Below are 60948 nucleotides of genomic sequence, written 5' to 3'. Positions count from 1 at the left end.
CATGATGCTTTTGCGTATTGTTTCACTAAATAAAAAGTTTTTTGGCGCCGTAGTTCATACAACCAAAGTTGTAAAATACGTTGGATATAGTGTCTTTTTGTAAGGCCCCGAACCCGGTGGCCCTACTTTCGTGTCGGATTTACTCATAAACACAGTCCTTCAAATCAGAGTTTATTAAAACTTTTCGCGGAATATAAAACATCATTCATTTGTTACAAAACATTAACTCTTTTCTTTGATACCATAACACAAAACTTTATATTTAAAACATCTTTACTTCTTTCTTCAGATGCCAGCCGTTCAATCCATGCCGTGTGTCAACCTCATGCTAACTCTATAATCAGCTCACCTGCGTGCATACTAAAAGTCAGCTACGCTGAGTGAGTTCTAGATAATCACATAATCATACCATTCACATAACATTATATTCTTACATTCATACTTTCTTACTTTCTTTTGTATTAACTTACTTTCATATCTTATATTATAAAGAGCATTAAGCCCTACATTCCTCGAGTATTATTAGGGCTCGGTACCCTCTTTCCTCGAGTATTATTAGGGCTCGGTACCCTCTTTCCTCGAGTATTATTAGGGCTCGGTACCCTCTTTCCTCGAGTATTATTAGGGCTCGGTACGCTCTTTCCTCGAGTATTATTAGGGCTCGGTACCCTCTTTCCTCGAGTATTATTAGGGCTCGGTACCCTCTTTCCTCGAGTATTATTAGGGCTCGGTACCCTTCTTCCTCGAATATTAGTAGGGTTCGGTTCCCTAGTTCTCGAATATTAGTAGGGTTCGATTCCCTCTTCGTTACCATACAACCATACATCATACCTCGAGTATTATTAGGGCTCGGTACCCTTTTCGTAACCATACAACCATACATTATCATTTCTTTCTTCTATTATCTCTATCATGTTCATACACATAAACATACATAACATACTTACCTTATACATAGCGTTACAACCTGACAGTACGTGCAATATCCGAAGATCGTTCACGTACCATCAAGCAATCATTCATACATTTCACATTATCCACATAAGGCATACACTTATCTCTTAGGATAAGTGTATTAACAAACATATTGAGTATGCACACAGCCCCGAAAACGTAACACATAAATGGGGCTAGAAACTCACCTGAATTCTGCTTCTTTTTCTGATAGCTGTAAATCCCTTCTCTATCTGAGCTCGGCTGACTGTACAAGTTACACGTATCAATACTCGCCTGATCTAATCTGGTGGTCTAGTATTAGCTTACTTTTACTTATCACTTTTTAATTTATTTTCTAATCAAACTTGGCTTTAGGCGAAGTTAACCCTCGGGCGAACTTAGCTTCAGGCGAAGTTAAACCTTAGGCGAACTTGGCTTCAGGCGAAGTTAAACCTTAGGCGAACTTGGCTTCAGGCGAAGTTATCCTTAGGCGAACTTGGCCCTAGGCGAAGTTATCCTTAGGCGAAGGTACGCTTGAAGGCGAAGTTACGCTTGAAGGCGAAGTTCATCAGGCGAACTTAATCTTGCAGGCGAAGTTATCGCGCTGCAGATCTGTTTGCCCATAAATCCTTCGTTTCTTAGCCAAATAACTCGATTTTGGTACCCACGGAATCGTATGATCGGCGCCTACAAATCCCAACCATCAAATCGGCCTAAAAACGACGTTTTAGGGGTCCGATTTGGGCAGTTTGGGTTTCGGGTCCGGTTAACCCATCCAATCCTAACCATATTCAGTAATATTAGCTTTGTTGGATTTGTTCTTACCTTACCAACTCAGATCTATCAACAAAATCTCGGGTCTCGGCTTCGAATCTTGATCGGTTAGAATGTGTGTGTTTTGAGTGTGTGAAGAAATGGATGTAATGAAGATATTTTTGGGATTTTGGGGGTATTTATATTCCTGAAATCCCATTCTCATTTAACCCATCTCAATTAATCCAAATCCATAACCAACGTCCATTACCCGACACTAGCCCGACCCATACCAACTCATATTCTATTATTTATTTCCTAATAACCCGGGTAAACTTTCTCTCTAATATTAAGTAATATAATTAATATTATCTTGAAATTTCGGGATGTTACAAGTCTTCCCTCCTTAAAGAGGTTTCGTCCCCGAAACCTAACTTATTCCCCATAAAAGGAAAACTTCTTATATTTACACGCTTTATTGAATCGCCTTCGCTTTCTGAGTTATTCCTCTTACTCCTGACTTGTAGTCATCGAGCGGTGATCATGTGTTTTAGCTATTACGGTAGCTTGTCCATGTAGCCCTCGATGTACCAAGTCTCGTATCGCCTTCCCGAGGAACCTTGTTTTATATAATAACGCTAACTCCTAAGGCGACGCTTTACCATCACACAACTATTTATTTCCAGCCATCCGTATTCTTAAAGGGACAACACAAACATCATCACTCAAGGAACTATTTAGTACAAGGATAGTAAGGCTAACAGGTAATAACAGTGGCCAGTTGTGACTAGCTGATCACGTTACTTTCCGTGTCCTATACACTTCCCTTTATGAGTCTATTTGTGCTGGTTCTACTTAAGCAGTTTGTCAAAGTAAACAATCAATTATTCCTATCCCTGCCGTTCACATATCTTTCCTTTCTCATTAACATATATCATTTAATCATACACCTTACCTTTACTGTTCTTGCTTGAGCAACACATGGCATTCTTGAACTGGCATCTTCTTTCCTTTCTTACTTATATCCCATACTCTGTTCGAGTCTAAGCATGTAGGACGCTTAAATCTCTCGAACTTTGCTCTGATACCAACTTGTAAGGCCCCGAACCAGGTGGCCCTACTTTCGTGTCGGATTTACTCATAAACACAGTCCTTCAAATCAGAGTTTATTAAAACTTTTCGCGGAATATAAAACATCATTCATTTGTTACAAAACATTAACTCTTTTCTTTGATACCATAACACAAAACTTTATATTTAAAACATCTTTACTTCTTTCTTCAGATGCCAGCCGTTCAATCCATGCCGTGTGTCAACCTCATGCTAACTCTATAATCAGCTCACCTGCGTGCATACTAAAAGTCAGCTACGCTGAGTGAGTTCTAGATAATCACATAATCATACCATTCACATAACATTATATTCTTACATTCATACTTTCTTACTTTCTTTTGTATTAACTTACTTTCATATCTTATATTATAAAGAGCATTAAGCCCTACATTCCTCGAGTATTATTAGGGCTCGGTACCCTCTTTCCTCGAGTATTATTAGGGCTCGGTGCCCTCTTTCCTCGAGTATTATTAGGGCTCGGTACCCTCTTTCCTCGAGTATTATTAGGGCTCGGTACCATTCTTCCTCGAATATTAGTAGGGTTCGGTTCCCTAGTTCTCGAATATTAGTAGGGTTCGATTCCCTCTTCGTTACCATACAACCATACATCATACCTCGAGTATTATTAGGGCTCGGTACCCTTTTCGTAACCATACAACCATACATTATCATTTCTTTCTTCTATTATCTCTATCATGTTCATACACATAAACATACATAACATACTTACCTTATACATAGCGTTACAACCTGACAGTACGTGCAATATCCGAAGATCGTTCACGTACCATCAAGCAATCATTCATACATTTCACATTATCCACATAAGGCATACACTTATCTCTTAGGATAAGTGTATTAACAAACATATTGAGTATGCACACAGCCCCGAAAACGTAACACATAAATGGGGCTAGAAACTCACCTGAATTCTGCTTCTTTTTCTGATAGCTGTAAATCCCTTCTCTATCTGAGCTCGGCTGACTGTACAAGTTACACGTATCAATACTCGCCTGATCTAATCTGGTGGTCTAGTATTAGCTTACTTTTACTTATCACTTTTTAATTTATTTTCTAATCAAACTTGGCTTTAGGCGAAGTTAACCCTCGGGCGAACTTAGCTTCAGGCGAAGTTAAACCTTAGGCGAACTTGGCTTCAGGCGAAGTTAAACCTTAGGCGAACTTGGCTTCAGGCGAAGTTATCCTTAGGCGAACTTGGCCCTAGGCGAAGTTATCCTTAGGCGAAGGTACGCTTGAAGGCGAAGTTACGCTTGAAGGCGAAGTTCATCAGGCGAACTTAATCTTGCAGGCGAAGTTATCGCGCTGCAGATCTGTTTGCCCATAAATCCTTCGTTTCTTAGCCAAATAACTCGATTTTGGTACCCACGGAATCGTATGATCGGCGCCTACAAATCCCAACCATCAAATCGGCCTAAAAACGACGTTTTAGGGGTCCGATTTGGGCAGTTTGGGTTTCGGGTCCGGTTAACCCATCCAATCCTAACCATATTCAGTAATATTAGCTTTGTTGGATTTGTTCTTACCTTACCAACTCAGATCTATCAACAAAATCTCGGGTCTCGGCTTCGAATCTTGATCGGTTAGAATGTGTGTGTTTTGAGTGTGTGAAGAAATGGATGTAATGAAGATATTTTTGGGATTTTGGGGGTATTTATATTCCTGAAATCCCATTCTCATTTAACCCATCTCAATTAATCCAAATCCATAACCAACGTCCATTACCCGACACTAGCCCGACCCATACCAACTCATATTCTATTATTTATTTCCTAATAACCCGGGTAAACTTTCTCTCTAATATTAAGTAATATAATTAATATTATCTTGAAATTTCGGGATGTTACAAGTCTTCCCTCCTTAAAGAGGTTTCGTCCCCGAAACCTAACTTATTCCCCATAAAAGGAAAACTTCTTATATTTACACGCTTTATTGAATCGCCTTCGCTTTCTGAGTTATTCCTCTTACTCCTGACTTGTAGTCATCGAGCGGTGATCATGTGTTTTAGCTATTACGGTAGCTTGTCCATGTAGCCCTCGATGTACCAAGTCTCGTATCGCCTTCCCGAGGAACCTTGTTTTATATAATAACGCTAACTCCTAAGGCGACGCTTTACCATCACACAACTATTTATTTCCAGCCATCCGTATTCTTAAAGGGACAACACAAACATCATCACTCAAGGAACTATTTAGTACAAGGATAGTAAGGCTAACAGGTAATAACAGTGGCCAGTTGTGACTAGCTGATCACGTTACTTTCCGTGTCCTATACACTTCCCTTTATGAGTCTATTTGTGCTGGTTCTACTTAAGCAGTTTGTCAAAGTAAACAATCAATTATTCCTATCCCTGCCGTTCACATATCTTTCCTTTCTCATTAACATATATCATTTAATCATACACCTTACCTTTACTGTTCTTGCTTGAGCAACACATGGCATTCTTGAACTGGCATCTTCTTTCCTTTCTTACTTATATCCCATACTCTGTTCGAGTCTAAGCATGTAGGACGCTTAAATCTCTCGAACTTTGCTCTGATACCAACTTGTAAGGCCCCGAACCAGGTGGCCCTACTTTCGTGTCGGATTTACTCATAAACACAGTCCTTCAAATCAGAGTTTATTAAAACTTTTCGCGGAATATAAAACATCATTCATTTGTTACAAAACATTAACTCTTTTCTTTGATACCATAACACAAAACTTTATATTTAAAACATCTTTACTTCTTTCTTCAGATGCCAGCCGTTCAATCCATGCCGTGTGTCAACCTCATGCTAACTCTATAATCAGCTCACCTGCGTGCATACTAAAAGTCAGCTACGCTGAGTGAGTTCTAGATAATCACATAATCATACCATTCACATAACATTATATTCTTACATTCATACTTTCTTACTTTCTTTTGTATTAACTTACTTTCATATCTTATATTATAAAGAGCATTAAGCCCTACATTCCTCGAGTATTATTAGGGCTCGGTACCCTCTTTCCTCGAGTATTATTAGGGCTCGGTGCCCTCTTTCCTCGAGTATTATTAGGGCTCGGTACCCTCTTTCCTCGAGTATTATTAGGGCTCGGTACCATTCTTCCTCGAATATTAGTAGGGTTCGGTTCCCTAGTTCTCGAATATTAGTAGGGTTCGATTCCCTCTTCGTTACCATACAACCATACATCATACCTCGAGTATTATTAGGGCTCGGTACCCTTTTCGTAACCATACAACCATACATTATCATTTCTTTCTTCTATTATCTCTATCATGTTCATACACATAAACATACATAACATACTTACCTTATACATAGCGTTACAACCTGACAGTACGTGCAATATCCGAAGATCGTTCACGTACCATCAAGCAATCATTCATACATTTCACATTATCCACATAAGGCATACACTTATCTCTTAGGATAAGTGTATTAACAAACATATTGAGTATGCACACAGCCCCGAAAACGTAACACATAAATGGGGCTAGAAACTCACCTGAATTCTGCTTCTTTTTCTGATAGCTGTAAATCCCTTCTCTATCTGAGCTCGGCTGACTGTACAAGTTACACGTATCAATACTCGCCTGATCTAATCTGGTGGTCTAGTATTAGCTTACTTTTACTTATCACTTTTTAATTTATTTTCTAATCAAACTTGGCTTTAGGCGAAGTTAACCCTCGGGCGAACTTAGCTTCAGGCGAAGTTAAACCTTAGGCGAACTTGGCTTCAGGCGAAGTTAAACCTTAGGCGAACTTGGCTTCAGGCGAAGTTATCCTTAGGCGAACTTGGCCCTAGGCGAAGTTATCCTTAGGCGAAGGTACGCTTGAAGGCGAAGTTACGCTTGAAGGCGAAGTTCATCAGGCGAACTTAATCTTGCAGGCGAAGTTATCGCGCTGCAGATCTGTTTGCCCATAAATCCTTCGTTTCTTAGCCAAATAACTCGATTTTGGTACCCACGGAATCGTATGATCGGCGCCTACAAATCCCAACCATCAAATCGGCCTAAAAACGACGTTTTAGGGGTCCGATTTGGGCAGTTTGGGTTTCGGGTCCGGTTAACCCATCCAATCCTAACCATATTCAGTAATATTAGCTTTGTTGGATTTGTTCTTACCTTACCAACTCAGATCTATCAACAAAATCTCGGGTCTCGGCTTCGAATCTTGATCGGTTAGAATGTGTGTGTTTTGAGTGTGTGAAGAAATGGATGTAATGAAGATATTTTTGGGATTTTGGGGGTATTTATATTCCTGAAATCCCATTCTCATTTAACCCATCTCAATTAATCCAAATCCATAACCAACGTCCATTACCCGACACTAGCCCGACCCATACCAACTCATATTCTATTATTTATTTCCTAATAACCCGGGTAAACTTTCTCTCTAATATTAAGTAATATAATTAATATTATCTTGAAATTTCGGGATGTTACACTTTTGTCTGAATTTTAGAAATGCGGGGTGTGGGTGGGGGGTGGAGAGCGAAATTATGTGATATAAGGTAAATCTATTGACACATGGATTTTCATGTTGACCCGAAATTGATGACGAAGGTACTTATTCTCTAGCGATGGATATACTAAATTTTTGATGTCTTGTTGATATTGTAATATAAAGTGAGAATTGTTCCTTGATTTTAAATTTTATATGAAGCTCTATCAAGGATCTAAATTACTAAAATAATGTAAAATAAGATCGAGACAACTGTGATTGTTGTATTCACATTTAGATCCTAATACGTTATCGTTTTTTCATATGTAGATGACCTTATATATAATTAGATTTTTTGATAAACTTCCTAAGATATTTTAAATACTCTGAAAATAAATTTAAATGAAAGAAAATGTACCCATATCCCAATAAACTATGTAGTATGTACATGAATGATAATATATATGAATTTTGGAAATAAACAATTGCTAATGTAGCCTTTGCATATAAAATGGACATAATAATAAATGTATCAATGAGGAAGTTTATATGCCAAAACACCTAATAAGAGTAATAAGTATGTATGTAAATCCAAATTTAGAAAGAAGCATCAAGTATGTGACAAGCATTAATATCACCAAAAGAACTGTGTTCTGTAAGGTTAAAACGATACGTATGAACTAAACAATCTAATCAAGTGTGGTATGCTTGATTTGGTGATTACCACTATATATAGGGGGATATAAATAGAATGTACTCCCTCCATTTTTTTAAATTATTATAAGAACAATTTCACGTTTACATATCGACGATAAACCAAACCTGTCCCAACCCGTTACCCGTCTTGACTTGAGACCCCTTTTGACCCAAAACCGATGTCGTCCCGAAACTTGTTCCAACCTGAAACTCGTCCTAACCCGAAACCCGTTTAAACCTAAAAACATGTCCTGATTTGAAACCAGTCCCGAACCGAAGCAAAACCTGTCCTGACTTGAAACCATCTTCGACTTGAACAAATTAACTCTTTTGCTAATCCACCTTTTGCGAACCGAAACCGACCGACCCAACTTGTTTGTTAGTCTTAAGGGTACGGGGTACGAGAAGGAGGATTTCAATCCATTAATGAGTTTACTAACCGAATACATTATGAATTTTTCAAAGAATCCATTCCATTCCTATTCAAAATCCAATTGCATTAGCATCAAAATACCTTCATGATCACTCCGCACCTTTTGAATAGTGAATTTTTCTATCCGAATCCAAATATCATTTATCCGATCAGATAGTGAACCAGATATTCGAAAATCTGGAAAAAAAATAATTAAAAAAAAATTCAAATAACTATTTTCAAAAATATTTCGGAAATCCGAAGAATCCGAAATTGTCCGAAAATTATCCAAAATCTATAAAAAAATATTTAATTTAATAATTTAAAAATATATTCCGAACTATCCGAAAATTTTCAAAATAACAATTCGAATATTCGAATTCGGGTTTTCTGATATTTTGCATACGGATTTAGGTTAGGATTTTTATGAACACCGCTAGTGACAATGTGATCATATTTGTAAATTGCAATGTATTAAGATTTATTTATTTATTTTTATAATTTGAAACAAATGAAGAAAAATAAACAAATAATAAAAAAATATAAAATAATAAAAAATTTGTGCCCATCGTTTCAGATAATAAAACACTCATTCCTTCACTTGTTCATTTCATTTCATTTCATTTCATTTCTTCTCCAATCCATTCAAACCTGTAAGTTAGTTATATTATATTCTGTAACTATATCACATTACAGTTACAAACCGTCGTCAAATAGTATCCAATTCATATGGCTACACTCACTAGCTGCAGTTTCACCAGCACACCAAACCTAGGGTTCCGTACCGTCCGGTTAAAACCTAACCGTAATGACTTCACGGACCGGTTTAAACTTTATGACAGACGGAATTACGAGAAACATATTAATATTTTGTTCAGTAACTGTCGAATTGTAGGTTTGAATGATAATAATAATAATAATAGAGGTTTATTTGGTGGATTTGAGTGTTGTGTTACTGGTAGTGGTGATAATAATAATAATAGTGGTGGAAGTGGTGGAGAGGAGAAGGAGGTGTCTCAGGAGTCGAATTTGGTTACGATTTCGACGGAGGAGAGTGCGGCGGATTCGGAGAAGGATGTGGTGCCTCCACCTGCTTCTGTGTCTTCTAGGGTTAGTTTTTACTTGTTTAGTGTATATATTGCTTACATGTGTTAGTAGTTTGTGTAAATGAAAAATGAATTGTTAACTGAAGAAATTAATTGGAATAAAATGCAGTCGAATGAAGCTGATTGGTTATGGTTAAGTGAATCGGAATAACTTCGGTTATGGTTTCGGTTAATGTGCATTTGCTAACTGACTTTAACTTAAAACAGTTAAACCGAAAGACCGTTAACCGAAAATTTGACTGAAATTAATTGTAACTGAATGAAACGTTATGGTTAAGTGAATCTGAATAACTGACCATTCGGTTATGGTTTTGGTTATTGTGTATGTGCTAACTGACATTAACTTAAACAGTTAAACGGAAACCTAACCGAAATACCGTTAACCGAAAATTTGACATAAATTAATCGTAACTGAATGAAACCGATCAGTTATGGTTAAGTGAATCTGAATAACTGACCATTTGGTTATGGTTTATGTTAATGTGCATATATTAATTGAATTTAACTTAAATGGTTAAACCGAAACCTAACAGAAAAACCGTTAACCGAAAATTTGACATAAATCAATCATAACTGAATGAAACCGATCGGTTATGGTTATTGGTTAAGTGAATCTGAATAACTGACCATTCGGTTAATGTGTCTTTGTTAACCGACTTTAACTGAAACCGAACCGTACAGAACCTTATATGTTTGTGTTTGTTAAAATTTTAGACATCTATTTGCATATTTTATAGCTCCATTGCTAGTTTCGAGCATTTAAATTCATGCCACAACTGTCTATAACCGAGCTTGGAACACCATAACCAAGCTTGGAACGGGCATATTTTAGCTTTGAAACTTAATAGTTGAGCTTGGAACACCATAACTGAACCGTTTCCTACAAGAACAAAATACATTGGACAATTAGCCAAACTTAACTATAAATGATGGTTGATCGACATTCGGTTATGGTTATGGTTAAGCCTCCATAACCGAACCGACTTTGCACACCCCTAGTTTAACCTGTTTATTTAAATCACTGTTTGTGCAAAAATATTGAAATACAACAATTCCTTGTGGATAAAATATGGATATCTGCAACTACACTTGTCAATTTGCCCACAGTTGTTCACTCATACAAGCTCTTCAAATTACTTTGCATAAATATAGAAATATTATGGATAAAATATGGATAGTTTCAGTCACATATGTCAATTTGTTAGTTTAATGACTCAAAAGGAAACTACTCCAATTTTATTAAGTTCCGTTTTTTTAAGAGAGTTACAAATGCAGAAGAATGAACTAGGCTTGTAAACGAATTGAACAATCACCAATGGGACATGTTCATTCTCTCTCGTTTAACTTTAAGCGAACAAACGATCGAACATGAACAAGTAAATGAACAGGGTTTTCTTGTTCGTGTTCGTTCGATAAGAAATTGAGCGTGTTCGTGTTTGTTTTATGTTTGTGTGTTAAGTGTATAAACAAATGGTTCACGAACGTAAACGAGCAAACATAATTGAACTGACATAGATGAACGAACATGACCGAGCGAACATCAACTAAAAGTAAAAACATGACTATTAATCTATCTGGTCTAAAAAACTATAAAACTAGACTAAATTGTAGTCAGTCTAAAAAATTTAAATGAACGAACGAACTTAAACTAACAACCATAAATAAACGTATATGAGCCAACATAAACAAGCGTAAATGAAGAACATATGCGAACGTTCACGAACTTCAACGAACGAACTAGACATGTGTTTATGTTTTCATTTGCTTAGCTAAATGAGCAAAAAAATTGTCATGCTTGTTTGTTATTTAGATAAACGAACTTCTTGCCGAACGTCTCCCTCAATGTTTGGTATGTTTACCGGCCTATAATGAACTCTAATGAAACATTACAAGTATTTCTCCCTTGTGATTTTTTTTGAAATGCTAAAAGAACACTATAGTTTGCTGGAAAAAGTGATTTTGGAGTTTGGATTATTTTTGGAAATCTAAATACCAAATGCTCCATTTTTTTATTATGCAGCCGCCAACGATTTCTCCAATTGGTTCAACATACACCAATTTTCAAGTTGACTCGTTTAAACTCATGGAATTACTTGGACCAGAAAAGGTTGACCTGGCTGATGTAAAGCTCATAAAGGACACACTTTTCGGTTACTCAACTTTTTGGGTAACAAAAGAGGAACCGTTTGGAGATTTTGGTGAAGGCATTCTTTTTCTAGGAAATCTTAGAGGAAATCGAGAACTTGTATTTGCAAAACTCCAGAGTCAGTTGACTGAAATAATGGGCGATAAGTATAATCTATTCATGGTAGAGGAACCCAACTCAGAAGACCCGGACCCGCGTGGTGGCCCACGGGTCAGCTTTGGTATGCTGAGGAAAGAGGTTTCAGAACCCGGGCCAACAACACTTTGGCAATATGTTATTGCTCTGTTGTTGTTTGTTTTGACTATCGGATCCTCTGTGGAGCTAGGAATTGCATCACAGGTACTTATCTTGCTCCTATTTCTTTACTCATAATATTAATGCATCAAAACTTATATTGTTTTATTAATAAATGGTTTGTGTTGACCAGATTAATCGTCTTCCTCCTGAAATAGTTAAGTACTTTACGGACCCCGATGCTATTGATCCGCCCGATATGCAACTGCTTTATCCGTTTGTTGAATCAGCTTTGCCTTTAGCATATGGAGTTTTGGGTGTTCAGTTATTTCACGTAAGATGATCCATTTTTAATATTATTCTAAAAACTTTAATGCTCAAACTGATAATATGGTAAAATATTTAAATAATTGTTAGCCTTTTCAACTACCATGCTCATTTTTTTTGTTATAAGGATACCATTATAGTTATTCCAAATAGGCCTGTAAATGAACCGAACGAACATTTTCGTGTTTGTTCCTTTAACTTTAGCCAAACAAACAATCAAGCGCGGACAATTAAACGGATGCGATTTTCTTGTTTGTGTTCATTTATGTTTGTCCGTTAACAGTATAAATGAACGGTTCACGAATTAACAGTATAAATGAACGGTTCACGAACAAACATAACTGAGCAAAACCAGTTAATAGTGAATATGAACAGCAATGTGTTGGGCTTATACTATAGTTAGGCCTCCAAAAAGGTTGTGCCTGCCTTGATGTGTTTATGTTCGTTTATTTAGTTAAATGAACAAAAGTTTATCATGTTCGTTCGTTTATTAAATAATCAAACTTCCTGCTGAACGGTTCACTGAACTTTCGGTTCCTTTACAGGCCTAACTTCAAAGCATTTTTTTTTCTTTCATTCATACTTTTTAACACAAATAATGACTAGCATAATCTATAGTTTTCTTGTTATTTTGCCTGCAGGAAGTTGGGCATTTTCTTGCTGCATTTCCAAAGAAAGTAAAGTTAAGCATTCCATTTTTTATTCCTAATATCACTCTTGGAAGCTTCGGGGCAATTACTCAGGTTTATTTCTATAAATCTATGAAGCTAAACATCTACTTACTGTTTATTACTTTGTGTTCAAAATGATATATGTTTCTTGAATCTTGCAGTTTAAATCGATTCTTCCTGACAGAAAGACGAAAGTAGACATTTCTTTAGCTGGTCCGTTTGCGGGGGCCGCGCTATCGCTTTCAATGTTTGCTGTTGGGCTGCTGCTTTCATCAAAACCGGATGCTGCGGCCGATATGGTGCAGGTTCCAAGCATGCTTTTTCAGGGCTCGTTACTTCTTGGGCTCATCAGTAGAGCCACATTGGGATATACGTATGTTATTTTAAAAAAGAACTTATGTATTCATTCATCATAACTGGATTATAATGTTTTTTTTATCCTGATTATTGTGGTAATGTTTATTATTGTTTATGTAGTGCGATGCATGGAGCCACAGTGTCGATCCATCCGCTTGTAATTGCTGGCTGGTGATGTACTGTTCTTTGATGTTATTAATATTTTAGTCCAAATTTGTTGTTTTCAGTCATGTCTGCTTAATTGTTTCAAAATATAAAGCTATATTGATGCTACATCCAAAAGTTTCTTCTCAGCTTAAAATTTGGTTTCTTAAATTGGGATATTGACTTTGCAGGTGCGGTTTGACTACTACGGCTTTTAATATGCTTCCAGTCGGATGTCTTGATGGCGGAAGAGTGGTTCAGGTTTTAAACTGATTGAACTATTATCATATGGGTTTTTATATACGTTTAAAAATTTTAATTTTGAAAATACCGTTGTGGATCTAACAGGGTACTTTTGGGAAGGATGCACTCGTTGGATTTGGTTTGACCACTTATTCATTACTCGGGTTAGGAGTGGTATGTTGACTTTTTAATTCCTCTAAATATATTTTCTTTTAACTTCATCAAAACCCGGATCTTTTGGCAAATCAACATCGTAGACATGATAATATTATGAGAAAGGCACTGTTAGTGTATTGATGTCGTCTGGTATGCTCTTGTGAATGCAGCTCGGGGGACCGTTATCGCTTCCTTGGGGATTGTATGTGCTGATATGCCAGGTATGACTGCAAGGTCAAAACTACCCTTACAAGGATTATTATCGGCATACAACTTTTAGTTGTGTCTTGACAATGACAACTTTACCTTTGTATCTTATAAGCATTATCCATCTTTTCTTAAAAAGTAAGGGTAAAGTTGTCAAATGACGACTATTTCTCGTGCGTGAATCACTTTTTGTTGTATACTCTAGATACCGGTTCCGGTATAATATGAGTTATTCTTGATGTTGAATTATTATGATTTGACAGAGGGCACCGGAAAAGCCTTGCCTGAATGATGTGACGGAGGTTGGGACATGGAGGAGAACGGTCGTTACAGTGGCCATATTTCTAGTTGTTTTGATACTGCTACCGGTATGGGACGAGCTGGCAGAAGAGTTGGGTATTGGTCTTGTAACCACATTATGAAACAACAAAATAGGATATAAAGAATCATACAAAATGTAGTATTCATATTTAATCAAAAGCAAGTCAAATGTATTTTTTGTAATTGTTCTTGTTAGTATTTATGCTAAAGGGTCCCACTTTCGCTCTCGATGTCTTCTTTTCTTTCTTAAAATGGTTGGGAAAGTTAGGATCAAAAGTCAGATGTAATGGACCAGTTCTGGTTGCTGTAATAGACCCTGGAGTCGTCTGCCACCGCGAGTCTATTGATCAGCTGGTTCTGCACCATTGCTGTTCCCAAGCCCCAATTACCTTGTGCACTCCAGCAAACCTTATGGTTCATTGATCTGAGCGAAAACGAGGTCCAAAGATGCACCCATCAACACACCTCCTCGAGAACTTGCACGCTCTGCAAGGGCCCAGCCTGTTGAGTCTGATCCTGGTGAGTGGTGACTCCTACTTACCATCTGATAATCAACTTATAATCGTTACTAAAGCTTATTAGTACGGCCCATAACTTCAAGACGAGTTGTGATAGATGGCGTATTTCTTTGGGTTAGGTTAGAGGTGTTGAAAACAACCAGCCTGGGCCCGGCCAACCCGGTTTATAAAATGGCCCAGCTCACCAAAAAACCGGTTTGGAATCCGGGTTAGACAGTTGGGAATCCGCCTATGGCCTTGAGACCTTTCCGGCTACTACTTATGAGTTATGGGCCCGTAACGTATTTCAACTAGCCAAGTTGTACTCGTTTAACTTTTGCATCTCATATCTGAATCCAACTAGCCAAGTTGTACTCATTTAACTTTTGCATCTCATATCTGAATCCCGGGATGCAAGCTGCTCGTTATACATGTTGCATATCATATCTGAATTCTGGAATGCTAGACAGTGTAGACACGGCCTAACCCGGCACCAATACCAGCTCGTAGTCATTGTAGCAACAGTTATTAACTAACTTCTGAATACTCAACCGACGAAATAACATTGATCCGCCTTTAGTTAATATCCACAGTTACACATGAGAGCAATCCGCCGATCTAATTAGTATATTCCAAATTTCAAAACTACTGAAAAAACTCGAGTTTCATTACTAACTCATAACAGAAATCATTATTACACATTATTGTTACAATGCATGTCACAAAAAACAGTAACCTACAACTAAAAACAACCCTAATCCTCTTTACAAATCGAATTCGTCGGAAGATTTTAGTACACACTTATTTGCATACTGCAAGTAAAGCTACCGCTGTGTGACTGCAGGCTCAACCGGAGACCCTTCACTACTATTCCAAGCATCCTGAACTTGTGCAGCAAATTGCATATTCCATAACATATCCTCCACAGAAGGTCTTTCTAACGGATCGTCGGCCAAACACCTACTGCAGATCTCCGCCATTGTCGTTACGGATTGATCAGAACACGCGTCACGAACTGCTGGATCAACCATGTCCTTTACAGCTGCATCATCAGCAAGTCCGGTCTGAAACTGTTCTTTTACTGACTCTACTTCGTTCGGTGTGCGTAACGGTCTCCCCGAAATGATTTCGAGTAGTATCACACCGAAATCGTACACGTCAAGTTTCTCTGGATTGCTAAAAGATTTGAGGAAAGTGTAAGAAACTAAGAACACATGAATTGGTAATACAATAGTTTTGTATGTGTTTGTTGCGTACCTCACGCGTTTTGGTTCTTTTAATCTGTTGAAATAACCTTTCACACCGTCCTGTTGAATCTCGAATATCATAACTCATTAGACAAATGTTAAATTGTTCTATCGTGAAGTAGGGGTGTGAACTTCTGACACAAAGCAAATTTGCGGATTTGGGTCTGGTATACACAAGTTCGGGTCAGTTTCGGGTCGAGCCAGCGAACGGGTTTAACTAAATGGGTCGGGCTCGCGGGTTGGCCTGCCAAACCCGTTTATTTATTTTTTATTTTTTAAAAATGTTTTGTATGTAATAAATTAAATTGCTTGGGTATTTTATATCAAAATTTAAAACTAAAAGAGAAATTGACTTAAGACCTTATTATAAAAATGTAATTGTTTTATAAAAATTTGTTTTTTTTGGCTGTAAAACTTGTAACTTTCAAGTTGGGGGTGGCAAATGTGACCCATTGGGTTGAATGGGTTGTAATAAAATTTATATAATGGGTCGGAATGGGTCAAACTAAAAAAAAGAAAATGATTGAAACGGGTCAAAACAGGTTAACATTTCTCGAGTTTTTTTTTTAAATGGAACAAGAAAAACTGAGGAAACTTTTTAGTTTTTTTATTTTTTAGTTTTATTTATATTTTGAGTTATGATTTTTTAATTATTTTTTTTAAAAAATTTTAATGATGGGTTTTTGAAATGGGTCAAAATGGGTTGAGATTTCAGAAACCCCTCAATAAAAAATTCAAAAAAATAAAATAATTACAAAATTATAACTCCAAATATAAATAAAAAAGTAAAAATACTAGAAAGTTTCCTCCGTTTTTCTCGTTCCATAAAAATAAAAAAAAAATATTAAAAACCTCATGAAATGTCAACCAGTTTTGACCCGTTTCAATCATTTTCTTTTTTTAGTTTGACTCATTCTGACCCATTATATACATTTTATTACAACCCATTCAATCCAACGGGTCACATTTGCCACCCGTACTTTCAAGTATTAATATGTGAAAACAATAAAATATAAAAAACTTTCGGGTCAAATGGGTAGTGTTCGGGTCAACCTGCGAATATGCAGATCATGTTCAGGTTCACGTATCTTACACGATTTTGGGGTTCGGTCGTTCGGATTGTGTTCGAATTGGACCCGCCAATTCACAAACACGACCCGTTTAACACCCCCATGACGTAAAGTATTTCCTCATGATTACCTTTTCGTAATGCTGATCCAACAATGGCAGATTGTAGCAACTAATCTTTGCAGCAAGATTCTGATCCAACAAAACATCCGTTATCTTCAGATTCGAGAACATTCGTGGAACAATACCGGAATGCAGAAACTGAATCCCCTTCACTATGCCGATTGCAGCCGCTATTCGTTGACTCCCCGACAACGTTCTTCCACTGTTCTTTCCTATCAAAACAACTCAATTAATACTTTTTTTGTTTATACTTATATATAAACATTTTTATAAAGTTTACCAGAAATCCAGTCTCTAAGCGACCCGTTCGGTGCATACTCGAACACCACAAACAACCTGCTGACACTTGAATCATCAAGATAAAACTCGATGCAGTGTCCAACAACACTTACTAAATGCTGGTGTCTAAGCTTTGAGACCAACTCTATGTGACGAGTAAGCGTTTGCGTATTATGATTTCGTTTCATTTTCATGCATTGTATGGCTACATATGACCCGTCCTTAAGTCGGCCTCTGTACATCTAATATTCAAATAAGAAGTCATCATAAGTTCATAACCGAATTTGATGTTAAAAGAAACAAGCAATATATATATATATATATATATATATATATATATATATATATGTATGTATGTATTCTTTTATTTTTTAAAATATTTTTTTAATAAGTTGGTAAAATGACTAATTTACCCTCATGTGCAAGGCACATGACCAGACTTAACGATAAAAACTAACTGGGTTAGGGTTAAAGGACAAACGGTGTAACATTTGGAAACGTAAAGTACAAAATATGTTACTATTAAAGATAAATGACAACTACTGAAATTGAGTGTAAACATAAAGGACAATTTCTGTAATTCTGTCTCATATTAAATAATAAAATGTACCTGACCATGAGACCCTTCACCCATGAAAGTAGATGTATTAAATCCATTAGTCGCTTCCTCGAGCTCCTCCAATGCGAAGGCTCGGTGAGCGGGCACAGCAAGTGATCCAAGCTTCATTGTTTGACTTACATATCCTTTGAGATGGAATAATTAGTTGTTAAATGAGTGCAAACAAGCGTATAAGTAATTTTGTGATACCGAATAATATGCCTGTAAACGAACCGATCGAACATGAACAAGGGCATGTTCGTGTTCGTTCATTAACTTTAACCGAACATGAACACGAACACTTAATCGAACACATATTTTGTGTTCGTGTTCGTTTATTTAAAAAATGAACATCTACGTGTTTGTTTGCTTAAAATCTAAACGAACAGTTAACGAACATAAATGAAGATAAACAAACTTAAATGAACACAAATGAACAAATATAAAATCATTAAGTATATAAATCTTCTAGATAGTGTTTAATATTGCTATTAATATGTAAACGAATATAAATAAACGCACATAAACGAACATAAATAAACGTTCACAAACATTAATGAACGAACGAAACACGTGTTCATGTTCGTTAATTTAATTAAACGAACACAAATCTTTTGTTCATGTTTGTCCGTTTATTAAATAAACGAACTTCCCGCTGAACAATTCACAGAGCGTTCAATTCGTTTACAGGCCTACCGAATAACCTAATGGTATCAAGGTGTTTACATAGTGAGTGTGTCAGTTAGCCGTTCTAAATATAAATAAAAAAATAATTAAAAAATCATAACTCGAAATATAAATTAAAATCTAAAAAAGTAAAAGTACTAAAAAATTTCCTCCGTTTTTCTCCGTTCCATAAAAAAAATCTCGAGAAATGTCAACCTATTTTGACCCGTTTCAATCAATATTTTTTAGTTTGACCCATTCTGACCCATTATATACATTTTAATACAACCCATTCAACCCAATGGGTCACAATTGCCACCCCTAAATGAACGTAAACGAACGTTCACAAACATAATTGAACGAACGAAACATGTGTTCATGTTCGTTCATTTAATTAAACGAACACAAAGTTTTTGTTCATATTCGTTCGTTTATTAAATAAACGAACTTCCCGCCGAACAGTTCACAGAACGTTCGATTCGTTTACAGGCCTACTGAATAACCTAATGGTATCAAGGTGTTTACATAGTGAGTGTGTCAGTTAGCCGCTCAAAAAATATATATAAATAAATTTAAAAAAAAAATCAGTTAAAAAAAGAAACTTACTTGCATCTGAAAGCATCTTTGAAGTATAATAAGAAGCTGGAGCATTTTCCGGTACTGGCTGCATTGGCGGTTTCACCGCCTTTTTACCGTTAACTTGTCGAAAAATCAAGAACACTACACCAACTAACAATATCCCGCCAATAACCCCTCCGGTGAGCCCGAAAGCAAGAGCTACTTTCGAGCCCATACCGTCTTTATGATGTCTAGGAATGATCCCAACAGCCAAAGCCTCATTGCTACAAAACGATATCGGCTTTTGATTCTTAACCGCATTGCCATTGTTTGAACTCAAACAGTTCCCATCATAAACCACATTCCGAGCCTTCGATGACACAAGACAGCCCGGTAAGCTCCCGGTCAAAAGATTAGACGACAAGTCAACGAATTCGAGCTCGGGGTTACACGCTAGATCGTCGAAAAGCTTACCCGTAAACCGGTTCCCTTCGATGTTGATATAAGTTACCGAAGGTAACGATAGTATAGAACTCGGAAACGGTCCCATGAATCGGTTTAAAGCAATGTCTAGCTTCTTAAGTTGATAAAACGAATGTAGTTTGTCGGGTAGACCCGCGGTAAATTTATTATCTCTTAACACGATGGAAATAATTCTATCTGTGACCCGAGGAAACTCGGGTCCCAGAAAATTACCTTCAAGTTCAAGAACTTGAAGGTTTCTCAAACTATGCAAATCGGGCACCGGGCCCGATATATTATTATGCGAAAGCATAAGAACCCGAAGATCAACTAAATTTTCTAACGATACGGGCAACAACCCGTTTAACGAATTGTTTTTCAAACTCAAAACCGATAAGTTTGATAATAATCCAACACGGGCCGGGACCCAGCCCGTGAACTCGTTGTTATCAAGTACTAACGATTGGAGACCGGTCAACGATGTGATTTCGGGTGGGATTGTACCGGATAAGTGATTCGAACTAACGTTAAGTATTTCTAGCGACGAGAGTTCGGTAATAGTGGCGGGTAACCGCCCCCATAGTCCTAATGAAACAAGTTTAAGTACTTTTAAACTTGGAAGCGTTACGAGTGTCGCGAAAAACTCGTCTATAGAGAAATCTTTAGGCAACGGGGGCGGTTTGTCGGTATTGATAATGTGAAGTTGTGTCACTATATGTTCATAACAAACAACTGTCACAAATGAAGTTTGAAGTGTGTTGCAAAAATCAGTTGCATTGTTCCAAGTACTAAGAACAACAGGGTAATATAAAAGATGTTGTATCCTTAAAAGAGTTTGTTGTTGAGTAATATTATTATGTGGGTTGGAACAATGTAATGGTACAAATAGAATAGCCACGAGTACAACTACGAGTTGCGGCGAATAAGTGGTCTTTGCCATTGGGTTTAGAACATATCAAGATCCTACAAACATGAACAGATTGTTATCAATTTTTTGATGAGTTACACAAAACCATATGTTTATGCCATAGTTATCAAAAGCGTTAGGCGCACGCAAGGTGCATCCACCTCGTCTAGGGACTAGGCGCAAGGCTAAAAACGAGGTCGTGAGAAAAAATACATACAATGAAAAAATAATAAAAAAATATATATTTTGTATTAGAAAAATAGTATTTTTTTGAAATAAAGTAAACAAAGGCTATTATATAACATTTAATATCATCTAGTTAGTACCAAAAGTTCTATAATATTAGTGTAAAAACTTAGTTTTCCTTGTATAAAAGTAGGGTTGTCATTTTTATCCGAAACCCGACCCGCATCTAAAGCCACCCGAACCCGAATTAGAGAATACCCGAAAAACCTGAAACCTGATCAACCGGAAACTTAAATGGTTCGGTTATTAGTTACTTTTTTCCAACAAAAAACCCAAACAACCTGACCCGCAAAGCCCGAAACCCAAAATCCCAACATTTATCATCTATTTCTTATAAAAGCGTTTTGGGACTTTTGAACATTATGATATCATACCATCAAATGATGTTTAAAGTTTGATAATATTTTTCTATGGGCAATGTGCATTTTGATAATATTTTTTTGTCTAAAAAAACTAAAAACTTTTTTTTTTCATCATTTTACATCTAAACCCAAAAACCGAAAAACCCGACCCGACTAACCTGAAATTTAAACGAGTCGGTTATCGGGTCACTTTTTCCTTGCCAAAAACTCAAACAACCCGACCATAAAAACCCGATAAAAGTAGAAATCTGGCAGGAATCCTGCCGGGATACTCGCCTGAACCGAAAACTAAGGCGCAATTGCCTCGCCTCGCCTAGAAACCGCGCCTTATCGCATTTAACAACTATAGTTTATACATATTCAAGATTAATTTAGAGGGTTACCTTTGAATTTGAGTGCTGATGAAGCAATGTTGTTATTGCAACTAGAGATGCTAAGAATGTAGATGAAGGTAATTAGTGGGACCAGTTGAAAACATGAGTTCCTATATATATGTTAGGAACATTAAGATCAAAACCAATTAAAACCACATGATATCATATGCACATAGACAAAAATACACAACTAGAAAATTAAATTATTAAAACAGTGGAACCTTTGAAATGAAGTCAAATAATAATCACCTTGACCTTAATAATAATAATAATAATTTACTAAAATGACAAGAGACCAAACTAGCTACAAATTTAGTTGAGGTTTCTCTATACAACATTTGTGTCACACACACAGTGATATGATAATATGACAAGAACACACAGTTAAGGTGGTTGCAAGATGAGATGAAAAAGTGAAAGGTTATGTTTTTTAAGATTCTTTCTTGCACTTTAAATGTTTCACCTTTATGTGTGTGTGTTTAATGCATGTCCAGAAAGGCAAAGGCTGCAACACACACACACAGTGTATAAAGATACACAAGTTGTATAAACTATAAATGATGATATAATCATATATTATTATTATTATTATTATTATTATTATTATTATTATGACCGCTTAAAAGTAAGAAAGAATGACCCGGTGAATGATTTGAGCCATTTCTTAAACAAGAGTTTTTCGTGGTACATAAAATTTGACTAAATACATATATTATTATTTTTTTCATATATAGATATACTATAATTAGAGATTTTACTTTTTAACACATGAACCGTGCCTTATCATGATATAAAACTTGAATACAAGACGTCTTATTTTATAAATTATAATCTTCAGTTGCTTTACATTTATCACTTGAGCCGAGGATCATTGATATATAACATATAGTTACAACAAAATATATATTATATAGATCATAATATCATATATATAGTTAAGGAACAAATTAATTAAAATAATTAAGTATGAGTTTAAAATTAAAATAATCTAATGTTTCTTAAATGAAAGGAAAATTACCGTTTAATAATATAAACTACTGTCTATTGGCCGATAATAAAGCATATTTACTTATACTTTGACCAATGATAATATTCTCTTTTACTTTCGTTGTCAAGAATAATCCTTTTAGCATAATCATCATAGATTTATACTTAACTTTCACTCGATTTCTCTCACCATAATGATATATTATGAATGAAATGGAAAAGCATACTAGCGAAATGAAACATAACTTAAATGTAAATTAAGTGTAAAATCTACGATGATTATGCTACCAGATTGTTCTTGTCGACAGTATAAAGGTTAGAATTATTATTAGTCTAAATATAAATATAAGTTATCATTATAACTTATATTTTGTATTATTAAAATCTAATTTTTCGAAATTAAATAAATCAAGTTCATGTTTAAACAAGCTCATGTGAGTATGTGAGTCAAGTAGCTTAGACTAAGGGGTGTGGGGGGCTTTAAGAGCCAAGAACCAATAATATTATGACGTGTAGCAGAGAGGGAAACTGGATAAGGGGGTGTTGGAGCCCCTGGCCCCTGGTGTGGAGGGGCTCCAGCGAAATTTTTTTCTATTTTTTTTATAAACATATTCAAACAACGTATTAATAAAAAAACTCATAAATTATTAAAAAAACATATTAATATCTAAAAATAAAATAAAAATTAAAGTACTAAAAAGAAACATTCTTCTTATTCTTCGGCTTGGTCTTCTTCGATCAACCTCTTTCGGATACGTTCCTTTTGCTTTTCCATTAGCATTTGATCGACTGGATTTAGGTTACTGAAGTCTCTAGTAAGAAAGTCCAAATCTCTCATTCGACTTTTTTCCTTTTTGTCATAAGAGACCACCTCCATGGTTTTGTTGAATTTATTGAGGGATTCAACAAGGTTGGTGATGTTTACGGCTTCCCCCTCAGCCGGTTTTTTCCCCTTGGCGTCCCTTCCCAATGGCCGCCTCCTCGGTGGTGAAGACGTTTCCTCCTCCGCAATGTTTAGGTCGAATCTAACGCGGCAATCCGACCCGGTTGAAGTGCTATACGCTCCAGACGAACTAGTTTTAGTCCGTTTCGGCCCTACTTCCGCATCAAAGTCCGGCGCCACCAGCTCAACCCACTTGGAACACCTTTTCAACCTGTCCCACAACTTTAAATCGTCCCACGTCTTCACCATCCCATACCTCCGCAAACACTCCTGCTTCCACTCTTCGACCGTGAAATTGTAAACCGCCAAATCATCACTGCCACTTGGTCTCATACGACCGCTGTTCCTGTTAAAAAGATTAGTAAACAAGCCGACAAATTTTCTGATTTCGGACCACCGACCCGAAATCATATCGGGGTTCCGCTCTGTACTCCCAACGAGCATGTAGAACGTCTCCTTAACCTTTGTCCAAAAAATCTTTCTCTGTTGGTAGTCGGCTGCAAAATGAATAAATAAATTAGATTTCCATTTAACTTTTTTATTTAACCTTTTTATTAAAAATCTTTTTTAAAAACGTTAAAACAATTACCGCAACGCCGATCCTCAAAAATGACTATCCAAGCCCAACACAAGGCTTCCTTCTCATCCGATGACCACGGAGTGGCTTTCCGTTTCGTCCTCGAAGTCGAAGCCGGTCCCGACCCGTCCGTTGCAACTGGTTTTTTCCGGTGGACGCGTCTTTTTGGTCCCGTAGCTTCACCGTGTGATTCTTGTGTCTCTGGAACAACAAAGTTAGGAGACGGTTGTGTGTTGGATGGTTGAAAGCCGGATGATTCTTGCGGCTCCGAATAAAACATCGGTTGGTGCGGTGACGACCATAAATCGTCGTCAAGATAATCTGAATCAAGGTTTGGGAACCAATTTCCAGCCATTTTTTTTTAAAAAGTTGAGAAGATGAATTGATTTTGGGTGAAGGTTTGAAGTTTTGGTATAAAAATGGGTGAAATGGAGCATAATTATATAGGAAAAATATTTTTTTTTTGGTTTCTTTGGCTCCCAACGGTCCAAAAAACATAAAAAGATGTGCAGCTCTCTCTCTTCTCCCGCTAACCGGCTCACGTCTGCCTTGGTTTTCCCGCTAGCACCCCGTTAGCGCCCCCGCTAGCGCCCTGGTGGTGTGGTGTTAGCGCCTGGGGGGCGCTAGCGGAGGGGCTCTAGCGCCCCCGTTGAAGCCCCACACCCCTCAGTCTTACATACCCTCCTATTAGTGGCTATGCTATAGTTATTTTCATGTAATAGTACTTCAAAAAAGAAGTAAAATGATCATGTTATAGAATATATTTTATTCATGAGTGATGCATGGTTACTTATTTATTATATTTTATTGGTGTACTATATATGGTTGTCATAATCTGGACAGCTATGGATTTCTACTACAAGGTCAAGTCAAGTGCTATATGAGTGTTCTACGTGGTTCACTGGTTTGTCTATTTTGTTTCTTTTTTTCTTAAGGGTTTTTATTTTGATATTTTAGTTACATACCTCCATGTAAAGTAGTATATATTAATATAGTACACGAATATATTATAAAATATACATACAGATTTGATGAGACAGGCTATTACTAAATAGTTATATTTAGTTGATAAATTGCAATTGAAGATATTGTTGTGCGTGGAGGACCGTATTTTGGGGACTTCCAGTGGAGGTTGGCCTTCTTTCCTATGCGTTGCGGAGGCTTAGGAATTTTCTTGGCTGAGGATGTCTCTGCATATGCCTTTGTGGCTTCCAGGGCCCAGTCGTGGAAATTGCAGGACCACATCTTGCGAAGCGCTGGGGTTATGGGGGTACATACTAACTACTCCCTTGCACTTGGTAATATTGGAACAACTCTTCCGGACCTTGATCTAGGTGGTTTTACTGATAAGGAGACCGCCCCCAAGAAACCTCAACAAACCTTGGCGAGTGCTCTTTATGGTAAACACGTACATGATTTGAAGGACCGATTCGATATGACACCGAGACAAAAGGTAGTTTTTGCTTGTCTCAAGGGGGCTCATGCCCAAGATTTTTTGACTGTTGTGCTCATTGAAGGTCTTGGGCAACGGATGTCGGCAGTTGAATACAGAGCCATCCTTAAATACCGGCTCATGATTCCTATTTTCCCTCCAGACGAATCAAGTCCAATTTGTAAAAAAGCCTGTTTGGATAAATTTGGTGAGCATGCCCTCCATTGTAAGGAATTGTCGGGGTTCAAGTATCGTCATGACTGGGTTAGAGATGTCTTATGGGATGTGCTTAGGCGTGCCGGGATCTCAGCCAAAAAAGAGGCACCTGTTAACTTTCTGACTGATCCGAGAGAGGGAAGATCTACACTGCGTCCTGCGGACGTTCTTGTGTTTGGATGGGCAGAGGGTAAGCATGCATGTGTCGACCTCACTGGGATGTCCCCGTTGGTGGGGCTGAGAGATAGTGGTTTCGTTCCGAGACAGACGGTTTTGAGGGCGGAATCTAGGAAGGTTGCTAAGCATGAGGCAGCGTGTTTGGAGAATCAGCACGTGTTCATTCCATTTTCCTTCGACACATTTGGATCTCTAGCTCCCGAGGCGGTTCGCTTCTTGGAACGGGTGCAGAAGGTGGTCCACTGTGACTCGCAGAGCCCGAGAAACCAAGGATTTATATTTAGTAGAATAGGCTTTGCGATCCAAAAGGGGATAGCAGCGCAACTTGTTGCTCGCTTACCCATTATCTAGATGTAGTTTGGTTGGTGTTAAATGTTAATAAAAATTACAAGGTGGATCTCATTGCAATTGAATAAACCATTTATTGTTACGGATTAAATATTAAATGCAATTATTGATTAAAATATCTATATAAAACTTTTAATAAACAAAATTCTAATTCTATCAAACACAATTCAAAAAGTGAAAGGAAACAAATATAGGATCAAGGAACTTTGCACCAAAACAATTTTGCCTGAATAAAACATCTAAAGTTCATAATATTTCATATTTGTTGGTTTGTTTAGGCTAATTAAGCTATAGAGCCAAAAACTTAAAGCGTGTCATACTTTTAATTTTATTTGAGGTATTCTTATTCATAACCATGTGTTAAAAGTATTATTTCTCTAATCAAAATCATTTTTATTACTTTGAACATTTTTTTCTTTTTCTTTTTTTTATTTAGCAGTGTTTATTTACGAATATATATATATATATATATTGAATTTTATGTAACTAGAATGTATTTTTTACTAAAATTGATTTAGTTTTTATTATTCAAATTGGTTTAAAACTCAAGAAAATAAGAAATAATTAAAGCCAATGTAATAGAAAATAAAGTAAAATTTTCATATAATTTTATACTATAAAGAATGTAGATCTAATGCAGAATAAGTTACATTTTTTAAGTCAATTTAAAAAAAAAGAAAGTTATAAGCCGGCCTTAAGACCATACGCTATGGGGCGCCAAGGACGGCAAACATCGCAGGGGGCGCGAACGGAGAGTGGGCGGCGAGGATCCGGTCTTTTGAACAGCCGGCGCGGTTGAACAAAATTAGCGGGGCCCCTTACTTTCCTCTCTCTCTCTCTCTCCACACGTGTATATATATATATACATATATATATATATGGACGCTAATGGCCTTTAAACCACAACGGGGCATTATTGGTTGGGGGCTTCGAAGCCCCCGATGATTACGTGGCGCTGACGTGGCACTAGAGAGGGGCTTCGAAGCTCCTCATCATAAAGGATGTTCTAAAAATTGAGAATTAAAAATCTGAAGCAACTCTAATTAAGCAAAGAACTTTGGATGCGGAGAACGGAAGGTGGGTATCAATTACACGTAGGACCTTTTGTCTTTTCACAATTTCACCAAAACTTAAGACAATTGTGAAGTAACATACTATCTATATTGTAGTCCTAAATGAACTTAAAACAGGTCGATCTAAAACATGAAATAAACATGATTTTAAATGTATCCGAAAGACGATGCGATGGATGGTTTAACATAATTAAATATGCATGTAATTATAGGCCAGAGTTTCTCACAAGTATGGAGACGATTTGTATCCGATTGAAGGCTTGAGAAATTGCAATATTGTGCGTTGTTAGTCTCGTCACATGCGCGCGGGGGGGGGGGGGGGGAGATTCTTGTGACCAACCTTCGACGTGAGAATCAATAAAGAGATATGAGAAATGTAAATGAAGGTGAAGAATTTTTTTTTTTTGCTTGATTGGAGACTTTCTGTTTATACTAAATGTGGGTAAACGTCACTCTCATTGAGTGGGTCCCTTTTGTTGAGAATAATCGTTTCTGGTTACGGCCCCTCACATCTGATTTGTCCAACTATCTTCGCACAGAGCCAACCAAGGTCATGGTAGAGTAAAACTAGCCGTTGATTTTGTGACACGCTGGATTTGATCTTTGGCGAGATTTTAACTTCCGGGTTGACCCATATAGGATCCACATAGAGTTTGGGTACCATATTTCTCTTCACTAATTATTGTGAAAAAAATGAATGGAAACGAAGATCAGAGTTAAATTATGTTATGGAGAAGAACTTGCTTATGAACAGAAAACAAAGTTGCAAAATGTTGTAATCTATAATCTTATCACTCTTACAATTGCTTCAATGAGTAATTAGATTAAATCACAAGAAAACAACATTAAATAATGTTTTGAAATTATAAAACTTGATCGTTTGAATGATTATTGATCCCAGATTTATCTATCCCCGTTACGAATGTTTGATATAAAGACACGTTACATCGCTTTTTGTAAAGGAGTTCTAGCCTTTTAGGCATTTAATATTTTTGTATCGACCCAAAACAGAATATCATATGTTGTAAAAATAATATGGATTTAAATGAATAACGAGACAAATGTACTTAAATAAATTTTGTTTGATAATAAAAAGAGAATGGTTCCCACCAAACATGAAAAGGTAAAAGAAACCCATCACGTTGCATCATGCACCATTTGGTAGGGTAGAAAAAAAGAAGCCAATGGTACGACAAAAGGTAGTGGGCCCTTAGATGCAACTCTTATTATTATTATTATTATTATTATTATATTTTTTTCCCAGCATAAAAATAGAACTAGGTTAAAATCACAATTAAATTAGTGTTATAATCAGGTCGTTAAACGAATCAAAAGTTTAGTGAAGTTCATGATTCGTGAATTGTTTGACGATATGTCTGTTAATGTTCGTTGATTAACGAATGAACATAAACAAAAAATGTGTGTTCATCTGATAAAACGAACGAACATGAAACACATGTTTCGCTCATTCATTTATATTTGTGAACGTTTGTTTATGTTAGTTCATTTATGCAGTGGCGAAGCTTGGACTGAGGCACCCGGGGGGGGGAGCTCAAAATTTCACAAACGAGGGGGGGGTCGGACTCAAATTTTCGGCCAAAAAAGGTTAAACTTACACTACGTATAAAACTTTTCGGCCGAAAACGGGTAAATTTACACTACTGCACAAAAAAACAGGGGGGGCCGGGGCCACCCCTAGCCCCAATGAAGATTCGCCGCTGCATTTATGTTCGTTTCAATATTAATAGAAAATAATTAAACAATATTTGTATTTTACAAATTATATCACCCTAATATGTTTTATATTTGTTCTTTTGTGTTCATTTATGTTTATTTATATTTGTTTAATTATATTCATCTATGTTCGTTAATCAAAGTTGTATCGTTACTCAAATGCCGAATTGTCGTCTCTTCAATCACATTGAAGACTTGAAGTCAACAATGTAATTAAGGTTGTATATAAAAGGCTTCTGATGGGCCAGTAATAAACTATTCAAGGTCCATTGGGCTAAGCTTTAATAGTTTGAACTAGAGGGGTACAAAACCGTTTTTTTTTTCAAACCGAACCGATTTCTAAATCGAAGCGGTTTGGTTTTTGCATGGTCAAAACCGGTTTGTCCCAAGTCCCAACTGGTTCGATTTGGAAACCAGTCTCAGCGTAGAACTTGTCAAACTGATCAACGCCGGTTCGTTTTGGTTTAGACCCGGTTTTAGGCAAAAAAAAAAAAAAGAAGACGGGTTTGATTGTGAAAGGGCCGAACCTCTATACGAATCGGCAGTTTGGTTCGGTTTGGGAACCGGTTTGACTGAAACCGGTCCGGTTCAGTTTTCGGTTAACCAGTTCCAGACGGTTTTTTTACAACTCTAGTTTGAACTTTGATGCATCATTAGGCCCTGAATGCTTCGACCCATCTTCAATTAATCGCCTATGCACATATCGGGATTTTAAAAAACCCGGTTTCAGGTTTGGTCAACAAGGTCAAGAACATGGTCAGTAGGATCTGGTTCTCGATATGGTCGGGTTTGGGTTTTTGACAAGGTTTTATTGGTTTTTGGCCAGGTGGGGTTCAGGTTATTACTGGATAGAGGTGGAACTGGTTCCGGGTATGGTTCTCTAAGGGACTGAGGGAGTGGAACTTTATTTGTGCCCGCGAGTCCGGAAAAAGGGTTTTGCCTAAGTCTACCTCTAATCCCCACATCTTCTTTAAATCACACTTAAATTAGTGTCATACACCAAGAGTTACAGATTTTAATCTAAAATGGGTTTAGCCACCATAACCTTCTCATTTGCATCTTCTTTCTCTAGTTATCTAAAGAGAGATAGAGAGAAACCGGGTTCTAGCCACGGTTTTGTGTTTTGAATCAGTTTACAAGTAACTCATTCAAAACCCCTTAATCAATTCAGTGCCTTTTGTCCTTCTTGATTATTCGAAGAGCCGGAGACCTCATCACACTCCACTAAATCCAAGATGGCTAGATGGGAACGACAACTATGGCGATATACTTCGATGCAAATATTTGTGGCAATTGACGATCGTATACATATTGTGATTGTTAGTGTGAATCAATGAGCGGTGGTGACAATGAAAAAATGGAGAGAGATGATTGTTGGCACTGCTTTATACGCTATCACCAACTCTAATAGAGTAATAGCGTATATTTAAGTTGTTGCAGTTAAAAAAATATAAAATAGTGACCATGAAGTATATGTGTAATTAAGTGTATAATTATAATATGTTGTTTGGGGTTTGTTATATATGATTAATATCATTGCTCAAATACCAAAACTTCTTTGTCCTAATGATTTTCAAATGTTCTTGATTTATTAAGGTTATATACAAATTATAAAAAATGCTTCTGATGGGCCTTTTATAAATTACTTTTAGCTCAGTAGGCTAAGTTTTAATAGTTTGAAACATGACTAAGTTTTATAAACCATTTATGGTCATGAAATATGTAGCTGATTTGTCGTTAACTGAATTACGCGCTAATATGTGAATTTTTGGTCCATACGTTTCGCGGCTAGAACGTGAGAGCGATCCTCTGTACTCCACAGTAAGATTATGTATTGATCGTGACGTTGATGTTGATTTTGTTAATTTTTGACAAATGGGAGGCATACTCTATGAGCATCTAGCCATGTATGTATCTTAAATTAACAATTAACATCTATGTTTAGACTTTTATAAGTTTTAAGATCATCAAAATAAATAATTTTCGTTTGGCATGTATCCACTAATAAACATCATTTGAAAAAATCGCGTTTGACAAGATCATAGAAGGTCGCACATTAAGCAACTTTAATTAGATACGCGTTTAAAAGAGACTAAATGCAACACCAAGTCTCAGATTAAATTTATGATAATTACTTTCAGAGAAGTAATTAATATGAATAATCCTAAATTTTGGATCACTAAGCTGAATTATGTTAGAACTTGTGTAAAAAGTAAAAAAACAAAAAATAAAAAAATAAAAAAAATTAGGCATTATTGATGAAATGATAAAAACTAAAATATAAAAGGTTTACAAGTTACAACACAAAGTAATAACTTAAACATTGCACATTAGAAACGTTTTACATACAACAAGCAAACGATAAAACAAACACTAAACACGAGACATCGCATCAATCGATCTTCGAGAGCGAATTTTTATTCCTTAACTAAGCAACAAGAACGAAAAACTGCTTTACAGACTAAACTCCACAATCTTCCGACCAAGATACGCGACACTATCCATTTTCAGTGACTCTCTTGGAACTTCAATCTCCTTTAACCATCGATAATCCTTGCCGTCTTCTTTCTTCATCGTGTTTTCATCTACCAAAACATTTGAAGTAAATCGTCAACCAAAATTAAAAAATCTTATTGTTCGATCCAATTGACTTATTTCTTAAATAATCATGTTTAACCCAAATTTCTTTAAAATGTATGCAAATACATATTATAGACAATAAATCAGATGTTGACACATAATCCACTTGGGCATCGCTAGACACCAATGTAGCCCGCCAACACATATAATGATCAACCATCTCAACTAGGTGACACATACACTTAAACATTAAAAAAAAGGGGCTACACAGGTGTCTTCTCTTTCAAGACTCTAGAGGTGCCCGTTTATTCATGTTTGGACACCTCTGAAAGCCTGTTGAGACACATGTCATGTTAGGGGAGCTGGGGATGTGCCAACTCACTTTTGCACGAATTTTTGTCAAGCATTATTTGGTGTCTAGTGGTGCCCGAGTGTGTATGTGTTGAAATTCTATTGGCCTAGTCTATTTTTTTAAAAAAAATTACTACGCCTATTTTGCATAAATTTGTATCAGAATGTCTATTCTGATAATTTTCCTGTTCTTAAAACTTTTTTTTAGTGGTTAAAGATAAAACATTACCGAAAATATTTTGCATGCAACCCCCGTTCGCCTTTTATATGTAATATTCTAAAATATGGACTGCATTTATATATGTAGTTGATGATTGATTGCTTACTTGGTGGGATTTCATGTGTGACATCTTTATAGTACAAACAATCTCGACCTTCTTCTCTAGAGAAAGGCGGTCCGGCCACATCAAGGATGGCGCATGGTGTTATAGCCGTGAACTCGTGTATGTTTCCTCCTGATGTAGGAAACAATACTTTAGTTTCGCATGGGGCTGTCAAGACACCTTCCTCTTTCAAGCATGCCAGTTTCACTATAATAAATCAAACAACATTTAGCAACACACAAATATAACATATTACCCATATATATTGTGTAAACTAGATCAAACACTTACATTGGGACGACGATGGGCCGTTATGATCAATGGCATTAGGATCATTAACGAAATCATATGCTTTCATGTGCACGTCTCCAATCAAAAGCTTGCTGAAAACAGTCATCCCAGGATGGCTATGGAGAGGTATGACTGCGTTTTCCGGCAAAAAGAGAACATACACCTACAACAAAATGGCATAGTTAGAACGTTGCGGCCTTAAACACAAATGTTAGAATATTCACATCTCACACTTTGTATTACTATTTATCGAATATATAGATTTTTACTTATTTAGCTTCCACATCACATTCTTATTTCTTACACACTATTACTTTTTATCGAAAATATAGATTTTTTACTTATTTAGCTTCCACGTCACATTCTTCATTGTAATCTCCGTGTCTTTAATAGTTTAATAAATAGCACAGAGTAATAGTAACTTATAAATCACTATGTATAATTATGTGAGTAGAAAGAAAAAGAGTAATAAAATAAATATTTATAAGTAAGATTTTTCATTGAAAATAAATTTTTTTACTTGTTTAGTTTCCACATCACATTCTTCATTGTAATCTGACTAAACTCCATCTCTTTAATTAATATATAGCACAGAGTAATACTAACTTATAATCACTCCGTATAATTATGTGAGTACAAAGAATAAAAATAGTAATAAAATAAATTTTTATAAGTAAGATATAGATAGATGTTGAGAATTGAATGTGAATTTTTCTGAAGTACAAACAAAATTTATAGAAGATGATGATTTTAGTTAAATTATACAGATAAAAACGAAGAAATAATGAACAATAATTATAGTTTCTTGAAAAATATCTTTACCATAATATGGTTATATGATTTTATTATCTTTTTTTATGACTTTACAATTGTCTCCATTTAATTTTACAAATAGTTGGTCAATCAAAACATTACCATTTAGTATGTGTGATCAGTGGACACTCTAAATGACACCACCTAAATCTGTTACTATGATTGTTAATATATTATTACTCATTTTTTGAACGACCAACGAATAAACCTGAATTTACAAATCATGAACTATATATATAATGAGAATTATAATAAATAAATACTAATTTGTGATGAACATTACCATAAAGTTTTCAGACTGGCATATGACAGTAAATAGTATGGTACCATCCAAATCAATAAATCGCAGATTCTTCCTTAGTCCAAAATCATCCGGCGATAAACCATCTACAACAAAACTTGTTAAATATTATTATGATCGAAATTGGCTCAAAAAGAATTAGTCAAATGCAAATTTAATTCACTCACCGATAACAAAACGAAGCCACTGAGCTTCAGAAGGTGAAGGAACAGTGCCAGCACCTTTAAACACATCCAAACACGACATATACAGCCTTTGCAAAGGAAACATGACAAGAGGAGGTTGCACCTTCTGCTTAGTTTCCCGACCACGTTTCTTCTTCTTGGTCCTCTTATCAACATGGTTGTCTTTAGCATTGCCATTGATCATCGGCTTCTTACCCGAATCACTCGCCTCGGTCCTCATATTTGAACAATAACACGATTTGAAAATTGAAACCAAACCTCTTGGATTCAATAATCGACAACTTTTAACAATTTGCATGCTACCCAGTCTATTAATATTGACAAGGAATTGATAGGTGGAACACACATGTTGATCTATGCATGATACGTGGATTAAAAGATCTGTTTAATACTGTGAGAAAAAACCAGGGGCAGTTATTAATGTAAGAAGTTGTTGTTCTAGAGAGAGAGAAAGATTCATTATCAATCCACTAACCGTACATAGTTTAGACTTATCAGTTGTAAGGTAATTAGTTTACAAATAAAAGATATTATGTGAACTCATGCGACTTTTTGAGGAAAATTTGGAGAAGTCGTTGGATAACCTTTTCAACTAACAAAAAAACAAAAAACAAAAAAAAACAAAAGTTATATTAAAATAATAAGAGTTTATTTTATAGTTTCTCTAATCAATTGATTATTTATTCGCTAAAAGCATATATTCTTTCATCTCTAACTTTTAAAAGCTTTTTACACACCTGACACCTATAAATATGTTGGTATACTACTTAATATAATGTGTCACACTTTACATATATACATACACATACTAGTGTGTTTTAGACTATAAAACACTTTACACTTTACATATGTTGTTACATAAAAGCTCTAAAACACAACTGAATACTATGGATACAATGTATGTACAGGTTGAAGCCTAGATATTTATAGGTTGAATGTATACAATCTCAATCATAAACAAATTGAAACCACCAAGATACTTAGAAAATTTTTTACTATGTGTGCTTGTAGTTACACTCACGCACATAGTCTCTTGATCATAAATAAATATGAGTCAGATCGGATTATAATACGAGTTTGATGTTGGGTTTTAAATTTTCAAATTAGTTTAACAGGATCTCAATTTCGGTTTTCGAATCAAGTTCAATTTTGTGATTTTCAAAGTGACTCAAGGAAAATAATCAAATTAAAAAATTATAAAAAAAAATTCTACAAATATATTTTATTTATTTTATATGTTATTTTCTTATTTAAATCAACTCCATTTTTTTTTCAAAATAATGTCACTTTTAGGCACTATGTAGGCAAAATTAAATTCACCCCCCCCCCCCCCCCTCTTTTAAATCAAATGTAATGCTATATATTTTCAAGGGGTGACCATCCAGTTTCAAAAAAAAAAATTCACAATGGTAAATAAATATAAATGGCCATCAATGCTACTAACTTAACTTTGATAATTGAAATACTATTTAATTTATTTATTTTTAACAATTGTTTATTTATTTAATTTCTTCTTATTATTAGTTAAGTTTAAAAAATCCAGGTTAGAATATGTTGTGTGATCTTGAAATCAAGAAATTCATATTTTAAAGTCTTTCATACAAAAGCTAGGAAAAATAGAAATGGTACTTGTTCTTGAAAAGTATGACTAATTAATAATTATTGACTTGCATCATTTAGATGATTAAATTCTCCAAACAAATAAAGACATGCACATTATTGGTGATGAAAAGTTCAAATTGCAATACAAAAACGTTTACAACACACGAGTCTGAAATTAAACATACACATTATTAGGAACATCTGATGTACAACAAGCCAACGATAAAAACACAAACACTACAACGATAACATAAACACTACGACAAGACTAGACTGGTAAAACACAAACACTACAACGAGCAGACTTGAGAGACTAGACTGGTTTACACATAGCATCGATGGATCATTTAGGGCACACGGTACGTGAACTTTCCTCAAAAGGAAGTGATTGAACACTCGATTGACTATTCAATGATCCTAAGACCGGTATAATCCCTCCATTCCATTTTCAATAACTCTTCCGAAAATATAGTCTTCTCTAACCATCGATAACGCTTGCCTTCTTCTTTCTTCGACATGTTTTCATCTGCCAAACCATTTAAATTAATTAACAATCAACCAAAGACATATAATGTTCAACCCATTCGACTTGTTTCTTTTGATCTTATACTTTTTTTAATTCTGAATTAATTTTTACCCGTTAAAGATAAAGCATTACCCAAACATATCCATTCACAATCACAAGTAAATGAATAGATGTTGCATTCAACCTCTAAATTGTTAGTACACCTTTTATATGTAAACATTCTAAAATATGACTACATGTACAAATTACAAATCTTTGTATGTACTTTGTACAGTCTAAAGTCTAAACCACCTTCTTTAGAGAGAAGGGCCCCACCAAGCAATATATCCATTCACAGTCACATGCAATGGATAGAGACATTGCTTGCAACATTAAAATTGATAAGTTGCATATTTAACGTTTTGTAATTCTGGACTCCATGTATGCATATACAAATCATAGTTGATTATTAATTGCTTACTTGGCAATACAGCATCCGCGACATCATTGTAGTAAATACAATCGCGGCCTTCGCTTTTAGAGAAAGGCGGTGCAGCCACATCAAGAATGGCGCATGGTGTTATAGCCTTGAACTCGTGTATGTTTCCTCCTGAATTTGGATACAACACTTTAGTGTTGCATGGGATTGCCAAGACACCTTCCTCTTCCAAACATGCCAGTTCCACTACACATTACATAAAAAATCGAGTTCGTTTATTAAGAACAATGTAACATGCATGTTACCAACATTGTGTAAAGATCAATAACCTACATTGAGGTGATGGTGGAGAGTATTGATTAATGACATCAGGATCTTCAACCATATCATATGCTTTTATGGACACTTCTCCAAGCAAAAGCTTGCTAAAAACAGTCATTCCTGGATGGCCATGGAGCGGTATGATCGCATTTTCCGGCAAAAGAAGAAGATACAACTGCAAGAAATGACATATATAGCTCAAATTGTTAGCAATGTATATATATGATTAGTCTCCTTTGTAATTTTTCACATTCTTGTGGTACTATTACTAATAATTTTAATAATATGCAATTGGACATTCTAAATATACATGATGATAATTAGTATGATAAAGAAAGATTAAAACTAGTATCTATATTAATTAGGTTTCCTTTGTGATAAGAATATTTGTCCATCACTAATCGAAATTATATTAATTTTTCATAAATGTGTTTCAACCATTGATAAAACGGTCATACTTCCTTCATCTAAAACATAACTTAATTTGACAGCTCTTTCCAAGAGATATTAATATAAATAAAAAACATAATTATAATGATACACAATTGAACATTCTAAAGTCCATTGTTACACATAATTTTTACTCATGCATTGTATATTATTATTATTATTATTATTATTATTATGAAGTATGATAAATAAAGACTATGTTATGATGAACATTACCAAAAAGTTATCATTATGACATATGACTTTGTATATCACAGTAGTATCATTATCAACGAATTGAAGCCTCTCTATTCCAACATCATCCGGCATCATACCATCTACAAATTAAATTAAAACATCGTTAAAAATAATTATGCAAAATTAATAACATGCAGAATAAATTCACACTCACCGAGAATTTGGCAAATCTGTTGTACACCTGGAGGTGAAGGAGCCATGCCGACGTCTTTAAACACATCCGTGCATGATATATACAACCTCTGTAAAGGAGGTTGTAGTTGAGACGCGATAACTCGAGGAGGAGTTCGTACCATGGCCATGTACCTTCTCTTCCTCTTGACCCTCTTTTCATCATGGTCACCACGGTTAATGACTTCTTCATTGATCTTCGGCTTCTCATCGGTTGGTTTCACAGCCATCGACATTGTTCGTTCAAGCGGCATTATTTGATCAAGAGCAAATACAATTTAGAGACAAGGGTTGTTCTTATTCTTAGATTCACAACAAGCTCTTATGAGAAGATATGAATTATGTGAATGAATTCTTAAAAAATTTATAGGGAAGGAAATTAGTAGATGAAGGACACCTGGTGTCATTGATGTAGTGTAGCTTTCTAGAAAGAGAGGATGACTTCTTCATAATTAATCTGTTAACCGTTTAAAGATTAACTGTGTAAATATATTGAATTACATTTATACCCCTAGGTGTTTTATTAAATTGGTAAATTTTCATTCACACCCCCTGGCTACTACGTGAAGTCAAACTTTTTTGATGAAAAATAGGAGAACACGTTTGGGCCAGTTACTTTTATTATTTTAGAACTAAAAATTAAATAAAATGAAAAATAGCTTCCGTCAGGTCAAATAGTTTATATCTATAATCTCATCTCTATCATGTTTATGTAATTATATATTCAAGCACCCTTTGTTAACAAAGTAATTATATAACTATTAATTAGGTTTTCTTTCATAGTCCTAAAACAACTTGTGATATTATACATAAAGAGTCAAAATACCATTAAAAATTTGTGTTTTTCTTATTTAAATTGATCTCAAAATTTTGAAATTTGAATTCAGCTGGATTAATTAATCAAATTTGGTTTTTTGATTTTGGAATTGGGTGATTTTTATTCAACCCAAATATTTAAATTCGAATTATAATTACTTTTTTTAACTACATATATTTTTATTATTTCACATTAACAAAATGATGAAATAGGTTAAACAAGGGCTTTACTTTTTTAGATAACTGGTAGTGACGACTTGATGCTTGACGTTCAAGTAGGCGTGTCCATTAACTTATTTAGTCATTTACAACAATAACTAAATATAATATTAGTAGCAGTTGATTAGAATATATTGTTCATAACATCAAAACTCATGTTCATGATACACTTTTTTGATAACTAAATCCTATAATCTCCTTTATTAAAATTGAGTAAACTACATTTTTGGTCTATATAATTTAACATGTTTAATTATTTTAGCATGTTTAACTATTTTTATGATTTACATCGAATTAATTGTAAAACTTATATATACAATGAAAAACAATATATTACTAACAGAAACTCCTATATATGAGGAGTAATAATCTTAATTTAGTCATTTACAACAATAATTTTTTTCTTTATTTTATGTTTCTAATATTATATTTTATGTTGTCATAAAATGTCCCCAAGCAGGTTGTTCCTAGTAACGAGACCAGAAAGAGAATTAATAATTAGATATATGGTATGGGTAACTTACTTATAATATATGTTAAAATATTTAAAGTAACGATAACCTATATGTGGGTCCAAAAGAACCAATATGCTATACTCTTCACAACAACAAACATTCTCTTAAGTATATTAAATATTAAATTATAATGATTTGATTTCTAATTTTCTATTAGTTTCTTATTTCTTATTTAAATGCATATAAATAGAGAAATTCAGAAAAATATTAATTTTTCTAAGAAATAAGGGTCTAATTTAAAAAAGGGTCTAATTTAAAAAAGTATAAATTCTTAGTAAAACTATATATTCTTCCTGTTTTGGACACACATGGATTACAATCAAGATCTCTTTGTGAATGCAAAAATTATATTAACATCTATCACTAAATCACTAAAATAGTAAGGATATAAAAACATGTATAGGTTATTGGATAAGGTTAACTTAGTTAACTAATCAAAATACTAAGATGTGTTTCAAAATTATAATTAAGGGGAAATATACTATTTAGAAAGTATAAAACCTATGACAACTAAATGCTGACCATTAACAAAACTTATTTCTAATGAGATGATAGTTCGTAAATTTAGACATACCATCACTCGAATGAGTAGTTAATCCAAAAATCATGATTCATGAACCAAATTACATGAGTTGCTTCCACGTGTAATATTCGCTCACTAGTATCTCTAGCAAACTCCTTAGATGTACATCACGATTTCACGATCTCTCTTTATATCTTTGTTTTCTTTCTTTCTTTCTTTCTTTTCCTTTACTTTCTTTGTATTTAAATGGCTTCATTATCTACCTAATCCATGTCTTTATGTAGCAAATCAAGGTTTTAGTTATACATGACTTCAAATAAATATGTTTAATATCTTGAAACACCCGGTTATCATTACCAATATTGATATGTGTTGGTGAGTAAATGCCATGTAGATGTTTAGAGACGTTTTCTAATGCCACATGAGTGAAAGGGTGATATGACATTGTTGATTGCGTATAACATACATTTACACATGTTTTTTTAGCTAAACAGGAAACTTTTTAACTAATAATTTGACACTTAGCCAACACGGTGATACAAGGAAAACCAAGCGTCTAAGCGCAAAAATAAAATCTCATAACTTTCCAATTAAGGAAGTTGTATTCTAGGGCATGCATATCATTGCAATATTATATATTCGGTGGCGATTCGTAACTAATTCCGATTTCCATCTTAATTTTTAGCTAATTCTATAGTTAACCTAAATTCGATTACAAACAAATACAGTTACACAAACAAATGGATCACACAACAACGAATGAAACAAATAGCTGATTCAATAACGTCTTTCGTCCGTCCACGACCATTGACATTGAAGACGATAAAGAGTACAAAGATGATATTTGAAAACTCGTTTCAACGGAATTTAACATAACGTTTTATTCGAAGGGGAATTAAGTTTCACGGCTTGTTTACGTTAGTCGAGCATGTATGAAAGCTCAAGATATTGCGGTTTAATTCGTAAGATTCTGGTTGTTACCACTATCCACACAAGTTCATTTTGTTGTTTTTTATTTTTATTTTGTAAAGTCAAAACTCATGCTACTGAACTCACAAGCCGCGACTGGTACCAAACATGAGATAAAAGCCAAATTATATAAGTGCTTCGTTAATTGGTTAGTTAAATACGTGAGACACTTAAAATAATAATGAAAGAAAGTATAAAAAAATGACTACACTGGCAAATGAGGTTGAGGTACTATTAACCCAAACTTTTAAAATTGTTATACGTATAATTTTCAGCTAATATATCTAAATAAAACAAAGTGATTTGAGATAAGTTACCATTTCATGATTCTTATAACTTGAATTTGATCCCATAACGATACCCAAAAGTATTTCTCTAGTTAATACATGTAATAAGAGGTATGTTTAGTTACAAGTAGAGATGAAAAATTTTGGTACCGGTACCGATACCAAATGCTTCAAACTTTCGAGATCAGTACCGGTACCATCCCGAACTCATCCCTAGTTACAAGTACATGTGTAACTGGGTTTTGTACTTTTTTTTGTAGGTCTTTAGTTTGCTTGCAAAGTATAAATAAAAAACATGTTTAGGTTATCAGCGGAAGTTGAGTATGTCCTTTTTAATCCAAACAAAATTTTATAACTCTTTTTCGAAAAACCGTAAGTTAATAAACACTTTTAACATAAGATACTTTTGAAGTTAAATAAGCGATCCGGACACCCTTTAACAATAATATGTGTTTCAATTCAACAAAACCTTAAGTCACTTTTTTTTTTGGACGACGAATTTTCACAGTTAAGTTAGATCGCAACTCTTCGAAGAGGAGCCCCACCACCCAACTCAAGCCAGACTATGTTGTCTTAACCGGGCCCACGCTGGCATCCAAGTTTGGCTTGACGTTCCCCGAGAAAATTTTCAGCCACCTGCCACATGAAAGATATTGTACCCTCCACAAGAGATTAAGTCACTTCTTTTAATTTTCAATCCCAATGTTTCAGATTTAAAGAAAAAAGAGAAAAACATATCAACTATATTTATGATAGATATCAATATCATAAAGAACTTAATCCACATTAACCAAATGCATGTTAGTGCACTGCCGCAACGCGACATGTACAGTCCTTGTTATTGTTATTACAATAATAATATAAGGGTGTTTGGGATTGTTTTTATTAAGTAGTTATTGGTTTTCTTAAAAAGCTATAAAGTCAACTAGGTGTTTGCGTTTGACGGAAGTGATTATTGTTTTAGTCTTTTGGTATGAGTTTAAAAGTTGTTTATGAAAAGACACAAATATTGACCTTTTGGTTTTGTTATTAGCTTTTAGAATATCAAATTACAAATATACCCACCCATAACACATAAAGTACTTTTTAAGTTAAATAAGCAATCCGAAACACCCCTTAACAAATAAGATGTGTTTCAAGCTATGCAGACGATATCGCCGGTATATCAGTGATATATTGGTTATCGGTCATTGGCTATATATAAATAAAAATATCGGTTTAGAATATCTGTACCGATAATATCAACAATATTGACCGATATTGGACTAATATTTTACTGATATATCACTGATATTCCCGATATCACTGCTTTTAAGTCTTAATTATCAACTTTTGTATTCAATGTTAGTGTGTTTAAGTCTTAATCAATTTTTACTTGCTACGATTGTTAGTGCTTTACAATTTGCAAAAAGGTTAATCTGTTAATGGTAGGAGACTACTATACTGAATTATTAGTGTTAAATTGCTATATATATGAATTTTACATAATATTAAAATTACCTATATCCCCCCGACATCTTACTGTTGTCTGTAATAATTGATATCTTAGATATCGTTCCTTAACCTATAGGCCTGTAAATGAACCGAACGTTCGGTGAACTGTTCATGAACCGTTCAGCGGGAAGTTCGTTTATGTTCGTTTATTTAATAAACGAACGAACATGAACACAAAATTTGTGTTCGTTTAATTAAATGAACGAACATGAAAAAATGTTCCGTTCGTTCATTTATGTTCATGAACGTTCGTTTATGTATTAATAGAAAATAATTAAATATTATCTGGACATGTCTTAAAGGTTTTATATTTGATAATTTGTGTTCATTTATGTGTTTTCAGATTTAAGTCTGTTTATGTTTGTTTGTGTTCATTCACATTGGTTCATATATATTTATTTATGTTCGTTTATCTTTGTTTAGCTATGTTTGTTTAGATTTTAAACAAACGAACACAATTGTCCATTTTTAAATAAACGCACATGAACATAAATATTTGTTCGATTAGTTATAAAGTTAAATGAACGAACACGAATATGCCATTGTTCATGTTCATTCGATTCATTTACAGGCTTTCAATATTCACATTGATGAATACATCGGTGATCTTATTCTCATCCTCTACCGATTTTATTTGTGTTCGTGAACCGTTCGTGAACACATTAATTTTCCTAATGAACGAACACGAACATAAAATCTCGTTCGGTAAGTGTTCGTGAACACAATATTTTCTTAACGAATGAACATGAACAAGGCCTTGTTCATGTTCGATCGGTTCGTTTACAGCCCTATTAACCGATATCCGATATTTTTAAGTCTTAACCCCCGTTGTTTTAAGTTTTAAGTCTTTTAACTTATAATCCCAATAAACCCTGTAACAGCTCCAAAACACACGAACTGCGTGTGCGCAAAACTAAAAATATATTCTCACGCGATCGATCACTCAACTGTGCAAAAGTTGTTGATAAATAAACAAAATGCACACACACACGTGTGAATTGATCGGAAACATGCAGTCATCATCGGAGACGAAGAAGAGAAGCTTTGAATCGATGATGATGATGATGATGATGAACGATGCTTCTAATTTAACACCGTAAGTCTTTTTAATTATTGTTTAATAATTATTAATCAGTGTATGGAGTAATGTCATTGAGATTCGAGCTATTTCAATAGCCCTAGGTGTTTAGGTTTGGATTAATCAGTGTTAGTGTTGTAGAACTCGTTAGGTGCTAGACAGGTGGTGGTACGGATTAGCTATTATTTATAATTAATTAATCGGATTGGAATTTTATATACAGTTTTTCAAATTATAGGATCAAATTCAAACAGCTCGCGTGCTAGGATAATTTTAATCGGATTGGAGTTTTATATATAATCAGTAAAAATTATGGGATCAAATACGAATACGAACAGCTCTTAACGTGAGAGGCGTGTAACTCAGTTAGGTGATAGTCGGGCAGTGGTGTTGGCTAGCTGTTACTAATTAATTGGATTGGGATTTTATATACAGTTTTTCAGAATTATAGGATTAAATACGAACAACTCTTAACGTGAGAGGCGTATAACTTGCTAGGTGATAGTCGGGCGGTGGTGTTGGCTAGCTGTTAATAACTAATCGGATTGGGATTTTATATACAATTTTTCAAAATTATAGGATCAAACACGAACAACTCTTAACATGAGAGGTGTAGGTGTGGCTAGCTATTAATAATTAATCGGATTGAAATTTTATGTTTAATCTTTAAAAATTATAGGATCAAATACGAATAGCTCTTAACGTGAGAGCGTACAGCTTGCTAGGTGCTAGTCGGACGGTGGTGTTGGCTAGCTATTAGTAATTAATTGGATTGGGATTTTATTTACAGTTTTTTAAAATTATAGGACCAAATACAAATAGCTCTTAATGTGAGAGGCGTACAGCTCGCTAGGTGCTAGTCGGTCGGTGGTGTTGGATAGCTATTAGTAATTAATAGGATTGGAATTTTATATACAATACAGTTTTTCAAAATTATAGGATCAAATACAAACAGTGAGAGGCATACAACTCGCTAGGTGCTAGTCAGGCGGTGGTGTTGGCTAGCTATTAATAGTTAATCGGATAGGAATTTTATATACAAGTTTTCAAAGTTATAGGATCGAATACAAACAACTCGTGCACAACTCGCTAGGTGCTAGTCAGGCGATGGTGTTGGCTAGCTATTAGTAATTAATCGGATTGGGATTTTTTATATTTTTTATAGGATCAATAAGAATAGCTCTTAGTGAGAGTTGCTAGCTGCTAATCGGACGGTGGTACCAGCTAGCTATTAATAATTAATCGGGTTAGAATTTGAAATTTTAATCTTTCAAAGTTATAGGGTCAAATACAAACACAGGTAATTATTATTACTTTTGGTGGGATCCGATACAAATGAAATTAACCTACATACATACATACTAAAGATGCAAATAACTACATATTTGAACTAGAGTAATTACACTACAAAAAATGAAGTAGAATAATGATAATCACTTAGTGTTAACATGTAAAAGTTGTTTGTATTTGATCCTAAAACTACATATACACACACACATTTTCAAAATTATATATATAATTTTGAAAAAATATTAATTGGATTGGATTGATAAGTATAGTTGTTCAAATACTTCAAAGATTTGGAGCAATTTTGACAATCGAAATTTGACCAGTTGTGATCGATTTTGACTGAAATTCAACTGATTTTGAATGATTTGGACCGGCTTTGACCGAAGACCGATTTGTTGGTCCGATTAGGTGAAATCAAACATACAAACGATAGCATACTGATTAATGGCGACTAAATGCGATTTTTACAACACTGGGCTTGATTATGTTTTTGATTGATTAAACTGTATTTTAATTTGACAATGTTTCTGTTATTGTTGAATTTAGGGATCAGTTGGATGTGTTTAAGGTAGCAATGCTGCAAAATACTATAGCACATATTGACTCCGGTGCGAGAATGATAGCCATCATGATTATTAAAGAAGTTGCAATTTCTCTTAAAAAACAACTGTCTAAGAAGAAATTGATCATCTTCTTAACTCCAACTCGTAAACATGTTGAACAGGTGTACTATGATTATCTTACTAGTTAGTCGTTATTTAGTATTTATACCTCTTAACAGGTTTGACTCTAAGGTCGAATTTTGTGTTGCAGCAATTCAATGTTCTTAAAGAAAACACAGATCTGTTGGTTGATTTTTATCATGGGAGTAAAGTGACAACGGTTGATGAAAAGAAGGTTGATGATTGGGATGCTGCGATTTGGGAAAATGAAATAAATAAAAATGAAGTGAGTTTGTTTTTAAGTTTTTGGTTTCGTAAAGCGTATTTTATAAAATTTATGTTGAAATGATTTCACAGGCAATGGTTATGACACCTATAATTTTGTTGAACGCGTTGAGGAATAAGTTTATGAAGTTTGAAATGATTTGTTTATTGGTTATTGATGAGTGTAATCTTGCTACCGGTAATCATCCTTATGTTAGCATAATGAAGGTAAATTAATTATTATCAATCAACATGTTGGATATATTATATTTGTGATTCTGTGATTGAAAATATGTTGATGAGAGTTTTATCTTTTTTGTGAAGGAATTTTATGTCAAATCTGTTAATAAGCCAAAGGTTTTTGGCATGACTGCATCCCTAGAGACTAAAAAAGGTTAGTTTATTTTTCTTTGCACTAAAAGAATTTTAAAATTGATTATAACAACGCCAAGTTATGATTCATGTTGGCTCAACGGTTGCATCTCACTATGCGTCGCTCAATATGGATGCAGTATATGGATCATATTTAGTGATGCAGTTTGAGAATGTAACGGGGAACTCTTGGATGATAGATGTTAGGAAATCCTATGTAGTTGGATTGGGGGGTATCGTAGTTACTTTCTATATGTGTTACTTTTAAATTAATTAATGTTTTATACTTTGATTTAAAATAACAAGATTTGGTTCCTTGTTTGATGGGTTAAAAAGTTACTTAAAAGACTGATATCCAATAGGTAGGTAGATTTTTCTACTGTATAAGTAAATCTTCCTTCATAGCATCTTATATACATATTTCTGAATTCTAAAATTGTCCAATTAGAGGTGGAAAAATGGATAGGTTTGGCTTAGGGCTGTAAATGAGCCGAGCCGAGCCAGGTTGGGATCATGCTCGAGCTTGAATATAAATGAGCCCGCTCGGCTTGGCTCGTTTATTTTAATGAGCTGAAAAGTTGAGCTCTTTGTAAAAAGATCGAGCGAGTTTGTATTTCTTTTTTCACTTTATGTTTATTACACATATTGGTATATGGAAAAAAACAATCTTTTAGCATATACTGTATATACATAATGCAAAATGTAGTTAACTTTAGAATTTATAATACTATTTGTTCTATTTTTGTTTTCAACTTTTTAAGATCAAGAGGCAGATTCAAAATATTATATGTATTATATTTTTTTATAATTATATATCTTATTATTATTATATTAAAATTTGGGGTTTAGTTTAAAACTTTAAATGAGCCAACGAGGCAATTAACAGGCTAGCCTCGAACCTAGCCGAGCTAGTTTAACTAAGCCGTATCAGCTCGTTCACAAACGAGCTTTTTTCGAGCGAGCCATGAGCATTATGAACAGCCATAGTCAGGCGAGTTGGGTAATGGCTTTAAATGCTTTCTCTTTGATAAAAAGTAGTTTTTAGGTTGGGTTGAACCAGGAAACCCTTTTTTCATTCACTTACTAAGATAATCTTTAAATAAACTATTGTGTGAAATATGATTACAGAAACTACATTTTGGAATAATATCTTCCTTTTAAAGCGATTTTGGAGGTAGTATGCATTAAAATAGATATTGCTAGACTTTCGACCCATTTGACCTTTTGTTTTCCTTTTTAGCTAAATTAATTGATTTGACCCATTTGCGATCAAACATAACCCAGTTTTTCTATATATTCTAATCTTAATTTTCTGCACGCATGTTCAAATATTTATACTAATTAACATATTATATGCATTTTTGTAATATGATTTCTGCATTAGGTGTCTCTTCGACTGGAGGCTGTGAAGCAAAAATAACCATGCTTGAAAATATCTTGGATTCTCGGGTATTCTATAAATTTAACCCTTTAATCCAAACTTATTTTTGGAACAAAAAAATTGACGGAAAAAATATGCAGATTTGCACAATACAAAAAAGAACAAAACAGGAGGATGTCAAACCACCTGCTGCACAAAAGAAATCTTCTAAAATTGCCGAAGAACCAGCTTCTGGTGCAGGTAGGACCCGCTAACTAAAATCTAACACTTTCATTGAAATCTATGGTTATTTTAGTTAATATTTTGTTATAGGAACTACCAAGAGGAAAGAATTACATGGGACCATACCGATTCGAGCGGTATCCGGAACTTGGGGCGATAAAGTTGATGATGGCGTTGACGTTTATGCCTACAAAATCAGTTTCGTGTGTAGTGTTAAAGATGTTAAATATTCAAGTTTTGCTCTTTTGCTTGAATCAAAGCTTGATGACGACGTGGCAAATCATGAAATGAAGTTATATCTAGTTTCAAAGTTTGTAAACTGCAAAGTCTCCTCGTCTGTGAAATTGCATCTTGATGCCGAACAGGTTTGACCAAATTTACTATCTTGTGTTCAGTATTAGATTTTTTATTGTTTAATGAGTTATTAATTGTTGTTGTTTATACTAGGTTGCAAAAGGCAAGTGCTTTCAAGACATGTTCTTTAATGGAATATTTGCTCGGTTTTTACCAAAAACCGACCAAAAATTGTGGACCCCATCATACATGTACTTACTTTTGCCACTAGAGTCACTTGACCCGTTTAAAATAAGTTGGACCATGATTGACTCGTGTGTATCCGCGATTGAATTTGTGAAGAAACCTTCTGATTCGATCCCCGATAAACAAAATATTGATTCATTAATGACATGTTCTGAAAGCACAAGTATGCTTAATTTTGCCAACCGATCGGTTCATAAAGATGATGTCACAAATATGGTAGTTTTGACGATACATACAGGAAAAATATACTCTATTCTTAAGGTTCAACAAGATGCAAATGCTGATAGCCCTTTTGATGGAGACACTAAAAAATTTCCATCGTTTAAAGATTATTTTAAACAAAAGTATGATATTGATTTAGTCTACCCAAAGCAAAACATGGTGTTACTTAAGCAAAGCCATAGGGCGCATAACCTTCTTGTGGACTTCAATAATGAAGGTTTGTTTTCTTTTTTATCAATAATTTGACGTATTCTGATTAATGATTTATTTATTACTTTCTGATTTTTGAAGGCATTTTGCATGGAAAAAAGATAAAGTCCGAGAGTTGTAAGGTGAATACGGACAGACAGAGATATTATGCTCGTTTACCACCTGAACTTTTGATTATTATCGACGCGAGAATTGATGTTGTGAAACCTTTCTATTTGTTGCCATCATTAATGCACCGGCTCGAGTCATTAATGTTGGCTAGCCAGCTTCGTGAACAGATCACGGGCCACATGACCGACATACACGTCTCAAGCTCATTGGTTCGTGTGATTATTTTGTGGGTTGTACTCAGATGGAAACTGCTTGTTTTTATTTTAATGTTGTGGTTTATTGTCTCGTTTAGATATTGGAGGCTATTACAACTCTTCGATGCAACGAAAGCTTTTCAATGGAGCGATTGGAGTTGCTCGGTGACTCGGTGCTCAAATACGCAGTGAGTTGTGATTATTATCTTCGATACCCGAATGAACACGAAGGACAGCTGTCTTCCGGGCGATCATTGCAAGTTTGTAATTCCACATTGTATAATTTGGGAATCGGTTGTCGGTTACAGGTAATGCTACATAGATTGTAATCTATGCGTATCTAGTTGTATATTTAAAAAACCCTTGATGAACGATACTGTATGGCGTTTGTTTACAGAATTACATAAGAGATATGGCATTTGACCCAACCCGTTGGGCCGCGCCAGGTCAGCTTCCACAACGACCCTGCCCGTGTGATCATGGTGTTGAGACAATAGAGGTGCCGATTGACGCCAAATATCATAATGATGACCCGAAAGTATTGACTGGGAAATGTTGTGATATGGGTCATAGGTGGTTGGGCTCAAAGACCATATCGGACTGTGTTGAGGCTCTTGTTGGAGCTTACTTTGTGGGTGGTGGGTTGACCGGTGGTCTACACTGTATGAAATGGCTTGGTATAAGTTGTGACCTTGACTCGTCACGTGTCGATGAAGCTATCAAAATCGCTTCACTTCACTCGTACACCCCAAAACTTGATGTTATTCAAAGTTTGGAGGCGAAACTCGGTTATGAGTTTGTGGTCAAAGGTTTGTTATTGGAAGCCATCACACATGCATCCGATCAAGATCAACAAGTTGGATACAATTACCAGGTGAATAATTGTAGCAGTTAGTTTGTAATTATATGATTAGGAACAGTTATGACTATTCTTGTTTAGGGGTAAAATGGTCAATTTTTAAACAAGGGTAAAATGGTCATTTTAACACAAGTTAAACGGTCATTTTCAAACGAAGGTAAATAATAACTTTTAAACAAGTATAAAATGGCCATTTTTAACACATGTAAAATGGTCGTTTTCAAACAAGGGTAAATTGGTCATTTTTAACACAAGTAAGATGGTCATTTTTTAACAAATGGTCATTTTAAATAATAGTGAAATGGTCATTTATAAACAAGGGTGAAATGGTCATTTTCAAACAAGGGCTAAATGGCCGTTTCAAGCAAGAGTAAAATGGTCGTTTTTTAAAAAAGGTAAAATGGTCGTTTTTAAACAAGGGTAGAATGTTCGTATTTAACGCAAATTAAATTGTCATTTTTGACAAAAGTTAAATGGTCATTTTAAAACAAGGGTAAAATGGTCATTATTAATACAAGGTTAAAATGGTCGGTTTTACACAAGTTAAATGGCATTTTTAAACAATGGTAAGATGGTCATTTCTAAACAATTGTAAAACAGTCAATTTTTAACACAAAGGTAAAATGGTCATTTTTAAAATACTAACATACAAAGTTAACACAAATTAGTTGAAAGGATGAATAGTATGACGATATATGAACTGATATATGAACTTCAGGGACGGTTTTTGTATCTGTTGAAGTAAAAGGACATGATCTTACCCAAACATAAAAGATGAAAACTGTAAATTATCCATTTATTTATTTATTTATTTTCTTACAGAGGTTAGAATTTCTCGGTGACTCGGTATTGGACTTGCTAATAACACAACATCTTTTTAATAAACACAACATTGATCCGGGAGAATTAACAGACTTACGGTCAGCGTCTGTTAATAACGAAAACTTTGCATATGCTGCGGTTAGAAGAAACCTTCACGGATACCTCCAACACCATTCAACTTCTCTCCAAACACAAATTTCAGATTATGTAACGTTTGTTGCTACGTCATCAACCGATACAAACTCACTTCAAACCAAAAAAAGCCCGAAAGCACTTGGTGACTTAGTGGAGAGTATTGCAGGGGCTATATTAATTGATACAAAACTTAATCTGGATGAAGTTTGGAGAATATTTGAAATGTTACTAACGCCAATAGTGACACCGGATAAACTCGAGCTTCCACCTTTACGGGAGCTAATAGAGTTTTGCGACTCGAAAGGTTATTTTATAAAAGATAAGTGTAGAAGTATAGATGATGGTGTAGTAGCGGAGTTAAAGTTGCAGCTTGAAGATGCCTTGTTGGTTGGAGAGGGCACGGGTCCCACCAGGAAAGTCGCGAGGGGTCAGGCAGCTCTTAAATTGTTAAGCCAACTTGAGGTTCGGGTCTTTATTTAACGTTTCTTTTAACCTAATATAAACCATTACTAGAGTCGTTTTAAACGTGTAGAACATGACACGTTTAACACGACTAGTGTACCCGAACACAGCAAGTTTAAGTGTTTAACTAAACGTGTCATTTTTTTAACACCGGCAAAGACATGTAAAATATGCGGGTTACACGACACATTTAACACGAGTAAAGGTAAAAAATTTCAATTACATGAACGACCCGACATGTCTAACATGATTATTGACATGATTAACCTGAACATAGTTAAAAAATAATATCAGTTACAGAATTTTTTTCATATTTGATTACTTTTAGAACAATGTTGTTTTGATGAAAGCGTAACGTGTTGTGTCGATCTTTAAACCTAATTAACACGATAAGTTAAACGTGTTATGGTGCCATAAACGGGTAAGCTGGCTGAACCTGTTTAGACATGTTTTTAATCGTATCATTAACATGTTGACCCGTTTATATTCTGATCCCATTTACCCCAAACGCTAGCACGTTTAACTTCGTGTCAAGTCACTTGGTGCCATAATTGCAGACATTATTTTCTACAACTATGTTTGTTACAGTTTATTATCTGATTTTAATCCAAACACTCCTAATTAGACGATCAAGCTCGTCTTTGACATGTTCATATCGTTTCATGTGGCAGAAACAAGGAATTTTAAATAAGAATCATCAAGATAATAATGACGGAGAAATTGCTAATAAAAACATCAAAGAAAGTGACACAGTCCGATCGAAAAGAACTCGTTTCGATCCTCAACCAGCTGCAGATACAATAATGAAGGAAGAATCAAATTCCAAAACCGAAATCCCCGGTAAGCATCTTGAAAATTTATTTATTATTATAACAAACCTTTCATAATCTTATTTTTAATATTTATGTTCGTTTAAATTGCAGTCTTAAAGTCAATTGACTCGAAAAAAGGTGTACCAAGATCTTCACTCTACGAGTTATGTAGAATCATGCAATGGCCAATGCCTATCTTGACTGCATCAGAGAAAAAATCAAGGTTAGTAAATATTTAATTCACATTTTCATAAACCTTTTCTTTTATTATTTTTATTAGTAATTGAATTATGATTTTGCAGAACTCTGATTGAAGTCGGTGAAGGTGTTGATAAACGAACTGCATTTAATAGCTTCGAGTCGCATATATGCTTGACTATTCCTAGTTATGGTGTTATTGAACTCACGGGTGATCCACGAGCGGATAAGAAGAGTTCTTTCGACTCGGCTGCTTTACTCATGCTCTATGAGCTTCAGAGACGGGGAATGGTCAAAATCGAATAAGACGTCAACAAATTTCATGACTTATAGACAATGTAAAAATAAATTGGGATGTATAAACTTATGCATTGATTTCAAGTGGTATTTAGACATTATGTTATGGTAAAAATGCTATAATTTGAACATGCTTTAATTGTGTCAAGGTTTGTATTATAACTACAACTAGGTGTCTTACCGGCGCTCTGGTGTTGTTTGGTTGTTATATGTGGTGAATGTGTTAGCGTGTAGTGGCGATCTTAGACGCGAATTCGGTCGGGTTACAGTATCATAATTAAACAAAAACATAATTTTGTCTAACAATTTTTTTTTTAATTTTATAATGACATTTGTGTCCCTTATTAATGTTATACCTCATGCATATTTGATTGTAAATCCCTTAATGTAGAAACATAAATATTACATCAATATAGCAGGTAGGCGGGCAACAAGTTGCGCCGCCACCCCTTTCTGAATTGCAAACCCTAACCTGCTAAAGACATACCCCTGCCCCTTTGGAGTCGACACATTGCTATGCACAACCTGTTGGACCCTGGTTAGAAAACGGATAGCTTCCGGTGCCAAGGAGCCAAATGTATCAAAAGCCAGAGGGACAAAAACATGTTGGTTCTCTTCGCAGGCTTTAGCATGTTTCTCCACCTTCGTTTCAGCCCTTTTCATTGCTTGCCCAGCTACAAACCCATTATCCCTCAAACCAGCTAAGGGAGATACTCCTGTGAGGTCAACACAAGCGTGTTTTCCCCCGGCCCAACCAAAGACGAGCAAATCTGCCGGTCGTAGAGTGGATCTCCCTTCCGTGGGGTCTGTAAGGAAGTTTACGGGGGCTTCCTTTTTAGTTGATATCCCAGCTCGCCTTAAGATGTCCTAAAGAACGTCCCGTACCCAATCATGTCGGTATTTGAACCCAGGCATCTCCTTGCAATGAACCGCATGCTCTCCGAATTTATCCAGGCAGGCCTTACGGCAGATCGGACATGTTTCGTCTTCTGGGTACATTGGGACCATCAAACGGTACTTAAGAATGGCCCTATACTCGACCGCAGACATGCTTTGGCCCAAGCCATCAATCGGGATAACGGTCAGAAAATCTTGGGCATGAGGACCTTGTAAGCATTCAAAAACCGCCTTCTGTCGAGGGGACAATCCAAAAACTTCTCCCAGGCTCTGAGCGATTTTTCCAAAAAGGGCATTCGCCAAAGTTTTTTGAGGCTTTGGTGGGGCGGTGTCCATATTAGAGAAACTGCCAATGTCAAAGTCTGGGAGAGCGCCATTTAGGCGTTCCAGGGCCTGCACGTAGTCTGGGTCCAGGTCGACAACTCCGCTATTCCTTAAGATGTGATTCTGTAGCTTCCAAGACTGAGCCCTTGACGCTACAAAAGCGTAAACCCCAACATCATGAGCCGAAAGAAGGCCTAAACCCCCTAAGCGCATCGGTAAAGATGCAAGTCGCCACTGAAGATCACCAAAGAACGGGCCTCCACATACAACTATGTCTTCGATGGCTTCTCGTAGCCCCTTATCAAAACAGGATACCGCATCATCCATCATATGGGGGTGGCATGTTCGTAACCCAAAAAGCAACTTAGCAACCCCCATGCAAGACCTAAGCAGGAGGAGTTCGCTCTGGGGATCCCTAAGGCAAGGTAAGAGTTTCATAAGATCAACCGCACGAGATGCTCTCCGCCTCGCCAACTCCGTAATAAAGTAGGGATCTCGACTAACAGCCCCTCCAAGGAGCTTTACCCCTCTCTCTGGTCTACCAATCCCACTAGGGAAGAGCCCATCTTTGACTTTCACCCATTACACGCTGGCCAAAAAACCTCGGTTTTCTTAATATTAAGTTGCAGCCCCAATGATGGCCCTTCCGAGTTGATAATGTCTAGGGCTTTAGCGACTTCGTTGGCACCACCAATAATAGTCCCATCATCCAAGTACCAAGCATGAAATGGGAGGTTACAGTCATTTTGTACCCGGAGAACAAGAGGGTGTAATGCTAAGGCAAAGAGGAGGGGCCCAAGGGGGTCTCCCTGCTGAACCCCAGTAGTAGCCCCTATACAGTCATCATCAACGTACAACCTAGCCGGCTGGGCATAAAGGAACTGGACCCATAGATAGATAGACGGGCAATGATGATGAACCTCTCGGAGAAGGGCTGTGCGGTCGACCATATTGAAGGCGTTGGAGAAGTCCACGGTAAGCATAGCTAAAGAGCCGTCCGCGTGAAAGGAGTTAAGAAACCGGTTCGCGCTGTGAAGCACCGCCTCTTCCCCATTAGGTGTCCCCACCCCAAACTGAAAGTCCCCTAAATACTGAGTCATTTCCTTCCCAACCATCTTCATAGCCACTTTAGAAACCAACCTACGCCAGATAGCCCCCACAGCAATGGGCCGAATTCCATTATCCGGCTTTAATAAAGGGGTAAGGGGGGCCGAAGCAATAAACTCAGCGAGCACCTTGGGGCACAGACCCCCTAGCCATAAGTTGACGACTTCAGTGATGGCTGAGAGCAGACCCATGGAAGTCACTGATCCCTCACCACTAAGAGCGTCCAACAAGTGTTGCGCCCGCATCCCGTCTCTCCCGCATGAGGTCCCTTTAGGAAATGATCGGATACATCTAAGCACACAGTCCCCATCCACAGAGAGAGTAGGCAGGACGACAGAGCTAGAAGGCAAGGACGGAGGCGGCACCACTGGGTGTTTATCAATGAGGGCTTTCATGGTTGAATCTCCGAGAGGGGCAACCCCACTTGAGCATAATACCTTGACTGCAGCTGTGAAATGACCATCCCTGACTTTCCTGAGACATTGTTTAATATTAAGGCTGTTTTCAGAACCCTCCTCCCCTCCGACCTCTCTTTTAGAAAAAGTGCCCCCCCCCCACGTTATCAAAGAGAGAAAGAACCAAGTCAGCAAAAACAGATCCATCTTTCCACACCGCAAGTGCTTGCTAAATGCTACTACATTGCAAAGACTTTCAATTCCCTGACCTGCGTTCCTGCCTAGTGGAAGGTTTCACCACCCTTAAAGTACAACGCGGCAACAATAGTAATTTGACCCAATTCTCAATCGAGCCTGGTGAATCCACTACCTTGCGTAAAGCGCATGCCAAAGTCTGAGCAAACGCCAAACGACAACTTGGGGGGATGCTCTTAACCGTTTGAATGGGAAGGGAGAAAACCCGTTCCAAAAGGGATACATCCCCAACCACTCCTACAGATGGACTTGGGTCCCTATCCACAGACACACGATTAGGTTTCTGGATCCCAACAATGAATTCTCCAGCATCTCCAGAATCCACAGAAAAAGAATAGACACCATCAGCATGCTTGCACCCCCTGCTAAGGGCATGCAACGTCATGCACCTCCCACATAACCATTTATCCCCCTCCCGAAGGGCTTCCCCAACATCTATAAAAAGGTCCAAATCCTTAGAGATAGCGTCTTTTAAAAGGTTCTTCCGAGTATCCGTTTTGAAATGGGTACTTTGCATGTGCTCAATTAGGCGGAAAAACCCCGAGGACCCAGGTCTACCATCCTTACACTCGTGGAAATGCTTAAAGGGGCATGGCCTTAAACCGTAAGTGGAGCTAGGACCAAGCCCTCCTGTATTTACGTTTCGAATTCTTTTTATGGTAGCCATGTACACACGAGAACAGAAACAAACAAATCACAAAAGACACCGGACCCCTAAAGACCCCGACTCGAGATGAGTTAGAGCAAAAAACAGAGACCAAACCCCTCACACTCCAAGGAGGGGAGCAACTACGGGTTGCTCACCCCCATCTAGCACCCCACAACAACCGCTAAGGCATAAGAGGAGGAAGGTATAACTCCAAAACAAAGCAAAATGGGTAGAACTCCAACTCAAAATACCCCCTTAAGCACCCAAAAGGAAAATAGAAAGAACAAGAGTGAAAAATCAAGAAGTTTGGTTGAGGCAAAAGGTCGAACAGTTGGTGTGCATGACAGAAAAAAGGTAATTTTATATTTGGGATGTGAATCAAATAGTGTCAGATTAGAATGGATAAATAAAGAGGATGATTGGAATGGAGCATTGAAGGAAGTAGTTAAACATCGGGGGTTTCATTGGAGTTTGGGAGTTTCATTAGATGTGTAATTTTATATTGAACCTATTAATAGTTGATTAGTAAAAAGCGTGTGCGGTGAACTAACGTGAATTAGTTGGCACTAATAGTAACAAAAAAAACTCGCACGTTGCACTAATGATCCAGATTCGGTCGGTATCAGGTTATAACACTAGAATAAGCAAAACTTGTCAACACATACAACAAATACATGTTTAAAACAAAAACAAAAAAATCTCGCTTGTTGTGGCAACGAACCAACACGAGTTGGACGGTATCGACGGTAACAAAAAAAACTTGCAGAATCCGATTAGTATCGATACTAAATCAAAAACATAAAATTCGAAAATGGGAAATATACAAAGAAAAATAATCGTCGACACCCATATACAACAAATACATATTTAAAACAAAAAAAACCATGCATGTTATTGCACAAGCCAACACGAATTGAACGGTATCGACAGTAACAAAAAAAACTCACGCCTTGCGGCCGCAAGCCGACGCGAGCTCGGTCATTATCGATGGCAGCAAACCAATACGAATTGGACTATCGAAACTAACAAAAAAAATTTACGCCTTGTGGTGATATGACGAGTTGATCCATCCTCCAACGATCGAATGTAACGATGATATGACCTTTAAAAAAAACAATTAATTTATTAATTTATATATGTTTAAACCAACCAAACTCATTCGTTGACCGAAAGAAAAAAAGTGGTTTATATAAACAGAGACCGCGAAGCCGGACAGGAACAACTAATGAGAGATTACTTTAGTGAAGATCCAAAATTCAACAAACATAAAGTTTCGGATGTCAAGACCATTATTCTTACAAATTGTTGCCGATTTGGAGGCAAACTTTTAAATGTTTTCAGCAACGTAATGATGTTAGGGGGGAACAAATTTTGGGGGCATTTTTATATATACTTGTGCAAAAATATATTCTATATACATATGCAAAACTAACAATATAATATATAGGGACATATGGATTTAAATACCTCAGTCGAACTGAAATAAAAGAATCCGTATACTTTAACAAGTAACTAAACATATAAGCAAATTTTTTTAAACAAAGATTAACATTACAGTTAAAGAAATGTTTTGGGCCCAATATATTTAAGATGATTAAGATTATAGCTATTTTATATAATTTATAAAATATATACAAAAAATTTTGAACCCTAAAAATTATGGGCCTCGGCCGGTTTCCGGCTTGCACTATCCTAGGGTTGACCCTGACTTCATATGTATACCCTCACAAAATAGTTAAAATATCAAATATACTCAAATTATCAAAAATATTTAATAAATGATCATTTTATCCAAACTTTTCTAAAACTTTGAAACGTTTTACATATCTATGTTAATTTTTATATTTACCCATGTCTAGCTTAAATTTTGTTTTTGTTTTTTTCCCCCTATTTTAAACTTAATTTTCTTTATTCATAAACACTAGTTTTCTCAAAATAATAGACTGCTTATCGTTCGATTGTCATGCAGTCAAATATGGTTAATTTGATTACCTGATTGAAACATAGAAAATCGATCTTTAAATTATATATATGTCATTGAGAGAATTAAAGAGAAGAGACAACGGTTAAATTTGTCCGCTTGCTTATCGTTGATGTCGATCGAATTCCAAGTAAAAAAGTAATGGAAAGGAATAGAATGGTCATTAACTAAAATTTCATTATAGTTTGTATACATAATATTTTTAGTTTAGTTTAGGTTGAGTATATATGAAAATTATAGGTAAGTTTTATAATATGGTAGACAAATGATTTGTGAGATTATAATTTGTAAAATAAAATGGGTTGTGATATTAATTTGGCATGTAGTTTTTATTGTCGTCAGAAGTTTGTTTTGATAATTTAATGCTAATAAATTTTAAAACACCTTTGTTTATATCGACAAGAGCAAGTGGTCTTTTAACATAAGCATTGATTTCAAGTTGTCTTTAACATTATGTTATCAGTTTGAACATGCTTTATTGTGTCTTAAGGTTTATAATATCTATAATTATATAACCAGCCTCCTGATTATGTCTTATCTAGCTCTTTAACTAAATGATAAAACAATTATGTTTTTAAAAAATAAATTGTTTTCTAGTTAAACATTGTATTATTATAATATGAGGAATAAAAACTAGTTATTATAATATATATGACCGTTGATTTATTTTCCCATTGAAAAACACATACGCTTTTTGTATGTTAATTTATTTCAAAAATTAGAAAGGAAAATTAATAATAATTTTCAATATCCAGACTTAATATTTCTAAATAATCAAAATAAATCGAATATAATAATGATGCAATAACTTAATCTTTTTGTGTTTCTTTATAGGATAAACTAGTTTTTACCTCCGCGGGGTTGTTTTATATTTTTTGTTTTCACTATTTAATAATTTTTTGAATTTTTATTTTTTTATTGTATGAAAGTTAATAATATACTTATGGTTTCACGATAAATTATTTAACAAATAAATGAGATATTATTATCCGGTTTAAAAGTTATATGGGTTTGATGAGAGACCCAAGACCTATTTATTTTTTTACTATAAAATTGGTTTTTTAATTATAGATAATATATATTTTTATTAAATAAACATATATTAATTTTTGATATATCCTTACTTTATAGGATTAGTTTTTAATTTAATAAAATGTTATAGCACGTTTAAAAAGTCTCTGGGTTTGATGAAACTCATACCCGTGAATTTGGTTCAATGCATAAGAATGCCCATTTAAAAATCAAGCAAATCTGATGATTCCAAAAAAAAAGGAGAGCGGTCACATCGCGACACGTAGGATTTTTATGTTTTCGTTTATATATATTATAGATGTAAGTTTTTAAGTGTAACGTCCTAAATTCCGTATTTAATAAAAGAAAGTCGCGTCTAGTTATTGGGCCTGAATAATAAATTAGTATTTATAAAGATCATGGACTTGGACTAACTAAGATGGATTAAAGGGAATGGGCCTTAGGTTCATGGGCTTTAAGGGATATAAATACCCCTTAAACCATCCTAAAACCCTAACTATCATTTCCATCTTTCATAAATCTCTACACACTCAAAATACACACACACACCCTACACCACTATATTCGGCCGTGAGCTAGGGGAGAGGAACGAAGCCAAGCAAGCACTAGTTGGTGATTAGATCTTTAGCATACAAGATAAACACAAGATCTAGAGTTCATAATCAAGCCAAACGAAACCAAACGAACCCGTTAAGGTATGTTTTGATCCTAAAGAGTACGTTTTTATAAACGTTTAGTCTTGAAACTTAGAACGAGTATAGATCGGATATAAATGAAACGTAAAGTTGCGAACTTGATAATAAAACGAACTCGTTAGACCTGCGAATATGTGCGGCTCGTGTAAAATGAATCCTAGATCTAGTATTAAACGTTTAAGCATTAAAGTTTCATGCTTTATGCTATTACGGGTCAAGTTTTATCCGAAAATGAACATGAGAATGTTTACGGGTTTGGTTAAACTCGCATTCAAGGATTTCGCGATGAAACGATTATGATTAAGGGGTTTTAGAGCGAACAGTAACCCCTGCTGAGCAACTTCCCCTTCAAGCTAAGTTCGCCACTGCTAAACTTCGCCACCTTAAGTTCGCTGAGGTATAAGTTCGTCTGTTACCAAGTTCGCCCATGATAACTTCGCCTAAGGCTAAGTTTGCTAATGCTTAACTTCGCATGGCATATGTTCGCTTAGGGTTAACTTCGCCGAACACTAATTTCGCCTATGCTTAAGTTCGCTAACGATAAATTCGCTTAAAATTAAGTTCGCCAAAAGTTAAGTTCGCTGGGAAATAAATTAAAATCCTAATGAAAAATGTGTTAAGACAGCTAATGAAAATAAAATTTTTCCAAGCTGACCTAGCAGCTCGACCCCAGCCAGGGGCTCTGCCCCTTGGACCGTGCTAGGGGCTATCGCCCCTAGAACCCCGCTGCCAGGGGCGCTGCCCCCGGACCCCCTTTCGTTGTGGGTTATAATTGAACTAGAAACACAATATAGATAGCGATAGATGATTGATACATGTATTGTTATACAGTTAACCGTGCACAGCTCAAGAAGGGAATAACAATTAACGGTGAACGTAACTGCGTTCAGGTGAGTTCTAGCCCCAATTATGTGTTATGTTTTCGGGGCTGAGTGCATACTCAATA

General features: G+C 35.5%; 5 protein-coding genes across 7 annotated transcripts; 2 read left to right on the top strand and 3 right to left on the bottom strand.

Moving 5' to 3' along the window:
- The first annotated feature begins 9053 nt into the window (after nt 1-9053).
- On the top strand, nt 9054-14500 carry LOC143606814 (putative zinc metalloprotease EGY1, chloroplastic). Its single transcript, XM_077082460.1, has 10 exons — nt 9054-9468; nt 11485-11949; nt 12038-12178; nt 12813-12914; nt 13004-13215; nt 13320-13370; nt 13535-13604; nt 13692-13760; nt 13913-13963; nt 14213-14500. The coding sequence occupies exons 1-10, from the start codon at nt 9088-9090 to the stop codon at nt 14369-14371; spliced, it is 1701 nt and encodes a 566-aa protein (XP_076938575.1). The 5' UTR covers nt 9054-9087; the 3' UTR covers nt 14372-14500.
- A 978-nt stretch (nt 14501-15478) lies between these two features.
- On the bottom strand, nt 15479-22173 carry LOC143606797 (putative inactive leucine-rich repeat receptor-like protein kinase At3g03770). Of its 2 annotated transcripts, none has more exons than XM_077082450.1 (7): nt 21667-22173; nt 19355-20731; nt 18095-18228; nt 17486-17726; nt 17215-17417; nt 16025-16083; nt 15479-15943 (listed from the first exon to the last, which is right to left on the bottom strand). In XM_077082450.1, exons 2-7 carry the CDS (start codon nt 20706-20708, stop codon nt 15592-15594), a joined length of 2343 nt encoding a protein of 780 aa, XP_076938565.1. In that variant the 5' UTR covers nt 20709-20731; nt 21667-22173; the 3' UTR covers nt 15479-15591. The 2 variants fall into 2 exon arrangements, with proteins under 2 accessions (XP_076938565.1, XP_076938570.1); XM_077082455.1 differs by having other exon boundaries at nt 15480-15943; nt 16025-16074; nt 21667-22172.
- Nucleotides 22174-31398: 9225 nt separating this feature from the next.
- Nucleotides 31399-34208, bottom strand: LOC143606068 (plant cysteine oxidase 2-like). Its single transcript, XM_077081966.1, has 5 exons — nt 33971-34208; nt 33786-33889; nt 32690-32852; nt 32402-32605; nt 31399-31729 (listed from the first exon to the last, which is right to left on the bottom strand). The coding sequence occupies exons 1-5, from the start codon at nt 34206-34208 to the stop codon at nt 31599-31601; spliced, it is 840 nt and encodes a 279-aa protein (XP_076938081.1). The 3' UTR covers nt 31399-31598.
- Nucleotides 34209-35994: 1786 nt separating this feature from the next.
- On the bottom strand, nt 35995-37949 carry LOC143606059 (plant cysteine oxidase 3-like). Its single transcript, XM_077081960.1, has 5 exons — nt 37697-37949; nt 37522-37622; nt 36868-37030; nt 36577-36780; nt 35995-36116 (listed from the first exon to the last, which is right to left on the bottom strand). Exons 1-5 carry the CDS (start codon nt 37947-37949, stop codon nt 35995-35997), a joined length of 843 nt encoding a protein of 280 aa, XP_076938075.1.
- A 5583-nt stretch (nt 37950-43532) lies between these two features.
- LOC143606781 (endoribonuclease Dicer homolog 3-like) lies at nt 43533-52841 on the top strand. 2 transcript variants are annotated; one of them, XM_077082441.1, is made up of 16 exons: nt 43533-43632; nt 45451-45628; nt 45718-45852; nt 45924-46058; nt 46155-46224; nt 47587-47651; nt 47724-47823; nt 47896-48170; nt 48253-48784; nt 48859-49097; nt 49181-49390; nt 49480-49956; nt 50764-51360; nt 52032-52200; nt 52284-52395; nt 52475-52841. In XM_077082441.1, exons 1-16 carry the CDS (start codon nt 43547-43549, stop codon nt 52674-52676), a joined length of 3582 nt encoding a protein of 1193 aa, XP_076938556.1. In that variant the 5' UTR covers nt 43533-43546; the 3' UTR covers nt 52677-52841. The 2 variants fall into 2 exon arrangements, with proteins under 2 accessions (XP_076938556.1, XP_076938551.1); XM_077082436.1 differs by having other exon boundaries at nt 47587-47823.
- Nucleotides 52842-60948: the final 8107 nt, after the last annotated feature.

This window comes from Bidens hawaiensis, unplaced genomic scaffold, assembly GCF_021521415.1.
Source record: "Bidens hawaiensis isolate Kalapana, Puna unplaced genomic scaffold, B.hawaiensis_p1.1 tig00002123_1, whole genome shotgun sequence".
Lineage (NCBI taxonomy): Eukaryota > Viridiplantae > Streptophyta > Magnoliopsida > Asterales > Asteraceae > Bidens > Bidens hawaiensis.
The sequence above is the reverse complement of the archived record's forward strand: the minus strand, read 5'-3'. Positions and strand labels throughout refer to the sequence as shown.

Excerpts from the sequence above, each read along its gene's own strand:
- LOC143606059 (XM_077081960.1), bottom strand. The coding sequence starts at position 37,949 with ATGTCGATGGCTGTGAAACCAACCGATGAGAAGCCGAAGATCAATGAA. Across the intron at positions 37,031-37,521 it reads GTCATAATGATAACTTTTTG|TTGTATCTTCTTCTTTTGCC; the intron begins GTAATGTTCATC and ends CATTTCTTGCAG. Across the intron at positions 36,781-36,867 it reads CTCTCCACCATCACCTCAAT|TGGAACTGGCATGTTTGGAA; the intron begins GTAGGTTATTGA and ends TGTAATGTGTAG.
- LOC143606797 (XM_077082450.1), bottom strand. The coding sequence starts at position 20,708 with ATGGCAAAGACCACTTATTCGCCGCAACTCGTAGTTGTACTCGTGGCT. Across the intron at positions 17,418-17,485 it reads GCTTAGAGACTGGATTTCTG|GAAAGAACAGTGGAAGAACG; the intron begins GTAAACTTTATA and ends TTGTTTTGATAG. Across the intron at positions 16,084-17,214 it reads TGGATCAGCATTACGAAAAG|ATTCAACAGGACGGTGTGAA; the intron begins GTAATCATGAGG and ends ATGATATTCGAG.
- LOC143606781 (XM_077082436.1), top strand. The coding sequence starts at position 43,547 with ATGCAGTCATCATCGGAGACGAAGAAGAGAAGCTTTGAATCGATGATG. Across the intron at positions 45,629-45,717 it reads CTCGTAAACATGTTGAACAG|CAATTCAATGTTCTTAAAGA; the intron begins GTGTACTATGAT and ends TTTGTGTTGCAG. Across the intron at positions 47,824-47,895 it reads AGAACCAGCTTCTGGTGCAG|GAACTACCAAGAGGAAAGAA; the intron begins GTAGGACCCGCT and ends ATTTTGTTATAG.
- LOC143606068 (XM_077081966.1), bottom strand. The coding sequence starts at position 34,208 with ATGAGGACCGAGGCGAGTGATTCGGGTAAGAAGCCGATGATCAATGGC. Across the intron at positions 33,890-33,970 it reads GTGGCTTCGTTTTGTTATCG|ATGGTTTATCGCCGGATGAT; the intron begins GTGAGTGAATTA and ends GTTTTGTTGTAG. Across the intron at positions 31,730-32,401 it reads CACACATGAAATCCCACCAA|ATGAAAACACGATGAAGAAA; the intron begins GTAAGCAATCAA and ends ATGTTTTGGTAG.
- LOC143606814 (XM_077082460.1), top strand. The coding sequence starts at position 9,088 with ATGGCTACACTCACTAGCTGCAGTTTCACCAGCACACCAAACCTAGGG. Across the intron at positions 11,950-12,037 it reads AGCTAGGAATTGCATCACAG|ATTAATCGTCTTCCTCCTGA; the intron begins GTACTTATCTTG and ends TGTGTTGACCAG. Across the intron at positions 12,915-13,003 it reads GCTTCGGGGCAATTACTCAG|TTTAAATCGATTCTTCCTGA; the intron begins GTTTATTTCTAT and ends TGAATCTTGCAG.